This window comes from Culex quinquefasciatus, chromosome 2 (assembly GCF_015732765.1).
Source record: "Culex quinquefasciatus strain JHB chromosome 2, VPISU_Cqui_1.0_pri_paternal, whole genome shotgun sequence".
NCBI classification, from domain to species: Eukaryota; Metazoa; Arthropoda; class Insecta; order Diptera; family Culicidae; genus Culex; species Culex quinquefasciatus.
Window position 1 is genome coordinate 175,535,499 of NC_051862.1, and position 71,031 is coordinate 175,606,529.

Genomic DNA, 71,031 nt, shown 5'->3' on the forward strand with positions numbered 1-71,031 from the left:
ATCAGCAGTCATAACCTTATTTGTTATTATTTTTATTGTTGAATTTTACTTTGACTATGGGAATATGTTGACCAATTCTCAAGGACATTATTTTGGCAACGAAATATGGTCATTGTATCAAATATAATAGTAGTAAAAAAAATTAATATTGATTTTTTTTATTATTGATGTTCCCCCCTAAGGAAATCATCAATTCGTTCGAAATTTTCCAAGTATCCACAACCGAGTTTGTTATTATTTTTTCTTTCGCTAAATATGCCCAGAACTATGGAAAAAAATTGTCAAGGGCATTCTTTTGGCCATGAAATGTGGTCTGAAAATTTTTAATGATGATTCTTTTAACTATACCCCGCATGGTGACGAATAGTTTGAACAACAATGGTTGGCATAACGAAATATTTTATATATTTTTTATATTGCTAGAACTTTTGAACATTTTTGGTTATTTTGCCTGGTCTCTGTTAATTTTTTTTTTTATGTTGAACAAAATTTGTAAGCCGTCAGCCAATGTTTAGTGTTTTTTTTCAGCATTTGAAAATATGTAATATTTAATTGGAACCAAGCAATAATACTAAAATTGTATAATATACTAATAAAATGCAAACAATATCAAAAAACTATTGCAAAAAACATATTCACAATTACCAAATTATGTTATCAGGGAAGAACTTCTTCTCTGTTATCTGATTTTCTGTAATAATTTTTGATAACAGAATGATTTATTTTCAAACAAATGTTTGTTATTATGTTGGGTTATTTAAACAGCTTATCTAAGTGTTTTAAAAACAAGTTCTGATCTCCAGAAAATAACAGACCTTGAACTTTTCCAGTTATTTCATCCTGCTCGGGAATTTAATCATATTGAAGTAGGGAAAGAATGAGAACTTCTAGAAGGTATTTATCTACTATTTTGTAAAAGGGAGAAGATGGCTGAAACTCATTAAAAAAATGTTTGCCAAACAAAGAAAATATCACAAGTGGCGGGGGCGCACTAGATTTAGTAAAGTTTAGTTAATAAAAAGATAAAACGACAAAATTCTAACGAATCTTTTGGATGGTTGCCAAACAAATGGAAAATTCTTCTTCAACTTATTTTTAATGAAGTTGTCCAAACGAATGCATCCATATGCGCATTTATTAAAATTTTCTCCAATTTCCTTATTCCTTTCAATACACTAACTAGTCTTAACCCTTACCAAATTACAAAATCAAATGAGAAAACCGAACATAAAAGCGAATTTTCAAAAATGCAACTGATAACCGCAAATAACACTGTTTTCGTGACATTAGATTCCAGATTTAGATTCAGCGACCAAAATTACTATTAGAAAGCATAGTTTGACCTTTAGACACATGCTTGCAACGTCATGTAGTTGGTAGGCATTGCTTGTGAATTCAGATGAATTTGATAACCGGCTCTTTTTTCTCACCAAAACTCAAATATCTCGGTTCTGGAGAAAAAAAAATCAAACCATCCACATTAACGACCCCCGGGTCTTTTGTGGTCTCTATTGCAAGTTTCTGCTCGAACCTAGGAGTCCGAAGGCTTGAATGGGGAGAGCACCCAAACCTCTTTCTACTCCAAGGAACCTTCCACCCCAGTGTTTAGGCTAACGACCTTTGGATTGCGAGTCCAACCGCCACCAGCGATTCCACCGGAGTAGGCTTGGTTTGGTGTGTTGTTTGTACTTATGGCATGGAGACGACTCCTACACCTGGAATGACTTAACGGCCTAACAACAACCAAGGCCGGGACCGACATTTTACTTCCTCATCCGATGGAAGGTTGGAGCAGATGGGAATCGAACCCAGAATCATCCGCTTACAAAGCGGACAGCGTAACCATTCGTAACCATTCGGCCACGTACTGCCACACTGCCACTGGTTCTGGAGAAGCAAAATTGAAAAAAAAATGTGGTAAAATTTCCAACTCAACGCAACATAGCCTCTAGGCGAGCATCGATCGAAAAACTCAATTTTCATTCAATTTCTGATCTTCGAAAAGTGTTAGAAAGAAAAACTCTTAAAATTATAGAAAATTCAAAGTTACTTTGGCAATAATTAAATAATGATTTTTTTAACATTTGCTGTGTTTTTACTAACATTCCATCGCTTTTGAGATATCTTGTGACACGTCTGCTGTAAATAGATATGACGTGTCACAAGATAGCACACACTCGACGATTTCTTATGTTTTGTGCAAAATTAAGTGTGCAGTAGTTTTATGGATATCCCAGACTATGCCTCTTCGCCATTACATTTAAATGTTAACGATATCATTCTATAGTAAACATGTGAAAAACAAGAGCAAAGGGTAATTATAGGAGGTTGTCGCCGTCGTGCTAACTTGTCGTACGTGCATTTTGGGCTAAATTGAGTTAAGAACGCCATTTTGTGCAGCTCACGATGCCTCATCTTTTGACCTTCATAGATCCCCAAAATTCGATTTCTATCCTAAGATATTCAATGAAAACCAAAAAAGCTCCGAAATGTTGTGTCACTTTACATACACAGAAAAAAAAAGTTGAGTTTTGGAATGTTGAAAATTTGGTAGGTTGAATATTACCTCTGTTTTTGAGTAATATTACATAAAAAATGTGTAAAAATGTGAACCTGATGAATATTCATCAAAAACTGATGAAAATTCATCATTTTCTGGGGTAAAATTAATAATTTTTTTTGCCTCAAAATCTGTCACCATTTCCTGATGAATATTACCATCATTTTTTTTTCTGTGTATGAAAGTAGTTTCAATCTTGTCGTGCTATCTTGTCACTCCCTGAAAATGGATGTAAGTGCGACAACTGGCCAAAGGGATTTCAGGTCAGAACGCGTTTGATGCACGTGCAAGTTAAACTACCGTAAACATTTGTAATTATAACTCGGGACTCCAGCAATCAACTTCAACCTACTTCGGGACAATGCACAGAGTTGTCAGCCAAACAAAACGTGTTTGTTGATTGTTTACATTGCGTGCTCTCGTTTTTGTTTATTCAAGACCAAACATTAAAACGCGTTTTTCTCGGAACGTCGAAATGGCAGGTGCGACAAGATAGCTAGACGACATCGAGGTGATAGAACATGATTTCCTATTCGCCGCTTGTGGCTATCTTGTGACACTCCTATCTCCTCTTATCAGCAGAAGTGTCAAAAGAGGCAAATTGATGGAGTCTCATTTGGGTATGAAAAGTTATCAATTTTAAAGTGTTTAGTTTACAATTATCTTTAGCTCTCTCACACACAAGCCCGATCCGATCGGCTAATTAATTGCGGCAACTAATCGGTTCAACACCATGCATTCGATTGTGGTGCCCACACATTTGTTCAGTCTTTTCCCACCCAAATTCACCAGGGTCAGTGGAACCATAAAACACCTGCTATCTGCTCCCCAAGTGATGATGATAATTTACGACCCCGATCGATCCTTCGGCAGACCGCCGTCGTCGGTCGTCGGTGAAAACCAAACATGAAAAGGGCATCAACCATCAATCGGAACTGACCAATTTGGAAGACAGTCTATCATTGATTGGATAGGGACCTGCTTTCCCAGGTCGATTTCTCAGGCAATAAAGCTTAGCTGTTTTACTATAGATAAACAATCTGCCACATTTGTGCTGTTTTTAGATAGAGACAAAAAAACTGGTCCACCGTGCAAAGTCACCCCGTGGCAGGGGTTCAGTGGGATGCGGCGTGACCTTGATACTGAAAAGTGGCCACCACCCGAAAACCAGAAGCTGCAGCAGCTTGGTTGCACCATTGGCTTGGGTCGAAAATGCCAACCGGCCATCAGCTATTCGGAAAAAACGCCCAATATGCGTTTTGTATGGCTTTGCTTGCTGTATTATTAATTAGGGACGGGCTCGCATAAATGTATGCATAATTGATACCATATCTAGATCACATTCGCGGCCGTTTGCAGATTATAATACATCTTGCTTGTTTCTAGAAGAAGACATTGGGCGTTTGAAATGTCTCTGGTCTGGCCGGTATTGTCCGGAGAAAAAATCTGCGCCCAAATTCGGAGCAAGTGGGGGAAATGTTGGCGTTTCGGAACTCTAGAGACACTAGATTTTTGGGTATATAAACTAGAGTGTGATCTACATTAGGCACATCATTTCACCGGTATCATCCAACGAAAGTACAACCAACTAGGTGGGATCCCGCAAAGTGCAAGGAATATCAATCGATCCGGAAGTCTCAGTCGTGAAAGTGTGAAGAAAAATGAAGTGCTTGATCGTGGTAAGAATCATTCCAAATTGGGATAGTGCAAAACCGTTGCCAAGAAGAAGTGAGCTCAATAGTGAATGAACAATGGACTGTTTGAAAATGCACCCAGACAGTGTGAAAATTGGCAAGCTGATAATGGTGCTGTTCTAGTGTGACCCCGTGCCAAATCGGCACATTAGCAGACAGAAGAGAGCTTTGAAGTTTGGCAACAGAAACCGAAAGTGTCAATTACCATACGTGATAATCAACACGGGAATCGTTTTTTATTGCGTTTTGCAGTTTTCGCTGGTCGTCGTGGGCTGTGCGCTGGCCCAGAACTTCAACGATGGACGCTACTATCCGGAACAGTTCGCTGGTCGGTACGACGATGGAAAGTACCGTCCGGATGGCAGTGGCCTGTACCGTGGACAGGACGATGGCAAGTACCGCGGTGGTCAGGGAAATCGTGGAGGATCAGGTAAGAAGCAAGTGGTCCAATATCTCAACCCCATCTAACCCAAATCTCCGATTCCAGGATCGGGCTCTGGTAACCGTTTCGGATCGGGATCCGGATCAGGCTCCGGTTCCGGCAACCGCTTCGGAGGTGGTGCCCCCGTCAAGGTGATCGCAGCCCCAGCTCAAGTGTTCGCCCCGGTTGCCCCGGCCAAGCGATTCGGAGGTAACTCGGGAGCCTCGGGTGACCAGATTGGAATCAAGGAGCAGACCCGTGAGCTGAACGAGGACGGCTACTTCTACCGGTTCGTGAACGAGAACAACATCGAGGTGGCCGAATCGGGCCGCATCGAGAACCGTGGTAGCGACAACGAGGTGCTCCGTGCCAAGGGCTTCTACGAGTACATTGGAGATGATGGTGTCCGTTACCGCGTGGACTACATCGCCGACGAGAACGGTTTCCAGCCGACTGCCGACCATCTGCCGACTCCGCCGCCAATCCCGGAGGAGATCCTCCGTTCCCTGGAAGCACTGCGACAGTAAAGATTTTGCTCGAAGAGATTTGAGGGAAACTGTCGAAGAAAAAGCAAAAAGGTGACCTGACTGTGTTCGTGATTACACAAAGTTATGCGTAACATTTAGAGTAATAAAGTACAAACGATTAATTTTTACAACAAAGCTGCTGTTTAACTCTTTTTTGCCTTTCAACTGGTTCGAATCGATAGTTATTTGACTTTTCAAAAATATCTTAAAATTGCAAAGCTAAATACAAATCAATTGTTTTACAAGCATCAGTTCTGGTTGCAACTGTTCCAGCTCAAATAAACGGTAGATCTCCAACAGCTATCAAACGTGTTTCGAGCACACGTGCTTGCAAAGATATGCAAACAGCTTTGCACCACTCGAACATCATTCCGAGCAGCTTTAGAGCTAAAACGAGAAGCTTAAAAGATGGATGCTGTGCAAGAAAACTGTTATAACTGTTATACAGTATGGCATGGCAGCTTTTTGAATTGTGTTATTTCACTGAGAGTTTGTCTGTGGATGAACTTTGTATTACCGAATTGGACATTTCTCAGTTTTTGAAAATGGGTAATTCTCCGCCAACTCACACAGCAGTTGCCCCGATCCCTCTTCAATTTGCGTGAAACTTTGTCCTAAGAAGTAACTTTTGTCCCTGATCACGAATCCGAGGTCCGTTTTTTGATATCTCGTGATGAGATAGAAATTTGGTGTCAAAAGGACTTTTATGTAAAATTGGACGCCCGATTTAGTGGCGTACTCAAAATTCCGAAAAAAAACGTATTTTTCATCGATTTTTTTTTTAAACTCTGCCATTTTCCGTTACTCAACTGTAAAAAAGTTTGGAACATGTCATTTTGAGGGAAATTTAATGTACTTTTCGAATCTACATTGACAATTGGTAATTTTTCATTTAGAACATTTTTTTTTTCGTTTTAAAATATCGTGTTTTTTCTAACTTTGTTGGGTTATTTTTTAGAGTGTAACAATACTCTACAAAGTTGTAGAGCAAACAATTCCAAAAAATTTAATATGTAAACAAAAGGGGTTTGCTTGTAACCATCACGAGTTATCGCGATTTTACGAAAAAAACTAACTTAATCCACCTATGTGGTTGATGCCTTCCTCACTTTTTACGAATAATGGGTAATATAAGTGGTTTGGACACATATTTCAGCTATTTTTAATGATCCAGAAAAATAAGTACACAGATATAACTTAAGTGGTCATAACTCGAGACAGGGTTGCCAGATTTTCAATGTTGTGGACTCTTTGGAAAGGTTTTTTGATTATCTAACCAATGATGGATTGAATGATGGATCCGGACATCGTTTACATACATTTAAGTGAGATCCGGCTTAAAAAAAGTACATAAATATCACTTAAGTGGTCACAACTCGAGACAGGGTTGCCAGATCTTCAATGTTGTGGACTCGTTGGAAAGGTCTCTCGATTACCTAATCAACGATGGGTCGGATGATGGATCCGGACATCGTTTACATACATTTAAGTGAGATCCGGCTTCAAAAAAGTACATAAATATCACTTAAGTGGTCATAACTCGAGACAGGGTTGCCAGATCTTCAATGTTAAGGACTCATTGGAAAGGTCTCTCAATTACCTAACGAACGATGGGTCGGATGATGGATCCGGACATCGTTTACATGCATATAAATGAGATCCGGATATATGTGAAAACACATTTTTATACATAACTTTTGAACTAGTTATAGAATCTTCAAACAATTCAATAGCGATGTATGGGACCCTAAACAAAGTCGAATGCAACTGGTTTGGTCAAAATCGGTTCAGCAAGTGCTGAGAAAACTCAGTGAGAATTTTGGTCACATACATACATACACACACACATACACACACACATACACACACATACACACACACATACACACACAGACATTTGTTCAGTTTTCGATTCTGAGTCGATATGTATACATGAAGGTGGGTCTTTGAGCTTTCAATAAAAAGTTCATTTTTAGAGCAGGATTATAGCCTTACCTCAGTGAGGAAGGCAAAAAATTTGAAAAAGTTTATCGTTGTTGAAAGAGAAACGCGAAAAGTAACTTTTTTAAAACTTTTTTTTCGTAAGATTGCAATAACGGGAAATTTTTTTTCGGGAATTTTCGGGGAATTTACCAGAGTTTTTTTTCCCGGAACGTGATACTTTAAGATAATTATTTAAGCATTTTTAAAAGTGCAAAAATATTTGTCAATCCTCTATCTTGCCACTCAAAACAGTGCATTCAGGAAAAAAATTGTGGAAATATGTTTTGTTTTGCTTAATATGCTTAAAACAATTCAAAACTTTAGAATTGTAAAAAAAAACTGTCTGAATACTTAAAAAAAACTTATTCATGAAGAAAGAAAATTAAAACTTATGTTTGCAAAAAAAAAAAAACATTTGCATTGAATTAACTGGAAATTCAAGTTATATTTCTGTTTCCCTTAGCATTGCATACAAAAAGAATATTCTTGCCTGATGACATTTTGCCTGCATGAGAAGTTAGAAGAAATGTAGTCAATCTCAACCCACCTGCTTATGGAAATTGAATTGCCTTTGCACGCATCAGCAGTAAATGCAACGATGATCGTCAATAGAGTTAAAATCGATGGCATCCAAAAAGCAACTTAACAATTTCAACAAAGATAAGCAAGTCTCTAAAATTATAAATATTACCTACTAAGTAGTAGTACTAACTCAAACGGTTTTACAACAAAATTACCGAATTTCCTGTTGAAAGTCTGTGTAGTAACTTGACACACATCAAGCTAAAGGAAAATGATTTTGTATCATTTTATAAGTATGATCAAAAGCTGAATCAATTCTAAATAAAATAATATAAAAAATCAAGCTGACAATTTTCCTTCAAATAAATCACCAATCACGTGAAATCCACCCATCACTTTGGATTGCTCGCAAATTCATCCGTTTTAATACCGTATCATGACTTCTCGATAGGTCACCGGTAGCTCTGCCGACTGACAAATGCGTTAACCAACACTCCCCATCGCGCTTCGTCACACTGCTTAACTTGTAACCTGCGCGGCGGGGGATGCGACAGAAAATCACCGGCAATTAAACGCTCATCACTTTCCACGTCTGTCACTGGCTACTTGTAGTGAAAATTAGTGGTAGCTTTAAGCACTGTGCTGAAAAGTGGGTGTTTTTGTAGGAAAGACTTAAACGCATTTTAGTAAACGAACCTGCCTTATTTTAATAAAACCAATCATTGTATTCTTTTCATATTTTTTTCTCAATAAATGATTTTACAATTTCCAATGTAGTGGTCCAGGGCTGACGGTGACGGGCGGGTGCTAAATCACCCGCAGAACAGGGCCATCCCCGGTTGATGTATGGAAGAGATGTCTTCGATTGGTTACATTTGTATATTATATTACCTGACGGATGGCTGATGAGGGAGAGAGCCACCGCCGGCGCGTCGTCACGCTGCAGGTCGCGTGGCTGCTGTCTGGTGAGAGCTTCTAGAAGGGTTCAAGCTGGGGAAGATGTCTAGAACAGGTGTGGATGAGCCGGAGGGCGACGAGTCTTTTGCGTCTATAAATACAGTAGGTAAAGTTCTATTCTCTCATTAGATTTCACTATCAACTGGTGTTTGGAAGTACGCATCCGACAGGGCAGTCTTCCAGTTGACAAGACGAGCGGTGAACGGAAGGAACCGTTTCCCGGCCGGAAGTTTGTAGTGACAGTAGTGAATTTTGGGGCGAGTGACGGTGAAAGTGCGAGGAAAATGAAAATTGTAAGTTAAAATATCCGCGGAAAATTTGGAACAATAGCAGAGTTGGCTTTTAAATGTTCGATTGAGATTTTTCATAAATTTAATTTGTGCTTTTACAAATTAAATGTAGTGATACGTAATTCTAACGTATATGTTACGATCAGATTGAAATGATGGAATTGAATTTTGAAACAGAAGCAGAACAAAAACATACTAAAAACTGCGGTGTTGTTAAAAATATCCATAAATATGGTATCATCCATATTTCGTGAATTTGGCATTTTAGTTGGATTTTACCTCGACTAATGCATCTTTTTATAATGGAAAGTGTTACGAAGAGTTCATAACAATTAGTTTTTTAAATGTGTTTTTTTTACAGAAGTTCGCCTACAAAGTCTTAACTGTTAATTAATAAAACAATAAAACATTTTAAATGTATGTAATCAATTTTTTTACATATTGCTTTGCTTTATTTTTTTGTCTGCTGCTTTTTTCAACTTATCAAGATCTTTAAAAAAAACTTGAAACCTGAAAAACAAATTAATCATTAATAATTTAAAAAATCAAAAATTAAGTATTTAATGATTTTCGAGATTTTTTACGGGACTAAAAAGGCATCTTTTACGCTAGGGAAATGTAATCTGGAACCAGTATAGGACGTATGGTTATACTAAATTTAAATTTAAAAGTTGATTTTCAGAATCAGAATGAAATTTGCAACCAACAACTTTTTTTTTGTACCTCATTGAAGATTAATTGTTTTAGAAAATAGCATTTTCATCAGTGTTACTCAACCAAACTTCATTTTATTAAAAAAAATGCAGTTGAGTTAAGTACTTCAAAATTTATGCTATAAAAACGATCATGACTAAAGTTCGGAAGATTTTAAAAAGGGTGGTTTTTGTAAGAAATGCTATACATTTTTGGAAAGATATTTGAAAGACCTTTCCAACGCGTCCAAAACATTGAAGATCCGACAACCTTATCAAAAGTTATTAGCACTTAAGTGTTATTTATGCACTTGTTGGAAGCCGGATTTCAGTTATCATGATGAAAACGTTGTCCGGATCTATCATGCGACCTGTCGTTGGATAGGTTATCAAAAGACCTTTCCAACGAGCACGATTTGAATTGGAGATTTGGCTCCCCTATCATAACTTGTTCGCACATAAGTGCCCTGAAATATGAAGATCTGACTACCCAATCTGATGGTATAAATAATGAGTCAATTTTATAGAACACTGAAAGGTCCGTCCTTTTGTGTCTATTATGGATAGCATTACCCTTTAAATGTGAGGAAGGCACCAACCACCTAAGGGCGGATTAAGTAACGTTTTGCCTTCCTCACTGAGGTAAGGCTATAATCCTGCTCGAAAATTGAACTTTTGAAAAACAGCTCGAAGACATTCATGTATACCTATCGACTCAGAATCGAAAACTGAACAAATGTCTGTGTGTGTGTATGTGTGTGTGTGTGTATGTATGTATGTGTTCAAAATTCTTGCCAAGTTTTCTCAGCACTGGCTGGACCGATTTTGATCAAACCGGTTGCATTCGACTTGGTTTAGGGTCCCATACATCGCTATTGAATTGTTTGAAGTTTCGATAAGTAGTTCAAAAGTTATATATAAAAATTTGTTTTCACATTTATCCGAATCTCACTTATATGCATGAAAACTATACCCAGATCCATCATCCAAACCATCGTTGGTTAGGTAATCAAAAGACCTTTCCAACGAGTTCAAAACATTGAAGATCTGGCAACCATGTCTCGAGATTTAGCAACTTAAGTAATATTTATGTAGTTTTTGGAAGCCGGATCTTACTTAAATGTATGTAAACTATGTCCGCATCCACCATCCGACCCATCGTTGGTTAGGTTATCAAAAAACCTTTCCAACAAGTCCAAAACATTGAAGATCTGGCAACCCTGTCTCGAGATATGGCCACTTAAGTAATATTTATGTACTTTTTGGAAGCCGGATCTCACTTAAATGTATGTAAACTATGTCCGGATCCACCATCCGACCTATCGTTGGTTAGGTTATCAAAAAACCTTTCCAACGAGTCCAAAACATTGAAGATCTGGCAACCCTGTCTCGAGATATGGCCACAAAAGTGATATTGATGCACTTTTTTGAAGCCGGATCCCACTTAAATGTATGTAAACTATGTCCGGATCCACCATCCGACCCATCGTTGGTTAGGTTATCAAAAAACCTTTCCAACGAGTCCAAAACATTGAAGATCTGGCAACCCTGTCTCGAGATATGGCCACTTAAGTAATATTTATGTACTTTTTGGAAGCCGGATCTCACTTAAATGTATGTAAACTATGTCCGGATCGACCATCCGACCCATCGTTGGTTAGGTCATCAAAAAACCTTTTCATCGAGTCCAAAACATTGAAGATCTGGCAACCCTGTCTCGAGATATGGCCACTTAAGTAATATTTATGTACTTTTTTGAAGCCGGATCTCACTTAAATGTATGTAAACTATGTCCGGATCCACCATCCGACCCATCGTTGGTTAGGTAATCGAAAAACCTTTCTAACGAGCTCACAACATTGTTGATCTGGCAACCGAGTTATGATTACTTAAGTTATATGTGTGTACGTATTTTTCTGGATCTAAAAAAAATAGCTGAAATATGTGTCCAAACCACTCATATTACCCATTGTTGGTAAAAATTGAGGAAGGCATCAACCACGTAGGTGGATTAAGTTAGTTTTTCATATTAAGTTATCTCGAAAAATATATATGTGAAACATAACAAAAAAAAAATGCTCTGTTAATTATTTTCTAAAAATCTTAATATTTTTCAAAAAGTGTTAATTTTTACTTCATTCTTTGAACCATCCTAAACTCTAGCGAGAATTATGTCTTTTTAGTTCGCTGAAGCAATTTCAATTTATGTTATGAAAAATTAAATAAAATAACTTTGAAATATTTATATTCCATGTACTCATTTTATTTTACTAAATAGTCCTACGCCTTTGCCAAAGACAAATCGATCAGAAAATTCCTTCACAAGATGCACATTTTCGAATGCTAGTACTATGTAGACTTATGTAAAAAGAAATTATGCAAAATGACTTTTTTTTGCCGCAGAGAATGCATGGACAAATTTTCATCGATACCAAAAAATACAAAATTAAAGATCTAAAAAAAACACAGTTCTTGAAATTACTCAAATGCAACATAGGAAAAGGTGAAACATTCAAACTGATCAAATTTAAGAAATGTCTCATATTTTATTTGAAAAGGCAAATTTAAAATCTAAATAGAGAAGTGATCTTTCCAGATGACAACTCGCAGCACCTTCGAGCAAGAATGCAGCGGAAAAACTTTGTTTTTTTTTTATTTAAAGTAAACACCTTTTTAAAGTTTACTTTCACTAACTTTTATATGTTTTATTTAAAAAAATCAATTAAGCAATTTTTTATATAGAAATTTACTCTAAATTACAAAGTTGACATAATAAAAAGTTAATCTAGGATAATCTTATTTTTTAGTTTTTACAGTGAATATAATGTAATGTACAGAAACATGTATTATTTTTTAAAAAAAAGTGTGATGTGAAAATTAAATAATTTCTCTTTTTTTATTTTTTTACGCTTGATGCTTGAAATGTTAAGATGCAGACGTTTCCAAGTCACTGATAAATTAATTTATGGGTAATTCTTCGCCAACTCACACAGCAGTTGCCCCGACCCCTCTTCGATTTGCGTGAAACTTTGTCCTAAGGGGTAACTTTTGTCCCTGATCACGAATCCGAGGTCCGTTTTTTGATATCTCGTGACGGAGGGGCGGTACGACCCCTTCCATTTTTGAACATGCGAAAAAAGAGGTGTTTTTCAATAATTTGCAGCCTGAAACGGTGATGAGATAGAAATTTGGTGTCAAAGGGACTTTTATGTAAAATTAGACGCCCGATTTGATGGCGTACTCAAAATTCCAAAAAAAACGTATTTTTCATCGAAAAAAACACTAAAAAAGTTTTAAAAATTCTCCCATTTTCCGTTACTCGACTGTAAAAATTTTTGGAACATGTCATTTTATGGGAAATTTAATGTTGTTTTCCAATCTACATTGTCCCAGAAGGGTCATTTTTTCATTTAGAACAAAATTTTTCATTTTAAAATTTCGTGTTTTTTCTAACTTTGCAGGGTTATTTTTTAGAGTGTAACAATGTTCTACAAAGTTGTAGAGCAGACAATTACAAAAATTTTGATATATAGACATAAGGGGTTTGGTTATAAACATCACAAGTTATCGCGATTTTACGAAAAAAAAGTTTTGAAAAAGTTACTTTTTGCGTTTCTCTTTGTTTCGTCGTCCGTGTCTGTTGCGGGTGACCATGAACGGCCATGATCGATGACGACTAACTTTTTCAAAACTTTTTTTCGTAAAATCGCGATAACTCGTGATGTTTATAAGCAAACCCCTTATGTCTATACATCAAAATTTTTGTAATTGTCTGCTCTACAACTTTGTAGAACATTGTTACACTCTAAAAAATAACCCTGCAAAGTTAGAAAAAACACGAAATTTTAAAATGAAAAATTTTGTTCTAAATGAAAAAATGACCCTTCTGGGACAATGTAGATTGGAAAACAACATTAAATTTCCCATAAAATGACATGTTCCAAAAATTTTTACAGTCGAGTAACGGAAAATGGGAGAATTTTTAAAACTTTTTTAGTGTTTTTTTCGATGAAAAATACGTTTTTTTTGGAATTCTGAGTACGCCATCAAATCGGGCGTCTAATTTTACATAAAAGTCCCTTTGACACCAAATTTCTATCTCATCACCGTTTCAGGCTGCAAATTATTGAAAAACACCTCTTTTTTCGCATGTTCAAAAATGGAAGGGGTCGTACCGCCCCTCCGTCACGAGATATCAAAAAACGGACCTCGGATTCGTGATCAGGGACAAAAGTTACCCCTTAGGACAAAGTTTCACGCAAATCGAAGAGGGGTCGGGGCAACTTTTCCCGATTTCGTGTGAGTTGGTAGAGAATTACCCTTATATATTTTAAAATCAATCCTTATGCTGCTGCAAGTTTTTGTTAAGAAGATGGACCAAAATGCATTTCCTATAAATTTTTTGTGTTTATTGAAAATATCTCCAGATATCATAAAGTGAGCTTTAACTTTGATAAACTTTCAAGCTTACAAAGTTTATTGTAAATCATTTGTAGAGTTCATTATCCAATCTTTTGTTTTATCTCACTCGCTTTCTATAATAATTTCTTCAAGAAGGCACAATGTAAGCTTTTTCAAACCTTTATCTTCAAAACAAAAGAAGAAATCCAAAACTCTGAGCAGTTCTAAACGAAAAATAATGCAACTCGTTAGTGTTCCAAGACTCGTTTTCGTGCAATTTAAGCTAAACGTTCCCAATCATCTCATCATTTTCTGCAGGAGCTACTTCTGGTGACCGCGTGCCTGGCGGCATGTCTGGCCGCTCCCCAGCGGACCGAGGCCGAGGCCGAAATCATTGCCCAAGACAGCAACATCGACCCGGACGGCTCTTATCAGTACAGGTAAGTTGTTAGGGGGGGGAGGTTGTAGTTGGAGACTGTACGTTTCACTCAACAGAGTGGTGAATTGCTGGGTCTCTCGGGCGTCCAGGTCAATTATCATGCAAATTAGGCACGAACATAATAATTTACGGTTTCTATGCGGCGGTAGCAGCTTCTTTTTTTTGGTTGCTACCGTGGACCACCAGCTGCTGATGACCGAACGTCTTCACTCTGGGGATCACAGACAATTAGACTTGACAATTTTTACGATTAAAAATCAACGGTTATTTTGAAAATACTTGTTCTGTATTGTCGCAAAATATGCCAAAAATATAAAGCAATACATTTGGAAATGTCAAAAATTGTTTGAAAGTCCACTGCTTGTCTGTGCTAAACCACAGAGCGCTTAGTTACAGCATAATCAGCAGCATCTCTGATGTGCTATCAAACACACACACAAGCACACACTCACACTCGGGGCGGCACTAACGTCTCTTGACTCAGGAAATTAACCATTGTTTTCATTTAAAGTGTCGGTTACTCAAGCACCGGGCAATTATTCAATCACGGTCGATGAAACAAAGTGGAATAATTAGATGTAGCACTAAGCGGTGCTAATTGTAGGGCTTGGCGGCTCGATCAAGGTGGCGGCAGCTCAACGCCACGAGAAGACCCAAAAACCCAGTTTTGGCGCTTTGGCTTGACAACAATCATTTGGGAAAGAAGACGGAGAAACATGAACAACTGATTTATATTTTGAATTTTAAACTTAAATATTCACAAATTTTATCTTATTCCACAGTTACGAAACGGCCAACGGAATCCGCGGCCAGGAGCAGGGCACGCTGAAGCGCTCCAACAACCCCGCGGAGACGTCCGACGTGATCGTGGCGTCCGGCTCCGTCTCGTATACGGCCCCCGACGGAACGGTCATCACACTCAACTACCAGGCCGACGATGAGGGTGGCTTCCAGCCCCAGGGTGACCATCTGCCGACGCCACCCCCAATCCCGCCCCAGATCCAGAAGGCCCTGGACTATCTGGCCAGTTTGCCACCGGCGCAGCGACGGCGTTAAGTGACCCCCGCATCACCGGAGAGCCCAAGACTTCCCCAAAGTACAACCCCAACTCACCGCAGAGAGGCATCGCAGAGGAATGCGATGTCCTGGTGACGGCGCAAACGGACATGGACAGACCGAGGAGAAATACTCAATTTTACGTTGTTTGTTGAAAAAAATATTCTTGTTAGCTTCCTAAAAAAAAGCATAGGAAACTGAGTCAAATTACATGATAAGAAAGCTCGCTGGAAAAATGGTATTTCGTGTTCAAAGGGCTTTTACCAAATGTTGCTACTTTTATATGTATATTTTTTGCTTGTCGATGAAGAGAAGGAGAGTACCGCTTCATTACCATTTTCAAAGGCGTTAATAAAATCGCAAACAAAAGTCGATTTGTTTGTAATAAAATGCTTCGAAATCCTTATAGCAAATACATATTTTGGGTGACTTTTGTTCCAAAATCAAAGAACAACAAAAGCAATAGAAAAAAAAAACATTTTTTTTCATAAGCCAGATTTTGACCAGAAAACTTTTAAAATCACTTTGGCTCGACGTATTTAAAATTAAAATAATACATCCTAAAACAATGTCTCAATAGTCTCATTTAAAAATACAGAGCATTTTGCGAAAGATTAAGCTTATTTTTCAAACTTTGATTTATTTATTTGAAGATTTCAAAGATCAGCGCAGATTGACCGTAATGTGAACTTGTAGAAGATCACATTAGATTTTTTTTTTGTTATTTCGTTCACTATAAACAAAACGCAAAAGTTATTGCCGAGGCGATCCGACCAGAGATCCGACTAGAGGTTTCTATTAACTTTCATTAGATGAACGTTATTTCTTAATTTTTCTAAATCGACAAAGATCGAGTTCAAAAGTGAATGGGAACACTTTCACTTTCACATGCTTTCTCTTACAAATAAAAAAAAATCATTCGATACAACTATTTAGTATTATAATAATTTAACAAAGATAATTGAATGAACTATCAGATAATCATTTGACAGTTCACACAAAAAAATAATGAAAAGATGATCTCAGTTTTTTTTATTTTTTTGGGCAATGTTGACAAATTTATGTCATTTGAAATTACTATTTCTCTAAACGATAACCTATTGTTATCGATATCGTTATTCGATAGTTTTATGGGCGATAATCTTATCGTTGAAAATGGACGATAAATGTTCAAAATCTTTCTAAAATCGACCTAATTCAGCCATAATTTGGAATGCTTTCACTAAGAATATATTTTTGGAAAATGTAGTAAGGCCGTTGTAAATATTTGTTGAAGTTTATGTCCCTTGATTCTGGCCAAAGTCGAGTGGGGGGAGGGTGGTGAGGGGGGGGGGCAAAAAACATTAAATTTTAATTACAAGCCGTGGTATAAACATTTGAATGAAAAAAGTGTTTTAAAATGCATTTTACATTTTTTTTATATCAATACTTAGATTTTTTTTCGCCGGTGCTGTACATTGGAATTCCACAATATATGAATATGATTTAAAACGCAGGAAAATGCATTTCAAATTGTTTTCAGTTTGTTAGACTTCAAACTGAACAAACAAAATTGTTCACAAGATACCGTATTTTTTGGAAGTACTCAATTCTTTATAATTTGCAATGTGGGTATCAAACGAAGCGAAATTTTCATTTTCACTTTATCAGAGTTTTTTTTACTAATTTTTTTTACAAAATATCGTATTTTTCAAAATGCCTAAAATTTCTATAATTCGCAATATGGGTATCTAACGAAGCGGGATTTGGAATGCATTTTCACCTTATTACTATTTTTTGTAAAAAACTATCATTTTCACAAAATATCGTTTTTTTAGATACTCCAATTTTCATTATTTGCAATATGGGTATCAAAAGAAGCAAAATTTTATATGAAGCATGCAAAATTTGCTTCATTTGATACAAAATTGCGTACATTGATAATCTTAGTATTTTCGAAACATACGATATTTTGTCAAAATTTAAGTATTTTACAAAAAAAAACTTTAATACAGTGAAAAAGCATTAAAAAGTTGTTTCGTTTGATACGCATATTGCAAATTTTGAAAATTTGAGTAATTTCGAAAAAATATGATATTTTGTGAAAATTTTAAAATTTTCCGAGAAAAACTCATACAAAATTTCGCTTTGTTTAGTACGCATATTACAAATTATAAAAATTTTAGTACACTTGAAAAAATATGGTATTTTGTGAACCATTTTAAGTATTTCCAGATTTTTTTCAATAGATCCAATAAACATATAAAACACAATAGTTTATAGGTCCTTTAAAAAAAACTATACTTCAAAACTTACTACATTTTCAAAAAAAAATCTCAATAAAGGAAATTTAATAGGATATGGTTGAATTAATTGATTTTAGGAAGATGTTAAAATTGAAATATTTTCCGTTATCGGCGCTAAGATCATCGCCGATGGAATTGTCGAAATAACTATAACGATAATCTCCTGACATCCGACGATAACGATAATTGTTATAGTTTATCGTTATCGATAACGATAACAATTATCGACAATTATTTTAACGATTAACAACTTTACTTATTTTGTATCAATTTTTAAATAGTTTATGACGGAAAAGCATCCCTTTTTTCGAAAATAGTACGGCTTTGAAACGGCTTTGAAATGAAAAAGACAAGGTTTTCCTAAGTCTTATTTTTACTGACAATACCTCAGCAACTATTTGAAATTTTCGATGTCAGATTTATTATTAGAGGATATGTGAGGATTACAAAATACAGAAGCTGCTTTTTTCCACTCTGAAATTTATTGTTCACTAAATCACATTTTTTCAAACACTAAGATATTCACTATCTTTTTATTTATTTGAACAGAAAATCACTCTCTATTTTTGTTGCCGAATAACTAGTAGGTAAAACGTTTTTAAAATTTCCTATTATTATTCTTATTTGCATTACCATTAAAATTATTATTGTGATTATTGTTACTGTTCTCCTTCTGCGGCGGCAGCGTTGCCAGATAGGCCAGCGCTCGCGCTATCGGTGCTGGCACCGGTGGAGGCGTCGGCAGGTGGTCCGCCGATGGCCGGTATCCATTCTCGTCCGCCGTGTAGGACACACTGTAGGTCTTGCCATCATCTCCCTGGTACGTGTATTGGCCCTGGGATGCCGTACCAGCCTGATTGTTCACGAAGATCTGCTGCCCATCCTGGATGGCCCGAGTTCCGTCTCCACCCTCGTAACTGTAATGTTGGATTTGAGTTGAACTTTATAGCACTGAACTTTTTTCTGACTGTTTATGGTGTACCTGTATCGAAATTTCCCGTCAACTTCCAAAATGTTTTCATGTGACACGATGGGAATTTCCTTAAACTTTGGCGTTGGTCTTGTTTGTCCGCTGACCACCAGAACAACACTCAACAGAATAAGTCCTTTGAACATTTTCACTATGCAAATTTGCACTTTTCTCTCTGAAATCAATCACTTGCAACTTACGAACACCGTCCTTGATCTGCCAGACCCGGTCCAAAACTGCACCCGAGAGTGGACTGATTTGATGTTTATATAGCCGGTCGTCCTAACGATCTGGGCCAGCCGACCAAATTGAAAACGAAGGAAGGTCTACGGCGGCACCAGCAGCAGCCGGGCCGGAGTTCTCCTAAAGGGCCGGACAAATGGCAACTTGTTCGTGAGTTCTATGCTATCTGTGCAGCACGAGGGTGCACGAAAAACTTCAATCAGTTTAGTTGCTAGAAGAAACAAAAAACAACAAAAAAAAACTAAACTATGTTGTGTGATTTTTCAGCAAACGCTCCCACCCAATTAACTTTGCCGGGGCCGCGGCAGTCGCAGTGGATTCTGGCAGGTTTCTGTTCTGAAAACTGAAAGAATATGCTGTCGGAACGCTCATGCCAAAACGCCCATGCACCCCGCCGGGATGCCGGGGGTTGCACAACTTAAAACAACAAAAGCCCTGCTAATGCTGATTGGATTTAAATGATAATGCTTTGAATCGGCTTTTAAACAGTTTAGCAATAAACATGACGAATTTCTGGTCATCAGTCTTTAGTTTTTGTGAAAAAGAACTTTTTTTTGTTGAAAATTAATTGCTTTCGATATATTTCAAAATTTAATTTCTGTCTGCTAGCGAACATAAAAAGGTATAGCACATGTAATTTAATTTAATATTACATATAGCAACTATGATTTTCAGAGTGACAATGCAAATTTCAGGTTCATGTCTATACCACGATAACTACATCAACAAAGTGATCGACCTCAAAGTTTTGGCAAATCCCAAATATTTACATTACCAATCAAAACATATTCAACTACACTCGCCGACCCTCCCACACGATCACAATTTGGCTCGGTTCATGTCATCGGCAGACACGTCTAATGAAGATGCAGCGAAGCGAAATGAAGTCTTCAACCATACCAGCGCCCCAGCCCCAGTCGCGGGATTCCCTCGCGATCGCGCCGGCAGCATCACACTCACTCAGCTGCGTGCAGAGTGTGTAGAAAAGACGAGAAAGAAACAGAAGAGATGAACACAGCAACAACAAAAAACTGTCAAGGTCGCAAATATAGTATTTACACGTTTGGTATTTGCAGTTGCGGCGTAGGGTGGGTCTTCAGCCTAAAAATACATTTATATGTTAGATATTTGCTAGGCGAACGAAAATCGGGGCTGTCCAAATATGAAAGATATCCTCGTTTGATGCTTTAAATTATGTTTACTTTGGAGCGGATTTTATATTTTATGATGTTTTTTTTCTATTCTGAGTCCTTTTGAAAATGATTTATGGTTTAAATCAAACCAAATCTTGAATCACACAAGACTATTTAAAATAAGTAAAATAGCTTGGAAAAGAAAAGCTGCAAAAGAACACGTGATAAGATGATTTAGGGCGTCCAATTCCCGTCCCGGGAAAAAAATCCCAGGAATTCCCGGAATTTAAAAAAAAAGTTTCCCGTTTCCCGGGAAATTTGTAAATTTCCCGGGAATTCCCGAAATTCAACCGGAAGTATACATTTTCTTACCTTTTTAATACCATTTATTTGAAAATGCTCTGAAAATAATAATAATTGAAAAAACTCATCATAATTTTATTCAATTCAATTCAGATGATCAGAAAATATAAAATCAAGATTTTTTATGAGAATATTAATTTCTAACAATTTGGGATTTGATCTAGCCTCATGAAATAAACTATCAATATCAAACCTTTTAAAAGAACGATTGGTGTTATTTTATTTTTAAAAAATAATCCCCTTCTAGCCAAAGAAAAATTTTGTTTTTTTTATTTACTTTTCCATGATCAAACGAGATAAAAATTTAATTGGTATCATTAAATACTAGGTTTGTGCAATAAGAACTATCTCAATTCGTTTACAATACTAGTTGCATTCAAGAATAGGTTGCAATAATGGGTGTGAAAGGGTTAAATATGATAAAGATAAAGTGGAAGGCTGACTGTGAAATGATATTAATTTATCGTATTATTTAAATCTTTTTTTTGTGCTATGAAAAAACATTCAACCAAAGCCAACTAAAAATCTATAAACTGACCAAAAATTGCAAACATATTTTAAAAACTAACTTAATCCACCTATGTGGTTGGTGCCTTCCTCACTCTTTTCCAACAATGGGTGATATGTGATATGATGGGTTTGGACACAAATTTCGTCTAATTTCGTCAAGTTCCGGAATACAAAAAACACACATATCACTTAAGGGCTCATAAGTGGCATCATAAGTGGTCATAGCTTGATACAGGGTTACCAGATCTTCAATGTTTTGGACTCGTTGGAAAGGTCTTTTGATTACCTAACCATCGGTGGGTCGGATGATGTATCCGGACATCGTTTACGTACATTTAAGTGAGATCCGGCTTAAAAAAAGTACATAAATATCACATAAGTGGTTAGAACTCGAGACAGGGTTGCCAGATCTTCAATGTTTTAGACTCTTTGTAAGGTTTTTCGATTACCCAACCATCGGTGGGTCGGATGATGTATCCGGACATCGTTTACGTACATTTAAGTGAGATCCGGCTTAAAAAAAGTACATAAATATCACATAAGTGGTTAGAACTCGAGACAGGGTTGCCAGATCTTCAATGTTTTAGACTCTTTGTAAGGTTTTTCGATTACCTTACCAACGATGGGTCGGATGATTGATCCGGACATCGTTTACATACATTTAAGTGAGATCCGGCTACAAAAAAGTACATAAATATCACTTAAGTGGTCAGAACTCGAGACAGGGTTGCCAGATCTTCAATGTTTTAGATTCGTTGGAGAGGTTTTTCGATTACCTAACCAACGATGGGTCGGATGATTGATCCGGACATCGTTTACATACATTTAAGTGAGATCCGGCTACAAAAAAGTACATAAATATCACTTAAGTGGTCAGAACTCGAGGCAGGGTTGCCAGATCTTCAATGTTTTGGGCTCGTTTGAAAGGTCTTTCAATTACCTATCTAACGATGTATAACATGATGATGTTTGGTTCAGTTTACTGCCATTTATTCAACTTCCGAAATTATGCGAAAACACATTTTTATACATAACTTTTGAACTACTAATCGAAACTTCAAACAATTCAATAGCACCGTATGGGACCCTAAACCAAGTCGAATGCGACTGGTTTGGTCAAAATCGGTTCAGCCAGTGCTGATAAAACTGAGTGACATTATTGGTCACATACACACACACATACACACACACATACCCACATACATACACACACATACACACAGACATTTGTTCAGTTTTCGATTCTGAGTCGATATGTATACATCAAGGTGGGTTTTCGAGCTTTTAATAAAAAGTTCAATTTTAGAGCAGGATTATAGCCTTACCTCAGTGAGGAAGGCAAAACTTACTCCAAATATTTGAAAACATGGATTTGTTTGAAGTGAAACAAACACGAGAAGATAGATTATTAAGAAAAAACTAAAAAAAATACTTGTTCAAGAGCTTAAACAAGTATGACTTGTTTTAGAAAAGTCACAGCCACAAGGCAAATTAAAAAAAAAAAAAATTCTAAGATTGTGAAATATGAATTCATTTTCCCGGGAAATTCCCGTTTCCAGTGAAAGTTGTAACCCCGGCAAATTGGATGCTCTATTCTGTTTCCATGTTATGTTTAAAACAATCTTACATGTCTGAAAAGAACAAAGACACATTTTTAAACAAAATGGTCAAATTGGTGAAGAAATTTATAGCTGAATGAAAAAATATAATATAATAATAGTACATTCTGCAAAGTTAACCTATCATTTTCATGTTATATTATCATTTTTCACGTTCCGTGAAATTTGATGATTTGGAATTATGGTCCCTGTGGAAATTCTAATTTTTGAGCGTGAAAAATCATTAAGCCTAGGGAAAATAAAAACAAAACCAAATCCTCCAAAAGGGTGACCTTAACTGTGCCGGATTTAAAATTTTTATTACGTAAACCCTATGAGAGATCAAAAGGGGACAAATTCAGGAAGATATTTTGGGTGATTGTATCGTATCGGTATCGGTGATCAAATTATATCGCAAAAATTAAACAATTCTTCTCAATCCACCCCAACCACTTCCAATTTTTTCAGCTTCCAGTAAACCATTTCATTTTCTCATTAAAACATCCACCTGAGGAGATGTCATCCGTTAGGAGGGGCGGTGTCACCGATCCGTGTCAGAGGCTACTCAACGACGGTCACCACGCGCTATTGACAATCACGTTGTCGTTCAAAGCGGCATGGACACAGTAAATAAGCCAACTTAGCTTAAGCTAGCAAATGCATTCATAGCACACGCACACACACATGGCGGACAGTGATGAAAACTAAACAAAAATGTCCTGTCTTCTTCGCAGTGAATCTCTCCCAGCGATTTGCGGGTTTTTTGACGAATACAGTCGGTTCGGCCCCTGAACGCGTAGATCAAACTTCTTGTATATAAGCTATTTCACGACATTCCAAAGTCACAGTACTATCGAGCAGAAAGCCAAGTGACAACATCCAAGCGGGTGCCATATTAAGTAGTTTAGAAGTTAAGAAGTGAGTGTTCTCTAAGTCAAGCATGAAGCTGTACGTTGCAGTTCTGGTTCTGGCCGCGGTGGCCCATGCAGCTCCCCAAGGTCAAAGCGATGCCGATACTCCAATTCTGAGCCAGTCATCGGATATCCAACCGGATGGATCCTTCAGCTATGCGTAAGTACTCGGTGGAAGAACGTGAAGCCAGAGTGCCTTGTACTAACGAGATCGATTACAGCTTCGAAACCGGCAACGGAATCAAGGTCGAGGACCAAGGTACCATCAAGCGGGTACGAGTGCCCAAGACCGACGAAACCGGTCGCACGATCGGTGAAGACGAGATCCCCGTCGCCGTCCAGACCGGATCGTTCCAGTACATGGCTCCGGATGGACAGATCTACACGCTGCGGTACATCGCCGACGAGAACGGATTCCAACCGCAGGCGGATCATCTTCCCGTAGCGCCTCTTGCCTAGTCAGTGATTCAGCTTAACGTAACACAGTTCCAAAACCAACAAAACCACGATTGACAGGCGGTGGTGGTTACCGACACAGCACTGACAAATAAATCTATTTTTTAAACATTTCAATTAGCGTCTCGATCGAATATCACGCAACGTAATTAATCTCGAAGAAGAAGGGTTTGGCACATCTCAACGATTCGGCTTGGGAGTTGTGCGTGGGACACAAACTGGAGGTACTTGTTCGTGTGAGCTTAGTTTTCTTTTTCCTTTGCTTAATGTCAACTGAGCAGATTGTCCCAAAAACGCCTGTGATATTGCACAAGTGCTGGACCACACCTAAGTCGTAGTATGTCGTAGTATATCGTCGTGATCGTGCCATGTTGTCACACCTGTTTTTTTTTTTTTAATAAAAAAATGACTTCTCGTATAATTACTGTTTAAGTCACGTTGTCGCAATACCTTCCCACTTGCCTCAACATTTTTGTTGAAAATTGTTACTTTGTAAACGAATGTAACAAAACAACACAATTTTTATTCAAGGTCAAACATTCTGATGCCTTTTTCAAGAATCCTCAAAAATCAAATTGTGACAAGAGAGCACAACTTCGACGATGTGTCGGGTGCCGTATGTTTGCGAGATCATCTGGGTTAAGCTGATGGATGGTTTTAAGTTAGGGTAATGCAAACAGCTAGGTTTGTCATTGGAGTCAGCAGGTTTTTTTTTTCTGGGTGATAATTAAACATCATTTGAATACGAGAATATATTACGTTGCTCAACGATTTTACCTTACGTTTTCTACAAAAAAAAAGTTTGTTTTCTAAATTACAAACCATCATATACTGTTGTCAGCTTGCCATTCAAAAATTATGCCTATAAACTTAAAAAGCCTGTTACTCTTTGTTCAATTTCGTATTTTTCTAGATTTCGATGCCGGTGTGCTCTCTTGTACTAAGCTTGCTGAGAATTCCTATCTAGCTAGTACAAGAGAATCGGCATCGATTTAAAGATTAAAATAAGTAAAAACAAATCAGTTTCTAAATAAAAGTTATTAGAGTTAATGAAACAGTATACTAAGTAATACTTAGAAATATTAAAAATTCCAGTCATTTTCAGTGGAGCAAATATCACGTTAAAAGTGTCATTTGCATCTGAGAATAGGAAATGAATTATCGCCAAAATTTAGATTTTTTTTTAAATTTAAATTTGTAATGACAAATGTATTGGTGAAAAATGAACTCGAAAATTTCTGATGCTTTTCGCCTTTTTCACGATTTTTAGTATTATATTTTTTAATATGTATATTTTTCATATGTCCAAATTAGCTGATTTTCATAATTAATTGACAAGTTTCCATAAAAATTCCGGAGCATTTCATGCAAAGGCGCTATAACTTTTAAGAAAATAATGTGAAAATATTTATTCTTTAATGTTTTTTCACTTTTCATCACAAAAGCTAGATTTTGGCAAATTTCAATACGTTTAATCTACAAGGATGGGCACCATTTTTTAAATTTTCGAAAAAGATTTTTTTTTTTGAAAAAATATGCTAAAAGATGTTATACCTTGAAAACGAAGCATTTTATCAAAATTTCACTGATGGTTTTTGTTGTTGTGATTTTTTTTACATTCAAAATATGTATTCTATCAAAAGTTACAAAAATCATAATTTTTCAGAAATTCTGCCGGAACTAAAATGGCCGTCATGCACTAATTGAAACATTGAACTTTGATCTGGAAACAAATAAAAAATGTGAAATTAATAGGATGTAATTCACCGTAAACTGGGGTGACTGATAGCCCGGGGTGACTTTGATAGGTTTTTCAAATGCCCGTCAAATTAATATCTCAACATTTTTGAAAATTTTGAGTATTGAATTAGAAATATGTTCTCGCCAAAATAAAGATTTTTTTAAAATTTATATATGCGGTAACAAATGTATTGGTGAAAAATGTACTCGAATTTTTTTTCATGTTTCCAAATTAGGCCGTTGCAAATATTTTTCAAAGTTTATGTTATTTTGAAATTTTGACATTTTTTTTTAATAGATGACAATAGTTTTTTTTTTGTTTTGTCACAAAACTTAACAAAAGTTAAAACTTTTGGTATGGAAAATCAGAAAAGTTATTTCCAAATCAGTTTCGATTGATAAACCATTTTTTTAATGAATATATAGAGCATTTTGAAATTATTGTTTTTAGGATGGGCTCAAGTTTTAATTTGCGAAATAGATATTTTTTCGAAAAAAATACACAAAAATTGGTTATATCGAAAGTTACAAAAATCACATTTTTTCAAATGTAAGGTTAAAAAATCAAAATCAAAATCATACGATGAAATTTACTTTAAAAATTTCTATGTAAACATTGACGTTTTTTATCAGACAAAATCTATTTGCATTTTTGTTGACAGGCAACAAATTTTTAAACTGCTAAATATGTATGATTATCAATGTATGAGAATGCTTTTCAAATTGTGTTTAGTTCCATCATTTTCATTTTTTAGTTTTTGCCTCTCGAGTTTTTTTGGCCAAATTTCAAGAGATGGGGGCTGTCAAAATGCAAATGCAATCTTTTCAAATCTTGCTGCAGAGATTTTCAAAAGTAATTTCTAACAAATGCAAATATTACCAAATGTTATTATACAAACGTAAACAAAGCACAAAACAAAGAAAAAAATCTGACTCTTGGGTTGAACATAATTGGTTTGCATTTCCTATACTATCAAGCCTCTGCCTTTATGGTACTGACTGGATAGAAATTTCAGCAGTCTTAGTATATGCGATTACAAAGGCATCGAATACTTTTCTAGGTTTGAACTTATTTATTTATTTATTTGAAGAAAGAAAATCAATTTTGATATTAAATTTCGATGAAAAGAAGACACTATTGGTTCAGTTTTGGTATTGCCTAGCAATATCAATTCAATTAATTAGATATTTTGCTAATTTAGCTTCTGACGCCATACCGAACTTATTAACCCGAATCCTTCAACTCCAATCTTATTCCCTTTCTCAGCAGACCATAATGTCACCCACCACCCAACTTCACCGCGCATGAACTTTGCCAGGCCCTTTAAAAACAGGTTCGTTAGTTCTCTCCACCGAGCGCACGCGACCGGACATAACGATTTGGCTTGATTGACGACCCACAGTCACGTCCCCAGACTGTCTCGAGCCATTTTATGTTGCACTGACTGCGCGCAGCTGACTTTATGATTGAAGCTTGGGAAAATCAATCCCAAAACCCCCCCGAGGGCTGCATTTCAATGCACCTCAATCAAAAGCTCGCTCAAGTTGCATGAAAATGGTCTTAAGCATCAAACATCAAACGGAATATCACTGCTGCTGCTGCTGCGGTGGTAACGATTTGCCCCCTTGATGAATGGGAAATATGGGAAATGTTGAAAGCAAAATTGTACCCCAACAGCCGTCAAAGTCACCCCCTTCTTGACAAATGAGAGCAAGTTTGTGAGTGTATTTGAAGTGACTCATGGGAACTGCACATTTACCAAGGGGGTACCTTCACCGAATGCACCAAGGGGTAATTAGTTTATGTGAGCTTTGCAGGGTTTGCAGAAAGCAAATGCTTGCTAAAAAAAATGCTCCGCTCAATTAAGGTTCGATTTAAACGAATACACAACCTTTTTTTGCCACAGGAAATAACATTCTGTCGAAAGTCGGATCGATATGGCTGACGTGGCTCTGCAAAGCAAGACCCTCATTGAATGTCTTCTGCCAATCGTTGATTGCCTTTATTAAGACCCTTGAAGCGCTGCCACTCTCTGCTGGAAAAGCAATGAACTTGAACAATTTGCGGTTAGCGTGTAGTACCTACGATGGAAGATGGATTGTTTTTATAGCTTTTTGCGGCAACGAGCTTGAGATTTATTAGATCATTTTTTTTTTGTTAGTTAGATGAACTCACGTGGCATTGCTAAAAATTAAAACGTTTCATTTTAAGTGTAGGGTATCAAAAAAAAGAAAAAAGAAATAATAAAAAATGGGTTAGCATGAAAAAAAAAATGATTGAAAAACTAGAATTAAATACCTTAATCAAAAAGAGTTGGAAACAAAATTGTAACAGAATCATTTTCTTCTTACCAAATCTTCAAGTAAAACATGTTATCGTGTTGGTCAATGCAAAACTCCTTCCTCTGTGGTTGTGGCTTTGTGGCAACCACAAACCCAGTGTCAGTAGGTTAAAATTTCGCCAACAAAGCTCCGCTCTCTAACACTTTGTAGCTCAGAGAGGCGCAGAAAAAAGCCCATTACATAAAATCGATCATGATCTAGCTAATCTGGCGCTTTCTGAATTGAACTCAAGTTTGATTAGGCAAAATAGAAACTAAGGGTTTGGCCCGTTGGTCGTAACTTGTGCGTCAGCCGATGCCGGGTCTGTTTTGGTGCATTTTTTACCTTATTTATGCTTTGAGGTTATAATTTCTTACGCGCTTGCGTTACGTGGCTGTGAGCCTGTTTCGCTAACGCTTTCCCTGGTCTGCAGGTTTTGAAGAGATGCCACGTGCAAATCACTCAAGTGTCAGCCAGTGAGTCAGTGAGTCAGTGGGTTTGAAGGTAACAGTTGCGGATCGTACGATTATCGAAAGGAAATAAATTGCCATCGTGATGCTGTTTGGGCTTAGATATTTACAAAATTTTAAATTTGTGTTGTCTAGACACCAAAACAGAAATTGAAGATGGTAATTTGTAGATTCGTTGATTTGTTGATTCGTTGATCCGTTGATTAGTTGATTCGATGATTCGTTGATTCGTTGATCCGTTGATTAGTTGATTCGTTGATTCGTTGATTCGTTGATTCGTTGATTAGTTGATTCGTTGATTCGTTGATTCGTTGATTTGTTGATTCGTCAATTCGTTGATCCGTTGATTCGCTGATTCGTTGATTCGATAATTCGTCAATTCGTTGATTCGTTGATCCGTTGATTCGCTGATTCGTTGATTCGTTGATTCGTTGATTCGTCAATTCGTTGATTAGTTGGTCGATGATTCGTTGATTCGTTGATTTGTATATTCGTCAATTCGTTGATTCGTTGATCCGTTGATTCGCTGATTCGTTGATTCGTTGATTCGTCAATTCGTTGATTCGTTGATCCGTTGATTCGTTGATTTGTTGATTCGTCAATTCGTTGATCCGTTGATTCGCTGATTCGTTGATTCGATGATTCGTCAATTCGTTGATTCGTTGATCCGTTGATTCGCTGATTCGTTGATTCGTTGATTCGATGATTCGTCAATTCGTTGATCCGTTGATTCGCTGATTCGTTGATTCGTTGATTCGTTGATTCGTTAATTCGTTGATTCGTTGATTCGTTGATTCGTTGATTCGTTGATTCGTTGATTCGTTGATTCGTTGATTCGTTGATTCGCTGATTCGTTGATTCGTTGATTCGTTGATTCGTTGATTCGTTGATTCGTTGATTCGTTGATTCGTTGATTCGTTGATTCGTCGATTCGTTGATTCGCTGATTCGTTGATTCGTTGATTCGTCAATTCGTTGATTCGTTGATCCGTTGATTCGCTGATTCGTTGATTCGTTGATTCGTTGATTCATCAATTCGTTGATTAGTTGGTCGATGATTCGTTGATTCGTTGATTTGTATATTCGTCAATTCGTTGATTCGTTGATCCGTTGATTCGCTGATTCGTTGATTCGTTGATTCGTCAATTCGTTGATTCGTTGATCCGTTGATTCGTTGATTTGTTGATTCGTCAATTCGTTGATCCGTTGATTCGCTGATTCGTTGATTCGATGATTCGTCAATTCGTTGATTCGTTGATCCGTTGATTCGCTGATTCGTTGATTCGTTGATTCGATGATTCGTCAATTCGTTGATCCGTTGATTCGCTGATTCGTTGATTCGTTGATTCGTTGATTCGTTAATTCGTTGATTCGTTGATTCGTTGATTCGTTGATTCGTTGATTCGTTGATTCGTTGATTCGTTGATTCGCTGATTCGTTGATTCGTTGATTCGTTGATTCGTTGATTCGTTGATTCGTTGATTCGTTGATTCGTTGATTCGTCGATTCGTTGATTCGCTGATTCGTTGATTCGTTGATTCGTCAATTCGTTGATTCGTTGATCCGTTGATTCGCTGATTCGTTGATTCGTTGATTCGTCAATTCGTTGATTCGTTGATTCGTTGATTCGTTGATTCGTTGATTCGTTGATTCGTTGATTCGTTGATTCGTTGATTCGTTGATTCGTTGATTCGTTGATTCGTTGATTCGTTGATTCGTTGATTCGTTGATTCGTTGATTCGTTGATTCGTTGATTCGTTGATTCGTTGATTCGTTGATTGTTTGATTCGTTGACTCGTTGATTCCATGATTTGCTTATCTAGTTCAAGTTCAAACGCTACTATCCCATTCGTGACCTTCACTGGATGATGAACATCATGGCTTACTAACGGTCAAACACGCAATATTACCAAACAGTCCAAATGACCCCTTGTCGTCAACGTTGACGAGGTCATCCGACGCGCCAAACAGCAAATTACTTAACGGCAGAAACATTTCATCTCCATGTCATCTGGTTGGATGAGCTACTGTGCAAAAACCAGCACCAAAATCAACGACCGATGTTTGCAACAGTAACAGCAGCACAACCGGTCGATCCTAATCGGATCCGAAGCCAATTACCACCGGTCCATCTTCTTGTGCTGCTGCTGGCTTTGGCCGGATCGCTGGGGACCGGCTTCGAGATAGAGATGTCACATCGCACGTTGTGGAAGAAGTTGGGTTTTTGTTAAAGTTTTGCGGTCGATTGGCTCCAGCTATGAGGAAGGTGCCTTAAGCTTAAAAGTGAAAATTTATTCATGATTTTTGTTGAACTCATGAAAACCAACTGCCGCAGCATACCGACAGCGCATAATGCCACACCGCGGACGACGATTGGGGGAGGTGTACGTGAAGAACACGGTGACGACAACAACGGATTGGCCATCAACACCAACCACCGCAGCACAGTCCAAAGATCGTCGCATCCAACCAACCGGCTCGAAACTGCGCCGGGAAATGGTCGGACTCCTCTTCACCTCGCTCGAATGCTCTCTTGAGGCTCGTCGTGGGCCTTTTGGAGTGAGGGAAAGGAAGCTCGCCCAACGAACCAAGCGACGAACCTCCTAGCCAAAGCACGCGCGAGGGGGTGCAAAACAAAAACTGCATCACTTTAAGACGGTCGCTATATAAAGACCCATCAACGGGGATCTCTGGCCGCAGTCTAGATTTTACTTTCTTTCCTAGAGCATACACAAGATCAACACTCGAAGGGTTACCAGCTGGAACACACAAACAAATTTGGCTTGAACCCTGTGACCCTGTGAGCCCAGTTTCCAGAGAGTGCGTGAAAATGAAGCTTCTGGTAAGTACCAGGATTACGTAACCGGTGATCTCCAGTGACCCCCACAGGGGCGGCGGTGTAGTGTTGTGTGCTGAAAGTGAATGAACCCGTTGTTGTGTGACCTGGAAAACAGAACGCGAAGACAAAGAGACCTCCTCCTCTGGCAAAAAAACGGCAATATATCATACCAGCGAGCCTTGTCAGGCGACACGCGAGGCGCTTCGTCGTTAAGGTTCCCGAGCCGGGGTTTGGCCCTCGAGACCTCGTGATTCATGATTTAGCAATACCGAGCGATTACCTAACTGAAAGTCAAGCCAAGCAGGGTTGGTCCCGGCGCACGAACGCTGCGCGCGATGCTGGTGGTGATGACGAGACTTCTAGAGAGGGTGCTTTCAGAAAGATCAAATGTCTTCTGCCGTTATGGATTAACTCTCGGGAGGACTTCTGTGGGGTTCGGTGTTGGAAAGTGGTTCAAAATGTGATGTGAATTTAGTGTACTTATATAATCTTTATTGGTGAACAATCAGTCATAAGTTTTTGTATATAAACATGAAGTTAAAAACTAAATGATCGATGAAAAATATGTTCTGGTTTAAGGGCGCACAGCCGAAGGAAATTGTTGTGTTCTTATTCCAAATATTTTCAAACTTACGGGCCCAATCCTGCAACAACAGGAGTGTAAAATTAGTCAAACTTTGTTGTAAAATACTTTATGGACAGCACATTAAAGGATGAATGATAAAATATGTCGATAGTACCCGTAGTTTTGAAGATACTAAAATGTCTGTAACAAAAATCTGGGTGCAAAAGCTCTGGTTGATGTGCATCGTTAAGTAGTGTTTATAAAATAACAAATTTTAGTAATGTTATGGGTGTAAAAATATGGTTTCATAACACTATTTCCCTTCTAACGCCCAGAGCTGTTTGCTTTGCTTAAAAATTGTAAATGATCAAATTTTGGTACAATTAGGGGATTTTCCCGGGATTCCGGGGAAATTTTTGAAACATTGAATTTTGAAAACACTGTTATGTTTTATATGCTTAAAATCATAGAATACTGTTAATTTCTGATAATCTACACTTCGATCTAAAAATGGACAGCAGTTTTTAGACAGTTTAAAATACATTAGATTTTTTTTGTTCTTTGATGTGTTTTAAATATTAAAGGAACCGCAAAAGCAAAGCAATCCACTTTAACAACCCCCGGGTCTTTTGTGGTCTCTGTTGCAAGTTTCTGCTCATTTCTAGGCGTCCGAGGTTAGGTGTGGTGAGTCATTCAAAACCTCATTTACGCTAATGGACCGACGTTTTACTTCCCCATCCGATAGAAGGCGTGATCAGGCAAATCTGGTCTCGAAAAATGCCACCGGGTCCGTCTGGGATTGAACCCAGGCCATACTGGGGTGAGAGGCTACCACGCTAATCACTGCGCCACCGGACCCGGCGAATTTTTAATCCAATGTGATTCAAATTCAATATGTTTCTTATATGACATGACTGTCTAAAAAAACAAGAAACGAAAACAAATAAAATTATACCAAACAATGTGAAATTTAAGATTAGTTTTATGTTTTATTTAAAACATATTTTACAAATTATCCTTAAGTCACTACAGCCAACTAGGAAGACTACAGTCTGAATAGGTACAGGTGATTTTAGAGCAATAAATTTGGAAATCGGTGTAATAATTCCAGAGTTTTTTTTGAAAAGGACCAATAAACTATTGTCTTTCATATGTTTATAGGACCTAATAAAAAAACTCTAGAATTGTTTTGTTTTGTACCTGTTTTGACCGAAGTCAATCAAAACAATCAGAACATTATGCAAGAAATTTTGGCTTAAATTTGCTGAATTCGTTACTTTTGTCCTGATTTGCTCCAGATGCTGGTGTTTGATATAATACCAAGCTTTTTTTTTAGAGCATTAAAATTTGATAGAAAAAAATTCAAGCGCTAGTTATTTTGCAGATCTGTAAACTAACATTTTATAAATTTTCCCTAATAAGCCAAATTAATCTGAGAAATATCAAATATAAATGCTTTAAAATTCTTATTGATTGTTAAATATTCAACTGTTCATTTATTTCCACAACCAAGTCTGGATTTCCAGAAAAAAAATGTTTAGGTATAATGTTGCAGGATATTAACCGCACACATCAAAGCCGTATCGTTGGACTGATTTTGGTAGATCCGTGATAGATTTTCTTGAAATAATTAGTAAGCATTGTACTGTCAAAAATCTACCAAATAATTGATCACAATGATCACACAAAAAACTTTGGTAGAAAGGTATTGCACCAGAGCACTACCACAAAAAATTACGAAATTACGAAAAAATAATATATAAAATATGCGTTTTCTTATTTGGAAACAAAATGCTTCGCATGACATCAAAATAGCCTTTTGTTTCATAAAATGGTGATTTTGGTAGTTTTTACGATTTTTTATTAACTGGTCAGATTAATTTTTTAACATTCCAACGCCCAAGGCTCCAAAAAAGTTGGAACGGTAACTTCAACTCGCTGGTTCTCGGGCATAACTTAACCAATCAAGATGATTCTTCTTTCCAGTGATTTGTTTGGATGTCTAGATGATTCTAGAACTTTGCAGAACTTAATTTGATCAAATCTGCAATTTATGCGATCAAAAACATCGTTCCAACTTTTTTTTTCACGTGTAAAAAAAAATTCGCCAAAAATTCCGCGGAGGCAGTCATTTTAAAAAAAGGTGGAACGATGTTTTCGGTCGCAAAAATTACAGATTTGTTCAAATCAAGTTCTGCAAAATTTTAGGATCATTTAGAAATTCTTACAATGCACTGGAAACAAGAATCGTCCCAATTGGTTGAGTAATGTCCGAGAATCAGCGAGTTGAAGTTACCGTTCCACCTTTTTTGGGAGGCTTGGGCGTCCGTGTAAGTTGGACATGCGTTGGGCGTTCCAGTGTTAATCATTTGCGTTTTTTTGTTTACATTTCGCTTTGTAACTTTGCATGTGCTTAACAAAATCAGATGAAATTTGGGAAGACGTTAGTAAAAATTCTGCATGATCAAGCACTATAAAAAGATGTCCCAGTTCCAAAAATAAATGAGTTTAAAGTTTTGGTGAATAAATGTTATTGAATCTGCTTTGTAAATGTCAAACTCAATTCTCTTCAAGCGTGTACCTCTCAAAAAAGGGAAAGATTTTCTTTATTTTATAGCAGGAAAATAACAGATTGATGTCAAATAATGTTGTGATTTGAATGCATTAATTGATACTCGATACTCAAGTGTTGTTTCAAATTCGCCATAAAATAATAGAGCAATCAGAAGAAATGTAACAAAAAGCCGACCAGGGTTATAACCGATTGATAGAACAAGGGGAGCGTGCCTTCAAAGCAGTAATTTGAGCCACGCGTCGTCCTACACTGGTTTCACCTTTCCACCGACGACTAAGATGATGACGATCTTGAAGTTACGGCACAGAACAAACCTCGACTTGACGAGGTAAATAGGGCATCTCGAGTATATTTACCTCGATCCGTACATAAGCTTAGAGATGGCGTCGTGAGAGGTTGGGTTTTGCAAACTTTCGATTTCCGAGACGCATTGAAATCGAAAGGAATCAGCTTGCTGCAGCGAGGGTTACTTGATACTCGGTAACGGGTTTTACCTTCTTCAAACATATATAGAGAAATGATTTGTGTTAACTGCAGGAGATTACTTGGCGCACGTACGCAATTGGCATTTCGAGCTGAAAAAGTGCATCCAAGCGCAGCGGAAAGAATGAAGATTCAATGCAAATTGAGTTGAAGATGGCTGAAGGAAATTCTCGTTTCTAAATATTGATTCGAAGAATCGTTGAAAGGCTCAAGATGAACGGTGCGTGGTAGAAACCAGTGGATTGCGAAATTTTCAACTATCTCAGCTACATAGTTGCACAGCACGCTAAAATTGAAATGATTACAACAGTACATTAAAATTAGGTAATTTTTTCCAATATTTAATTTCAAACTTGGAAGACGATATTCGAAGATAAACGACAACTGGTAGTATCAATTGGTTAAGAAGCGAAAAAAATTACCAGATCACAGACGGGATTTAGTTGTCCCAAGACACCAAAGTAGTGTTCAGCTGTAGATTTGATCGCACAACCACGCCTCTAATCTAGTTCTTCTTTTCAAAGTAATATGTATAAGGTTTTTTTTTTCTTTATAAAAATGTGATTATGAGTGAAAGATTTTCATATTTTGTCAGTTTCTCGTTTTGTCCACACATACTTTATCCCAAGTTGCTTCACAATGGAAAAAAAGTAATTTCGATTTTTTTCCATTTGGTTTTTTTTATATTATAACAAGGAATTCTATAATAAAAAAAGGTTTGTAGCTATTTTGATAAAAAATAAATTAAAAAAGTATTTAAGAAATGCCATTTAAGTTACTATTATTCAATATTATTTTACTATCGACAAATATCATTCCAGATGAAGTTTGGAAAAATGATGTGATTACTGTATTTAACATCATTATCGTTTTTTAGCAAGCTATATATTTAAAAAAAGCGTAATCTTTATTTCAATTACTAATCCAAATTTGTGTATTCAATTCAGTTTACGTTCACTTGTATAACTTTACTGATTGTAAAAACACTACTAATATATGTAATTTAAACTTCTTATTGAAACCTCAAACCAATCAATAGTGCTCTTTAAGACCTGAGATCTGAGTTGATTCTGATAAGTGAGTTGTAATGAAAATTGGCGTAAAAAACTTTTTTTCACAAACTAAAAAAACACAAATTTTAGTCAACTTGAATTGTCTTAGACTCTTCAGGGTTGAATTGTGCCAGCTATTAAGCCATACTCTCGTTAAATACTTTGCTTTTTTTGTATCTTTTGATGTTAACTTAAAAATATCAGTGAAAACTAATTATTATATCATACCCAAGTAAGGTTTTGAGCTCAATACAATACATAAGTTTTGAATCTTTAGCCACATTTATTTTTCATCATAGATTGAAAACTGAAAATTAACCAACATACTTTAATTTAAAAGTAAATATTTATCTCAACATGAATAAACCCATTTTCACAGATCTTTTCACTACTGCTGGCATACTCCTATGCTTTTCCACAACATCAGCATCAGCAGCATCAGCAGCATCAGCAACATCAGCAGCAGCAGCAGCAGCAAAACATTGACTACGACCAGCATCAGCACCAACACCAACAAAATGTGGAAAAGCGAATCCACCACGAGACCACCACTTGGATCCCAATTCTGAAGTACAACAAGGAGCAGGGTGAAGATGGCAGCTACAAAACCGAGTAATGGCACTGCAATCAACTTATATCTTTCATGTATTTAACTCCACTCCCCTCCCTCTTAAGATACCAAACCGGCAACAACATCGTCCACGAAGAGTCCGGCTACCTGAAGGACTTCTCCGACGCCCACCCCAATGGAGTGCTGGTCCAGCAGGGTGCCTACTCGTACGAGGCTCCCGACGGGCAGGTCATTCACGTGCAGTACACCGCCGACGAGAAGGGTTTCCGAGTGACCGGTGACCATCTGCCGACCGAACCGCCAATCCCGGAGGGCATCCGCAAGGGTCTGGAGGAGATCTACGCCGGAATCAGACGTCGCGAGCAGGAGGGCAAGAATGATCCCAAATACGCGGAGACGGCCGCCCAGAGGGCTGAGCTGGACTACAACGGACAGTACTATCACCAGTAGAGAAATTTTGTTATCGACTAGTTGTTAAATCTTACGCGTTAGTTTCTGCCCCACTTGAACGCATTTCGTGTGTGTTTATTTATATTAGCGTTAATCTGTCTGAACATTTTAATTTATACTGCTTCGTACAGCCACCACCCATTTCTGTTCACCTGCGTTGAGGGGTATCTCGCAGGACATGTGGACAATTCATGTAAAAAGAAGACTGTGATTTCGCTCCATCTGGCTAGCATCGGAATTAATAAAATGTTGTCATCGCCATCAGTTTATGTATTTTTTTTGTTTGCTGCTATTTCCAAATAGTAATGACAAAACACCACTTTCCAGTCAGTATAATGATCGATATTTTTTTCATGTTTAGATAGAAGTTTTTTCAGCCCTAATCGTGAATTTATCCAGTGAGGCTTTCTAGAGTTGGATAAAAACGACGAGTGCTGAAAAAATGAATGTTTTGCAACGAAATCCATGCAATATTTTTTGCCATTCCCAGATATTCCTGAAACAAAGGTCGTTTATGATTTTTTAGATAAATAATCGTATTTCATGCAATATGTTGGCATCCATTTTCCTAGTAACATTTTTAAACTTTCATGTTTTATGAAAGTTATGTAACCCCAATACAATCTTAATAGGCTTTTATGACCTACTTAAAACTTAAAATGTTACTACACTGAAATAAAAAAATAGTACCCAATTCCTTTATTCTAGGAATTTTGCCTCTTTTCCTTATTTAGTAATCGGGTTTTTTGGATTACTTAATAAGGAAAGGAGCCAAAATTCCTAGAATTTAGGAATTTGGTACTTTTATTTTTTTTCAGTGTAGGGTTGTAACCCCGGATAAACGAAAACTATATCGATTGCAGTGTGGAACTTAAAAAAACCTTATGAGATATGGTCACCATTTGTAATAATGTTATTTGGCGGACCTTGATGACTATTTGTCAAATGGTTACCATAAGTAATAGAGTTATTTTATAGTTTGTAATGGTGATTTTTTCTTGTGACGACTTTGAAAAACTATTTAAGTATGTTTTCAGAAATGGTTATCGTATATCAAAAGATTATTTTAAAGTTCAAATGGTTCATCTCGATACGCAAGTACCGTATAAAAACATAAAATAATTATTTGAAAAATAGTTACGATTTGAAAAAAAATTCCCCTAAACAAAGAGTAAATTTGAATATTATACTTTTTTGTATAATGATTGTTTTCAACGAACTCTTTGAAATTTATTTAGATTTAAAATATTTTAAAACATAAATCCGAGCAGATGGACACAAAACATAATTTATTTAATAAACTTTAATTTGCAAAATTGGCACTTATACCTAAGTGCATTTTCGAAAACCCTGCATCATGAGATGATATTTTGATTTTATTTTGTTTAGTTGGAGCAAATTTTCTTGTCCTGGTAAAATATCAATTTTCCGACACTTAAAATATATATATATTTTTTAAATAAAATGTAATTCTTATCTATATCATGTAATTGTTTAAAATTTACTTCAAACAAAATTTCAATGAGCTTTTATCATAATTTTAATTGATATGCAAGTATTCATCATAAGCATAAGTTTCTAAATTAAGCTTAAATTTGTATTTGTTCACAACAATAAAGCTTATTTTTCTGAGTACAATGATGCTTTGTACAACCAAGGATTTAAAATGGATTGCCCTAAAATGTCGTTTTAATTATCAACACCAATCCCAAGCGCGCTCTCTCTCTCCCTTCTATTTTGCGTACTGCAAAAACATCCGGCTCCAGATCGGGATTCGAACCGGCGACATCTGGATTGCGAGTCAGGCAGACATGTAAAAATTACATGTGGCTTACGTAATATTGGTGATTTATATTCGAGTAAAAATCGATTTCAACAAAAAAAAACGCGCGCTGATATGACCGCAGGAGAATGGCCGCATGACAGCCGCAGAACAAATTTTTGGCTGTTGTCAAAGGTTGCCTTGAGTTTTCAGCTGACTTTTTGGAAAATACTCAAACCAAGCCAAGTTGACAACCAAATCAACGCTGACTTTCAGTTCAAATTCCTGATTTTTACACAGTTAAAGCGAAGGAGAAACGTGATTTTATCTCGCAATAAGCAATATTTATATTCTGGCTAAAAATCCTTTTTTCACAATATTACCACGACGCAGTTGCTTCCCAAACTCAACCTCAATTAGCCAAACATCCCACCACAACGTATACCAGCACGAAGTGGACACCCTGGAAAGGCTCTCTGAAGATTTTAGGCATTCTACCGGTCCCCTAAAAAGTTTTCACTCGATGATCGCTCTAGAAGTGACCATCGGCACAGGATCCAGAATGCAGCCAGAAACAAGATTTGATGGGAAAATCGCATTTTTACAACCTGCCAACAAAGAGAAAGAAAACTCGTAAATTTTATCGATGTTCAGAAAAGAAAACTTTCACACTTACATAATATGCATATGCCTAGGCATATGCTCAAGTTCCGCTTAGTGGTTCTGGTAATTTTCAACCCATTTCACTGTTTTTGTTTATTTTTGGGTCAAAACTTCGCGACAGCGATGATGTTAAATCTTTTCGATTTTTTGACGTTTTTATTTTGTTTTTGCACTGTTAACCTAATCAACGTAAATTTATTTGACACGTTCTACACTGTAACTTGAAATCGCACTTCGCTGAGTTCAATTACTCCCTCCCCATACTAATTGTTTAGTTCAACTACAGTTACACTTTTTTTGGTAATCGTTGTCGAACTGAAATAATCGTATGAAAAAGTGCGAAAACGAATTCAGCAAAGTGCCATTTTAAGTTACAGTGTGGGGGGAGCGTGACTTTGCATCACGTAATATGAGAACGTTCCCTTTTCTGTATGCTACTGATCGACTTGCATCCAACATTGCATAATATCACAGAGTCGACATCGATTTTACTATCGATCGACAAAAATGGCCAAACCCCCTCCTGAAAATCTGTCAACATAAACAGCTGCCGCCGCTGCCACGCAACCAGGACGGAAGCACAAGGACGAGTGAATTACGCGCAGGACATCCGGATGATCTACGAGCGGAAGTTGCATCTGAGCCAGGTCATCATGCAGATCAACAAGAAGGTGCGGGAGTTTATCGAGTGAGTGTTTGGGATGGGGATGAGGCTTTGGCGGGTTTGGTTTTAATTGTGTTTCGCGTTTTGTTTCAGACGTGAAAGCCACCCCCAAACCCCGCAAGTGAGGCAAAATACTCGAGCGCGGCACATACAAGGCCAACCGGAATCGCGCCCAGCTCTACTTGCCATCAACTCTCAACGGAGCTCAACAACCAGTGGAGATCAACCCAGCGACCGTATGCTCAACTGGAAGGCACGACGAACAACTCGGTTTCGGTTGTGATGGCGACCGCGACACCGTCCACGGGTCGAACCAAAAAGTTCACCCGCCGTCGACGCGTCGGCTCGGGAACGTTCAACTAGCCCAAGTATAGCCCAAGCTGGAACCGGCGAATGGTGCAGCCAAAAACGCGCTACGTCAAACTGGTCGATACGGAGACGCAGACGGACGTCATGGACGTAAAAGAAACGGACGCCAGCCCCAGTCCGAACTTGTCCGCCAAACACATGTCGACGAGTTTGCGGGAGGACGACGAGGAGGAGGAGGTTGACGAAGGTCGAGACCAGTTTCCGAAATTGGTGCAGGTTTACCGCTGTGGCAAGCCCAAGTCCGAAGACGATGGAGAAGTGCCTGAAGATGAGGAGAACGGAAACTCTATCTAGAACGGGATGACCAACAGTCGGAGCAGTTAAATGCTGACCAGTGGCCACCAGCAGCACCCGGTGGGGGATGTGGACGAGGAGCAAGACGACGACGAAGAAAAAGTGGAAAAAGATCGCTACTGTTCAAGCCCGGTGATGAAGGGCGTGATGACGATGGAGTCGCCGACCAGGTTGCGCTCGAAGAAGTGGCTACCAATGCCGGATGGGAGCTCTGTCACGTACAAAAGATGCTTGATCCGGTTGAGGCACGTCGGAACCCGGTCAGCAATTTGAGCGGTATCACAGAGTAGCCGGAACCAGCCATCCGTCTCGTAAAACACCACATCCAAGGCTGATTTGTATGGAGAGTTGCGAAGAACAATTATTGTTGCCTAAAAACGATGATAATAAATAAAACACGTAAATACATATTTGCGAATTACTTATTTTGACTAATTTCATGAACAACAACCAGACAAGTATCGTGTCGTCGAGCGTTTGGCCGACACTTTCCGGCCATGGTCGGGCGCAGTTTATTCAGTAAGTGTTGAATCAGCCGCTGGAGTCCGGCCGATCGATTCCTACGTTGTTTACGATGACGAAGGTTGGTGGTAAGTTTAACCTTTTACGGCGAGAGTTTTCGGCGGCCGTGTTGATTTAATTTTTTTTTTGATGATTTAATTTCATAGCGATCCTGTAAACGTCGCCGGGTGTCCGAAGAATCGGTTGGACGGCTGGAGGCGTTGATGGGAGAGAATAACAATACCTTTTAGGATGCTAGCTAATCGGCTCCCCTTCCACTAACATTTACACACAAGATCCTCTGTAATTATTAAGTCAAATGTAATTACAAAAGCCGACTCGGTCCCAACCAGGTCCCAGTACCGAAAAGGACCTAATAAAAATAATTTTATGAAAAAAAAAGGATGCTAGCTTGGAGTGGTTGGTTTCGGTGGTGGAGTCGGATTTGGACAACTTCAGGATCAAGATATACCGGAAAAGTGTACAATCTACTCGAAGATAATGGGACTGATAAAAGCGAAGAATTATAACTTTGGCGGAAAGTTTGTGTACCATACGGTGAAGGCCTTCAAGGAGAATCTGAGGCAATGCTAGTGAGACGCGGCCTGGTACGCGCTTCAATTTCTGGCCGATTTGGTCAATTGTCACGTCATCTCGACGTGCACCAGATGATGCCTATAAGAAAGCTTATCCGGAGTTTACCAATTTTAATTGACAGGATCTATTCCCACCAGAAAGAAAACAAATGAAGAAGCACAAGAACAAAAAGGCTCGAAAATGTTGATTTCTTTTAATGCGCTTTGCCTTCCTTCGAGTGCCGTTGACGATTCTCAAATAATTTTAAATATCTCATGTTTTTTTATGTTTCATTCCTTATCTTATATTTAATTAGTTAATAATAATAATAATAAATTTTGGATTTAACGCACAATACTCTGCCTTACTCGCTCTCTCGTTTCTCTCCTCTCGCTACGCTCATTTCTCTACTCTCGCTACGATCGTTACCTGCTCTCGTTGCAGGCAAGCGCAGGCAGGCAAAAACAGTCTGAACTGAAACGTTTGTGCGGCTGGTTGTTGTTTACGTTTTAAGCGCAGGTATGATTTTCAAACAAATTATTTGATTTACCAGATACTTCGCTTACATTTTTGTTGTTAATCATTTCAGAGCAGTGGAGAACTTGAAAAAACGGAATAGCTGGTACTGGTGGATTCGATCGGCAATCAAAAGAGATCTTGGCGGCAGCCGACCGACAAACATTTGTTGCGCAGAGGATGCGACCAAGCGAACGCACGACTGGCATCAATCAAGAAAATCATCTGAATCGTCAGATAAGTACATGATATTTGAATCTTACACTACTAGATACTTTGTGATTTGTTTTTCTTACTTTTTCAGGTTTGGACGATTTTGGCAGTATGATCAACTAAACAGAATCGACATTCAACTAGAATTCAAGCCGCTAAAGTCCGTCAAAAAGTGAACAATTCTGTAAAAAATAGGTAGGTAAAAATGTAAGAACAACTTTTCAAAACCATTTTAAAACTATTTCTCAAAAAGTAGTAAATTTGTATGATAAACTTTAATTTACCATTTGAAAACTATTTCTGAAATAGTGAAACTGGAAAAAATGTAGAATTAACCTTAAATAACCATATAAAAACTATTTCCAAAATAGTAGCGCTAGGTAAAAATAGCAAGAAAAACCCTAAAAACCATTTACAAACCCTTTCTAAAATAGTAGACGCAAGGTTAAAAATTGTAAGAAAAACCTTAAAATAATATTTAAAAACCATTTCTTAAACAGTAAAAACCGAGAGAAAAAGGTCGCTTTTTCGCGAAAATTTACTTTATTTTTACCATTACACAAATGGTAATTTGACGAAACGTTGTTCGGGGATTTTTAAGGTTACCGTTGCTAACCACCCTCAATTCAGATGGTCGAACTTTATGAAAAATGGTAGGGTACCATTTCCGATATGGTATTTTTAAAGTTTTCCTACCATTTTTCAAATTGTGGTTACGATCTCTGAAATGGTGAGAAAACCATTTAACACAAAGTTTTTTTAAGGTTCTCGTTTATGCGGGACGTCAATTCACCAGGATTTTGAACCAGTAATTTGTGATTAATTGAATGTTTGACTGACACAGGTTTAAAAGGCCAGTGACGACGTTGCGAATCGTTCAACTTTTCAGAATTATTGAAAATGTTAAATAACGAACTTTTAACCACTATTTGATATTTTTTTATTATAACTGAGTTGCATAAATAACAAAAAAAAAAGTAACATGTAAAATAAAACCGTTTCAAATGATAATCATTTTGAATTTTGTAAATAGTTCATCGGAAAGATCAAAACATTTCACAAATATGTCTTTTTGACATTAACAATCGGATCAGTGTTATCTTCAAAATTTCTGAGATAAAACGTATAATATTTATTGCAAATTTTTAAACTTTTAGGAAAAATATCTTCAAACTTGGGCACTATTGAAAAAAAAACATTTTTTTTTACAAAAAATCATACTTAAGGCAGATGTAGCATGCAAGCCAGCCGGCTTGGCAGAACGGAGCATTCAAAGGCTAGCTCAGACATTTTCTTTATTGATCCTCATACATCTATTCTCAACGGAGGTAGTTATTCAAAAAAATTGGCTGATTTCAACCTTTTTTTTTGGGCCTTCTTTAAACCAAAGAAACAATTTTGTGACATTTGTTCACAAATACAAGGCTCCATACAATTTTGGCAGCTGTTCATTTAAAAAATGGTACCGTAAAACGGGGTGACTTTGATAGCCGGGGTGACTTTGATAGGTTTGAGATTTTTCCGCATAATGAAGAGCACAAATTTAATACGTATGGAATGGTTTGGGATCAAACTGACCGTGGTAGAGAAGTGCTCAAAGTACCTCAAGAAGAACTTTTCATAAAATTTTGAAAAGTTTAAAAAGTTAGTTAACTATAATTAAGAAAATGTTTAAGAAAGGCAATATTTCAAACTTCTAAAAGTGTCATGATTTTCTCAATGAACATGATTTTGAATCGGAAAACGGAATGCATTTTCGGATTCTTTGGATAATTTTACACTAGGAGAAGGTAAAATAAGTTTGTAAATAATAAATAATGTGTGTTTTTGAAACATAATTTAAAAAAAATCTCCAAATTTATAGGAAATTTCAGTTAAACAAATTTCATATAAATTGTGAAAAATTGTGACTCGTGGTTATAATCAATTATGAAATGCAATTTAAATCAATATTTTCATGAACTATATTTAACAAATTTTAGCCAAAATTCCAACTATTAAGCAATTTTACCTAAAATGTATATGTATTTTGTTAAAAAGCTAAAAAAGTTGGTTAACTAAGTAAAAATATTGTTTTTTTGTCTTGAAAATTATATCGGCAACCATCCCAAGTAACAATTTAAGTTTTTGAACTTTCTTGAAGATAGATTCAAGTTATCTTAGCCAAAAATGATCATAAAGCCAATCTACCTCCAGAACAACAATAAATCAGCATTAAACCTGAGTTAAGAGCAAAGTGGACCATTTTAGGAGGTTATCAAGAGCGTTTATGCGGAGTGATTTAAAACTAAGCAACTTTGACGTTGATTTTTACAATACTCTGCAAATGCTCTTTATTGCTATTCTAAAACTTATTCTCAAGCTTCAACAATTTATAACATCATAGAAGAGCTCTTCAAGACTGTAATAAAGTATACTTAAATTTGTTTGCTCTCGTTGATGATAAAAAAGATTTGTCGAAGAAAAACCAGTTCTGAAATTTATTTCGTGAAATCCATTAAATCTTTTCGAAATTAATTCACAAATGGCCGATGAACTTGAGCTTACACCGATAATTATATTATAATAACCAAATAAATATAACTGTGACTTTACGTAGTAATTTTTATCGTAAAATTTTTGCCATAAAAATTTGACTGATCAATTTTCTTAGATGCCTCGAAAAAATATGCATCGAAGGTGTGAATCTTTCAAAATTACTATGATTTGTAATTTTTAATGGAACAATTATTTCTACATCAGCAGAAAAATCAACATGGCTTCCGTTTTTGGCCGTTATTTTTTCATGCTAATATGGCTGATCTCATCAAATCTATTCTCTCTTACTCAAAGCAGTTATTAGAGCTATGTTTCTTGAGAAGCTCTTGTTCAAGATTAAGCAAAAACATATAGACTGCATTATGCTTTAATGCGGTTTTATCGCAGAGTAAAACGCGTAGTGATACGACCGTAGCGCATGCATATATTTGTTTGCAGGAGGTAGATCCGAAAAAGATTTTTGGAAATGCTTCTTTGTCGTTGGATTAAAACAATGGTGTCGATTATTTTTCAAATCATTTTATTTGTTTATTAAAGTCAAATAAATCACAGGAAGAAAATAATGTTCAAATAACGAACATTTTTAGTCGCAGTAACCAACACGAAACCAACATAAAACACTTGCACTCTGCGAAACAATTTTTCCAATCTCGAAACGCCTGATTCTGGTCCTGGTCCTCAAATATACCCTGACGTTCCTTAACAAGACAAACGGATGCGTCGTGCCGATTCTGCGTGTCGTAGAGGTTATGAAACAGGCCGTCAGTGCTTTTCTCAATCACATCCTTATCAGCAAGATCCACACCCAGACGAATTAGCGAACCGAAACTTTGCGTCTTGCGAAAGACTTCTGGTTCTGATGGACTCCTCCGTAGTCACGGGAGCGGCGGCCATAATGATGATTTGCGTGTTACTCGACGTGCCGGAAGACAACATCATTTTGGCCATGCATGCTAAATGGCGAATTTGGCTTGCACTTGATCACACGTAGACCTTGCCGAAGGTGCTAATCGTTACGTCCACGCTGGATCCAGTAATTATCGAAATAGTTTACGTGATTCCCGGGTTTTTGAACTTTGTTGATCGGTTCTTGCCACTAAACTGACTGACTGTATGAATATTTAGAGATTTGACAGATCAAGTTCGAAGACTCTTGAATTATGCTTTCATTAAACGAAGAAGTTTTAGTTGAGTTTTAAGGCAGTTTTGGCGATGTAAAATGGTCTTAAAAATAACCTCTCTGGGATAACTTCAAGTCAAAAAACGAAGTGTGGCATAAAACTATGGACCATGCTTCTGAAGAACTCTTGAAGATAATTTAAAGATATTTCTATCGTAAATCTTTAAAGTTTTGTTCAAGACCTTTACAAAACCGAGTAGCAAATTTTAAATCTTTTATAAAACCTGCTAAGAAGTTGAAGCATCTTGCTTGTTACTTGGGATCACTAGTACATTTGACGTAAAAATAATGTTTGAACACCTTAAATCTGATTTTGTCGGGAATAAAAACATTGACTTAAGTCACCCCGGAATTTAAACTTAGAATGTTTTACGTAACTATTTTTCTAAACATTATTGAATAAACTTTTTTTTTAATTGAACATGCACTTTGTGTGGCCTACCCTAGTACATAATTTAACAATAACAATCTTGAGAAAAACCTTACCAGTTGGAAAATATTCCAAAAATAAATTGAAATCCTATCAAAGTCACTCCGGTTTACGGTACGTCAATTTTCGAAATCTGTAACTTTTGAAATAAAGTGGGTGGCCGAATGGTTACGCTGTCCGCTTTGTAAGCGGATGATTCTGGGTTCGATTCCCATCTGCTCCAACCTTCCATCGGATGAGGAAGTAAAATGTTGGTCCCGGCCTTGGTTGTTAGGCCGTTAAGAGCGAGTTTTTCACCGATGTGAAACAGGTCGTATCGAGGTGCTCCAATTTGGATGAAACTTTCAGGGTTTGTTTGTCTATAGAGTTATCTAAGCCCGCTCTCACGCACACTAGCACACCATTTGCTTTGCTGTCCGGTACAAAATTTAACCTCAATCTTTTTCGTGTACGTACACGCAATACATACGCACGTAGAATGCTCTATACATGAGATGAACTCATGCCAAATATGAGCCCTCTACGACAAAGGGAAGTGGGGTAAAACGGGCATTGAAGTTTGAGGTCCAAAAAACATGAAAAATCTTAAAATTGCTCGCATTTCCGTAAAACTTCATCAATTCCAACTCTCTTAAATGCATTCGAATGGATTTTTGAAGCCCTTCAAAATGTGCTATAGACATCCAGGATTGGTTTGACTTTTTCTCTTAGCTTTTGCAAATTACTGTTAAAAATGGATTTTTGTAAAACCTTAAAAACTTTTTGCAACAGTCTCCAACACCAATACTCCCATAGGTTAAAAGTTAGGGAATTACATGGACTATAAGCCTACGGTATTAACTTTTTGGCCAATCGCAGTTTTTCTCATAGTTTTACGATTTTTCTATAACAAACATTTTACAACGTTAGTTTTTGCCCTGTAGGCCAAGAAGACGGCACTTTTTGGTCTCAATTTTGTCATATTCGAAATCCTCGGACAATTTCACGTAAGTTAGAAGTATTGGAAATGTAAATTTGATTGGAAAAAATGCCATTTAGAATTAATTAAAATATTATTTACCATTTTGTCGGATTATGGGTAAAACAGGTATCCGCCTACTTGATACAGCATTTGACGTATTGAACACAGGGTATGAAAAATCTAACTTTTTTTCAGAAATGTTTTATTTAATTATTTTCTTAATCAAATTCAAAATTTCAACACTTCAATCTAATGTAAAATTTCCTGAGGATTCCGAATATGTCAAAATTGAGACCAAAAAGTGCCGCTATGGAGGCCCACAGGGCAAAAACTAACGTTGTAAAATGTTTGTTATAGAAAAATCGTAAAACTATGAGAAAAACTGCGATTGGCCAAAAAGTTAATACCGTAGGCTTATAGTCCATGTAATTCCCTAACTTTTGACCTATGGAAGTATGGGTGTTGGAGGCTGTTGCAGAAAGTTATTAAGGTTTTACAAAAATCCATTTTTAACAGTAATTTGCAAAAGCTATGAGAAAAAGTCAAACTAATCCTGGATGTCTATAGCACATTTTGAAGGGCTTCAAAATACCATTTGAATGCATCTAAGAGAGTTGAAATTGATGAAGTTTTACAGAAATGCGAGCAATTTTAAGATTTTTCATGTTTTTTGGACCACAAACTTCAATGCCCGTTTTACCCCACTTCCCTTAGTCGTAGAGGGCTCATATTTGGCATGAGTTCATCTCATGTATAGACAAACAAACCCTGAAAGTTTCATCCAAATCGGAGCACCTCGATACGACCTCTAGAACAAACCGAGCAGAATCTACAAATACTGCCTCTTAAGTCATTCCAGGTGTAGGAGCCGCCTCCATGCCATAAGTACAAACAACACACCAAACCACCAAGTATCGATGGACGAAATTTTGGAGAATTTCTGTTATGAATCATATCATGTGTGCGTATCGTATACAGGTTTTTAAGCGAAGATGGCGTTCGAATGGTGAACGCCCGAAATGTCAAAATCGCGCAGTAGCACCAACATTAGAAAGAAAAGTATGGCTGTCATGCCGTGTCACACTTGTTTAATACTGTTGGTACCACTGCGTTATTTTGACATTTCGGGCGTTCACCATTCGAATGCCATTTTTGCTTAAAAATCTGGATAATTTGATTAGATTATTTTTAAATAGTATTATTCAAAATAATTAAAATTCAATAACTATTTAGATTAACCAAGATAACCCAGATAACCACGCGCAGACGACATCAACTCAACGCTAGACTAGACCGTCTCGACGCTCGCTTGTAGCACACACACAACAGTACTCTTATTCCTCACGTGCTTTTGGCGTCACCCTAGTGGCGAGTATTTCAACTAACGGCAACGTGGTCCTTCGAGGGGACGGTCAATGGTCGTAAATTTCCAAAGTTTTGATGTTGAATGGTTGATCATAAAACTTAAAATTTTAAGATTTTCAGAAGAACGTTAGATTTTTTTGACACACGGTCAATCACAGTAACCACCCATCGGGCAACCCCCCGGCTCGCCATGTGATTGTAAAGCTCTCCTTTTGGCAATGACGTTTGCTCTCCTCTCACTGGCACACACCCCTTCGCTCGCAACTGTATCGTTCAGCTAGTCTGCCCGTTCTACGGTCAGCTGCTTAGTCGCCAGGTACGACCCCGTTCAGCTTCGAGCGCTGTGTTCAGTCCGGAAGGCTATCGACACCGTCACACCAATGTCGCGATTAGTGTTGTAGTAGCTGCTACTTTTCTTTTTCGTGCTTTACATAATATGTGCAAACTTGACCCAGTTGGAGTGGAATTTCGCGAACCAAAAGGATGCTGTTCCTGACGAGGATTCCCGCCGCGGGTGTAGTTGCCCTTCGCCAAGGATGTTCCTGTGCGGTAGCTGGCGTGCTGAACCAACCTTCCAGAAGCAACAGTAGCAGCAGCAGCAGCAGTCCAACGCCACCCAACCGAAGAACGCCCCTAGAATTGCTGCAGGATAAGCTGAGTAGGGGCGAGATTCGACCCGATCCGCACCAGAACCAGATCACTGAGGCGCTGCAGAAGGTGTACGACAGTATTCAGGGCTACGAGCCCCCGAAGCCCACCGGCGGAATCGGGAAGTGGTTCGGCTTCAAGGCGGAAAAGGTCGAGGCGCCCAAGGGACTGTACATTTACGGCAGTGTGGGTGGCGGCAAAACCATGCTGATGGACATGTTCTACGACTGCTGTGAGGTGAGTTGGGTTGGGTGGGTGTCGGAAGGGGCAAGGGGGTGTGACGCGTGGAGTCAAGTGCGGGCAAAATTGTGTGAATGCCGTGTGGACGCGTGACGTAAACAGAGATTTACGGTACGCGGCAGTGAGCAATGCTGGTTTTGAGTTTTTCGCGCAATCATTCTGTACATAACAATCGAAGAAATCGAAAGTTAATTGTTATATTTTATTCTAAAAAAAACTAAAAGTTTTATCTAAATAATTACACGCTGATTAAAACGTATTTGATTCCACATCTCAAAAATGAATTTCACAATATTTGTTAATAATCGTTTCTGTTCTTTCTATGCCCTTAAATCAATAGAATTCATTTTTATTTTGGTCTCGCCCCGGAAATCGAAGGTCAATTCACTTTTATTTGTTTTATTTTATTCTTGAACATTACAAGACCAAGTCACATATCCTAGTGGCAACACTTCCATATCGTGAGCTAGGTTTAAATGTTTCTCTCGCAAAATTGGCTTAGAAACTCAAATTTCATGAAAATATCGCCACAAAACGAAATGTAATGGTTCTCCATAAATCATTGAATTGTTTTGACTACCGTCAGTGGGGGTGACTATGGGTCAAAAAACGATACACCTCTCGTAATTTCTTAGTAACAAAAACAATTTGAATAACATCGAAAATCTTTTATCGTAGAATTCTCGATTAAATTTTCAAAAGGCCCTATCTGCATAGGAAACCCATGAGGGATAGGTTGTTTTGAAAATTTAATCTAGAATTGTTCTTAGATAGTTTACTAACATTTTCCCAAAATATGGTGTAATTTGATGGACTCTACCTTAAATGGCAATCGTTTGAAAATTGACCCAATCGCACCCCTTTGAGGGGGTGACATTGGGTCAAATGAAACTAAAATTATGCTCAAATACAAAGATATAGTAAAAACAAGTCATCCAACAGTGTTTCTTGTTCGAGGGAATCGTATTGATATGCTAAAATATTTGAAGTAGAGATTTTCAAACATTTGGGTACTTTTTGATCAATTCCAACAACAAAATTAAAAAGTTGATTTTTCGAGAGGTCATTTTTGGCCAAAAACGTACCTCAACTTTAGACAGCTGCTAAGATGACAGGATTTGTTCTAGGAACGAGATTTTTTCAGAAAAGTCATCTCAAGATGTCCCTAGCAAAACCCTTTTAACAGAATTTAGTTTCATTGAGAAGTACTTATGAAATTTTAAAATCCGTAAAAAAATACTTTGACCCAATCTCACCCCCCAGACCCAATGTCACCCCCACTGACGGTACATAGAGTTACCAGGTTTGTGTACAGGATTTCTATCCGAGTTGAGTTTGAAAATGTACTATTTTGCACTAAATAACTATGATTTACTTAAAATTCAACCAATTGGGATATTTTACACTTCATTTTTAAAACACTTTCAAATGCTTTTTGAATTTTGTCTTAGTTAGAGACATTTTTAAATTGACGATTTTAAACAATTTTTTCCATTCCATATTCTCCAAATGGATTATTTAACAGATCACATTCCCGGGAATAAATAATTTCCCAGAAATGTTCATCGTTGTTTTACTGAAAGAAATGAGGCATTTCGACTTTAAGTTCAAGTTTTTGCTTGAGAATTCAAACCAAACAATGTGGATTTGTGAACAAGTAGTCTTGAAAGATATTATTTATAAGAATGATTAATTTTTCCGAATATTCTGAAATTCCTAGAGATTCATCTTTATTTTTAACAATATTTGAAGGTACATATCAAAAAGCAGGGCATATTTTTTTCGAGAATATGATTTTCTTAGAGACAAACTTCCCTTTAAAATTTGAAGACACCAAAAAGAAGGATACAACATAAAAATTTAATTAAAAAAACCAAAAATAATAAGCATTTCTAAAGAATGGAATTCTGAAGAATACATTTCTCGGGAATAACATTAAAGGAAATGGGCTTTTAAGTAGAATGGCATTTTGTTGAATGGGAAAGATCAAAAACTTTATTTCCCTTTTTTTGAGGGTTAATGAATTTCAATCAAAATCACATAAAGTCTTTCTTGTTACAATTCTTGTATTTATTCAAACTTTTAAGAAAACGAACGTTTAAAAAACAACTTCAATCATTTTTTCCGTGTTGTCTTGCCTGTTTTCATTGTCCTATGTTTTAATGTATATTTAATTAAGAGTTTCTATTTTTCACCATTTTCAGATAAACCGCAAGCGGCGCGTCCACTTCAACTCGTTCATGACGGACGTCCACACCAAGATCCACGAGATCAAGTCGAAGCAGGTGCGCGACGTCACCAGCACCAAACCTCAACCCTTCGATCCGATCAAACCGGTGGCGGAGATCATCACCGCCGACTCGTGGCTGATTTGTTTCGACGAGTTTCAGGTAATGCTGATTTGCGGACTGGGTTGACGAGCCCCAAACTGATAAGCTGAACCTTTTTTTTAGGTCACCGACATTGCGGACGCGATGATTCTCAAGCGGCTGTTTACGTATCTGTTTGATAGCGGCGTAATCGTGGTAGCAACGAGCAATCGAGCCCCCGACGACCTGTACAAGAACGGGCTACAGCGGTCGAACTTTGTGCCGTTTATTGGGGTGCTGAAGAGCCACTGTAACGTGGTTACGCTGAGCAGTGGGGTGGACTACCGGACGGCGACCCTGAAGGGCGAAGGAATGCACTATTTTGTGTAGGATTTGATTTGGGAAGTTTTTAATTTTCAAAGTTATATGAGGATATCTTGAAATGTTTCAGCAAATCTGAAGTAGATGCCGACGGAGCGATGGATAAGCTTTTCAAGGTGTTGTGTTCTCAAGAAAACGACTTGATTCGACCAAAGACGTTCACCCATTTTGGTCGTAACATATCATTCGCCAAGACCTGCGGACAAGTTTTGGACAGCACATTCGACGAGCTGTGTGATAGAGTAAGCACTACTTGTACCATGTGACATTCTCCCCAACTCTCTACCGTATTTGTAAACTTGCAGCCGCTCGGAGCGTCGGACTACCTTCAAATCACGCAATTTTTCCACACCGTACTGATAAGGGATATTCCACAGTTGAACTTGAAACTCAAATCGCAAACACGACGCTTCATCACGCTGATTGACACGCTGTACGACAGCCGGGTTCGGGTAGGTGTCACTAATCCATGAACTTGAAATCAACGTAGATAAGCCCTACAAATTTCCATTCCAGCTAGTCGTCTCCTCGGACGTCCCGTACAAGTTCCTCTTTTCCAACGAAAAGCCCGACGACATTCACACCTCGGACGAGCACCGGACGTTGATGGACGACCTCAAGATCACCAAGGATTCGCAGGATGCGAGCTCGAACATCTTCACCGGTGACGAGGAGGCGTTCGCCTTCGAGCGAACCGTGTCGCGGCTGGCCGAGATGCAATCCGCGGAATATTGGTCGCTGTGGGAGAAGCATCGCTAAGTCTCTGAGGGGCTGGTACTTAATCGAAGCTGCTGCACAAAGAGTTTGTTTGTTTAGGATAGAAGCGAAAACAATGCTTTACGCGATACGCTTTGGTTGTCGTGTTTTTAGAAGATCGCGAATACTAGTTAGTTAAGTGTCCTGTAAATATATTTATTTCAAATTTTAGGAAATGTAAAGAGAGAAGTATTAAATAAAAGCACAGCCAGTGCTTGAAGCGAAGCAGAATTTTATATATTTTTCATAGAAAAGCCATTGTCAATCTTTTTGATATCTTTCAGCACTTCTTACGTCGTAATCACAATAATTTATCCAGAAAATTTCGCTGGAGAAATCATCATTCATTCTACGACGGTCGTTAACCGACCGAAAATGCTCCAAAAGAGCTTAATTCGTGTAAACAAGGCAAACTGTATGCAGGTTGACGTGTGTACAAACAAATCCAGGCAAACAAACAAATCCAGGCAAACAAACAAAGCAGGCAAACTGTCAAAAAGTGTGAGTTTGTTTGTTTGTTTGGCGTAGTGTAATAGCTCCTTGAGCGTCATAAAACTCCTCCAGCCATGGTGGAGCAAATTTTCCATCTTTTCAACAGTGGTGGCAGATACTAAATAGGAACCGTTTAATCCCAGGAGGAGAGCAGAGATTAATCCAGGCTTCAGCCAGGAACCGAGACCAACCCCAGAAGTTGAAAATAAATGTAATGAACTGTTGACCTAAAAAAATCCACTTCTGTTGGCCCAGTAATTCATTACATACAATCAACAATTCGACGTTGTCGTGCTAACTTGTCGCACATCGCTTTTTGACGTTTCGTAAAAAACAAGTTTTAATGTTTGACCTAGAATAAACAAAAACGAGAGCACGCAATGTAAACAATAACAACAACGGTATTGTTTGACTGACCATTTTGTGCATTGTTCCAAAGTTTGGTTGAATTTAATTGCCGGTGTCCCGAGTTATAATTACAAATGTTTATTATTGCGGGCGTCAATAATTAGAGTTCACGCGCGGTGATACGACCGCAAGATAATGGTCGCATGACAGCCGCATGACAACCGCAGAACAAATTTTTGGCTGTTGTCAAAGGTTGCCTTGAGTTTTCAGCTGACTTTTTGGAAAATATTCAAAACAAACCAAGTTGACAGCCAAATCAACACAGAATTTCAGTTCAACTTGTTGATTTTTACTCTGCGGTAGTTAGGCGGCATTAATCTCCTGTCACTCACAGCGAAGGAGAAACGTGATTTTATCTCGCAATAAGCAATACAGTAGTCGGGCATGTAAGTGTGTGTCAAACGCGTTCTGACTAAAATCCCTATGGTCAGTGGTCGCACTTACAGCTATTTTCAGGGTGTGTCAAGATAGCACGATTAGATCGAAACTTTTTCCATATGAAGAGTTTTTTCGGGTTTTTATTGGATAATCTAAACATTGAAATCGAATTTCTGTGAAGGTCAAAATTGAAAGTTGCACAAAATGGCCTTCTTAACTCAATTTGGCTCAAAATCGACGTGCGACAGGATAACACGATCACGTTGAATTGCAAATAGAATGGTTGTAAAAATCTTAAACCCATTTTGAAATGAACACTAAAAAACTCACTGGGGAAGGCGTAAGTGTGAAATATTTCAAGATTAATTCCTATTGGAATCAGTACAAACTCTGAAAGTATACCCCTCGTTCCATTTTGTTTTTTTTTTCACAAAACTGTTTGCTGAATAAAATTGAGCTGGCACCACTGAAAGGCTTCATCCATAAAGTACGTCACGCTAAAATCAGCCAAAATTTACCCCCCCTCCCCCCCTTTGTCACGCTTTTCCTATAGTTATAATACGCAATGTCACACTTGCTCAGACCCCCCCTCTCCCCCTAGAGCGTGACATACTTTATGGATGACGCCAAACGTATGCTGTTTTTATTTCTCTCTAAATTGTCTCTCTAGTTGTAGCCGTAGCATCTTGTTATCAATTGCACTGCGTTGAACACTTTAATCAACGTTACTAAGCATTCCTTTTAAGTACACCTAATCTACCTCAAACTCAAACATGATTGTTAACAATGTGATTCCTTTCGGTAAGTCTTGATCTCCTCGAAACTAGACAAATCAACCAACTAATCATCCCATCTATCCTCCCAAGACCCCATTCCGCTGGAAAAGGTGTACGTCAATCTACGCAGCGTGGAACGCTCGGTTGACCTGCTGACATCGACACTTATCAAGCGACAATCGCCGGCTCAGCTGCTCCACTGGACACTCAAGGCGCTAAGCCTGACCGATTTGACGACGCTGAGCGGCGACGATACGCGAGCGAACGTTGAGCGGCTGTGCTTTAGGGCGGCCTATCCGTTTCCCGAACGACTGGCAGAGCCCAAGGACTATGGCCAGGTGCATACGGCGGCGGTGTGCGTGTACCCGAGCCGGGTTGGTGATGCGTACAGAGCGCTGGGGGCGTTGAAGCGGCTGGATCAGATTCAGATTGCTGCTGGTAGGTGATTGGGAATGATTGGGAGTAAAGAAACTCATCCTAATTTAATTCCCAGTGGCCACCGGATTCCCGTCGGGACAGTATCCGCTGCACTCGCGACTGGCGGAGATCACGTACGCCATCGAGCAAGGAGCGACCGAGATTGATATCGTAGTTGATCGTAGCCTGGTGCTGAACGGCAAGTGGAACCAGCTGTACGAGGAGATCGTCAAGATGCGTGAAGCTTGCGGTGATAAGGCACATCTGAAGACCATTCTCGGCATTGGGGAGTGCGGAACCATGGTGAATGTGTACAAGGCGTCGATGGTAGCGATGATGGCGGGGTCTGACTTTATTAAAACTTCTACGGGGAAGGAAGCTGTAAATGCAACTCTACCAGTTGGGTTGGTTATGATTCGTGCCATTCAGGAGTTTTATAGGTTGACCGGTAAGAAGATTGGTTTGAAACCTGCGGGTGGGGTTCGTACGGTCAAAGACGCCGTGGCTTGGATGATTATGATAAAGGAAACTCTGGGAGAGCAGTGGCTTACCCCGGAACTGTTCCGTTTTGGGGCGTCCGGACTGCTGGACGATGTCGAAAAGCAATACTACAGCCTTAGCAAGCAGCTACGTAAGTAAAAAGTACGTACACGTTGGTTGGAGAAATTTTATTTCTTTTTATTAAAAATTTGTACAATAACAATAAATAACTAGAAAAATTGCACACTCTTAGCTCTCGATCCGAAAGCCCTTCTCGGGAGACGAACTGTAGCTTACAGTTCGGAACTTTCCACTCTTCATAAAGTATCCGTAGCGACCTCGCACGTTTCCGTGATCGTCACGCTCCTCTACGTGAAACTGCCGATTCTTCCTAAAAATGAAACAAAAATGATATTAGAGATGTCCCAAACACGTCACAAACACACACAGAAACAGATATCATTGCCACCAAGCCACCACAAACGTGCCATTAGTCAAACCAGCCCAGATTTACCCGCTACCCGTGTCATATCCAAACGCATAACTGTCCGGCCCTTTGTGGCCGTGCAACTGATAATCAACTCGGGCACCTTCGTGTTCGTTCGGCAACCTCCGGGTGTTCTCGTCCATTCGTCGCTGCTGGCTCGGGAAGAACTCCCCGGTGTTCAGCTCCTCGGCGTGCAGCTCGCGCGACCTGCCCGAGGTAGCTTCCGCATCGGCATCCGCGGCCGTCAACCAGGCCGAAGCAAGCAGCTTGTCCAGATCAAGTCCGTCCAGGAAGTACGCCTCGTCGATCTCACCAGCATGCGGGTTGTTCAGCCGCGACTTTTCGTTCTCGATCTTCTCGATGTTCTCGGCGCTCTTGATGTTCACCAGCTTCTGGTTCGGCACGTACTTCTTGCCCTTGCTCTTCTTTGGCTTCTCGGCGTAGTAATCCGGCTCGGACTGCTCGACCGGCGGCGGCAGCAGCGGTTCCGTCAGATCGTCCTGTCGGGGCTCATAGGAACCGTATGAGTTGGTTTGGGGAGATGCTGCTGACCCGCTTGGCGAAGCGATCTCCCCAACTGCGAAAAAATCCATCAGACGTTCGAACTCGTCCTGCTCCTTCGGGACCACGTGGATCAGGTAGTGCGGCTTGGCGGGTTGTTTGGCGGAGGCAACTGGCGTGGCGGCAGCTTCTGCCGCAGCAGGTTCCTTTACGGGCGGAACGGTCAAATCAACCGTGTCCGAACGGCTCGTGATCAGCGCCTTGGGTTTGCTGATCTTCATTGGGCTCGCGCCCGACTGAAGGACGGCGCATGACAGGCATAGCGCCAACTAGAGGGACAGAAATAAATGAAACCATGTTAATTTATTCGAGGTGCCAAATTGCCAACGCAATAAATCTTTTAACCATTTCGCACCATAAATCGTAAAACCTTTTATGTTGCCTATCACGAGCTTGTCCACGGACGATTGTTTGTAAATATCATCAACTGCGTAAAAACGTGTTTGCGACAAGCTTCAATAAAGCATCAGCCGGTTCTTGACCAAGTTTGCCTGCTTCCGCTCATCCTCCTAAAATTAATTATTATTCAAGAGCAGCATCGCCGTGTTTCCTCTACAGCTTTGATAAAACAAGTTTCTTATCTGGTGGATAACCTTCGAAAAGGTTAGCCATTGACGGATCTAACAAGTGCGAATTTGTATTTTATTATAAATTTTCTCAGAACTTTTGTCCTGAACCAATCAAATTCTTATTTGTTTCAAAAGTATTAAATTTGAGCTGGGACCTCGGACATCCGGATATAGGCAAAACAATCAAGCTTCTAAACGTAATTTTGCGTATCTAATGAATTTAACCCCAAAAAGTCCCTATTGTTTGCTTATTACTTATAGTTTTGGTTTTATTTTCATTTGAATAACTATAACATAAACATTTTGAAAACTCAAAGTTGATTTTTTTGGTAATTTATTGATATAGCCACGATAACTTTCTAAGTCCTCGACAATTTGCCAAACAGTTATTTTTTAAAGTTCAGCTACACAGCAAAAAAAAAATTGAATTTTGGAATGTTGTAAATTTGGTAGGTTGAATATTACCTCTTTTTTGAGAGCCGTTCTACGCATAATTGTCCCATGTAATTTTTTGACGTTTCTGACCTTTTATCATTTTTAAGTTTAGTTTGACGTATACTTTCAGAAAAACACATAAAATCTAGTACTTTGTTTGGAAACTCATCAAAAACAACACCAAATCTGTTTGTCCCATCGTTGAACTTCTACGCATATTTGTCCCACGAAGTATTTTCTATCACAAAATCATTACTTTTACGTCGTATTGTACCTTGTTTACCTGTTGTATAGCAAGAGTATTACATGTAAGGGTGATAAAATTTTAACCGGGTGGTTGGGGACATATAGGGCGAATAGGGACCCACGGGACAATTATGCGTAGAAACACAGAAATCGATTGAAAAAATTGCAATCGCGTTTTTCTCAGTTGCTCTTTTTTGAACATTGGACAATTATGCGTAGAACGGCAGAATATTACTTTAAAAATGTGTAAAAATGTGAACCTGATGAATATTCACCAGAAACTGATGAAAATTCATCATTTTGCCTTCCTCACTCAGGTAAGGCTATAATCCTGAACTAAAAATTAACTTTTCATAGAAAGCTCGTAGACCCACCTTCATGAATACCTATCGACTCAGAATCGAAAATTGAACAAATGTCTGTGTGTATGTGACCAAAATTCTCACTGAGTTTTCTCAGCACTGGCTGAATCGATTTTGGTCAAACCAGTTGCATTTGATTTGGTTTAAGGTCCTATACGTACCTATTGATTTTTATACAGTTTCGATCAGAAGTTATGTATAAAAATGTGTTTTTGCATTTATCCGGATGTTGGATAAGTCCCTGGAAATCGATTCAAATATCGTCATGTTATACATCGTTGGTTAGGTAATCACAAGACCTTTCCAACGAGTCCAAAACGTTGAAAATCTGGCAACCCTGTCTCGAGTTATGACCACATAAGTGATATTTATGCACTTTTTTTGGCGGATTCAAATAAGAAAAACTAGATGAAATTTGTGTCCAAACCAATCGAATCAGCAATAGTTGGTAAAGAGTGAGGAAGGCACCAACCACTTAGGTGGATTAAGTTAGTTTTCTGATATAAATAATATCACAATTTTTTTTCGACACAAAATCTGTCACCACTTTCTATTGAATATTATCATCATTTTTTTGTTCTGTGTATGTGTTCCTCAAAGGGATATTTTATATTTAATTATTACTATTGATTGACTTATTTAGTTGCAGAAAAATCCGGCTGATATCTATCCAAATTAGCGAAGAATGTCACCACCAGAATTTGGAACCGTTAAATAAGTAGGGTGGGTAGAAATATGCTATGGCTTCATCCATAAAGTACGTCACGCTAAAATCAGCCAAAATTTAACCCCCCCCCCCCTTTGTCACGCTTTTCCTATACTTATAACACGCAATGTCACACTTGCTCAGACCCAACTCCCCCCCCTAGAGCGTGACATACTTTATGGATGACGCCTATGTGCTAGAAAATTATGCAAAATTAACTCAAACTCTATGTAGAATACAATGAAACCATTTAAAAAATGTTTGGATTCAATGTGCGGCTAAAAACCTCTAAGAGATACTTTTCTTTATTTTCATATGAATGTAAAACAGTTAAAAATCATTCAAAATATTGTATGAATTATTTGATAAACTAACCAACTACAAAACCCTTCACACTTGATGTAAAAACTACCGTCCTACTATTTTTAAGATCAATTGTTTTGAAAAGTGCCTTTAGAACGACTTGATTCCTGATTGTTTACAGTCACTTGAACAAGCCCTGAGTTTAATTTATTGGTTAGCTTTTCGTACATGGATTCCTTTCGCATTGTTGAAGATGACTTACTGCGGTTTGAACCATTTTTCAAATGTTTTGTTAACAGAAATTATTGGATTTTTTTAACATGCTCAATTTTAGTCGAAATATGACTATTTAATGTTTTTTTTTTCATACCGTAATCTGGGGTGAATCGGGACTACAGTCTGAATAGGGACAGCAGTTTTTAGAGCACTTAAAGCTTTTAAATTTGGAATTGGATGTACACTAGGGTGGCTCGACATGATCGATTTTTCAGAACAGGCATTTTCCGGTCCCATTTGGGCCCCCAAACAACCCCCCAAAATTTGGGAGCGATTGGGTTTGACTCGGCTTTCCGCAAAGCGATTCAAATTTGTATAGAAATTTGTATGGGAAAACCCTCTTTTTTACATTTTAATTTTTATCATTTTCATTTTTCACTCAATTTAAAAACTAACACCGTAGAAGTATAGCCCTGAATGTCCTCTAAAACATTCCCGAAGAAAGTATGGTCCTATCTTGCTTCTGGAAAAAGATACAGAGTTTTTAAAAGAGGCATTTCAAAATAAGTGCTGAAAATTATATTTCTTGCCAACACTGCCAGTACTTCGGTAGATATTTCGAAATTTTATTTTTTAACATAATAAGGAAGTTACATAGCAAAATGGTGTCTTAGGAAAAGTTGTTGTATATGAATGTAGCTTTTATTTAAAACTATTGACATGCAGGGTGACACACCTACAGGGTGTCAACCAAGCCCTAACTTCTACTAGTCACCTTTTAAAGCGTTGGTGTCTTAGGAAAAGTTGTTAAGCTACTTATTCGAAGAAATTTTGACATGGTTGGAAGACAGGGTGGCACATCTACAGGGTGTCAACCCATTTCTCGTTTCTATTTAATACCTTTTTGATCTCTGTAAAGTGGGCGAAAAAGGGCACAAATCGCAAAGGCGTCATCCATAAAGTATGTCACACTCTAGGGGGAGGGGGTCTGAGCAAGTGTGACATTGCATGTTATAAGTATAGGAAAAGTGTGACAAAGGGGGGGAGGGGGGGTAAATTTTGGCTGATTTTAGCGTGACGTACTTTATGGATGAAGCCAAAAGGAACAAAATAACGTAAAAGTAAAATTTTCACAAAAATTTCCTGGGGAATCGATTGCGTATGATTAAAAACAGTTTCTGATCTTGCAAATTTAATTTTACATAAAAAAAATTAGGTAACAAATTTTAAGTGCCTTCTGAATGGCTTAAAACATGCGGTGTTTTGTCACCTAAAACATAAAAAAAATCAAAGATTAAAAAATACGGATTTTGAGAATCAGATTTTTTGTTAAAAAAAAGTTAATTTAAAAAAATCACCAATTTTTGTCCATGTTTCTATTTTTTCGGAATAGTCTACATCAATCTACAGCTTTGCCCAAGACTTGGTGTCTTATCTGTCAATAAAAAAAATCTTGAAAAGTTACAGATTTTTTAATATTTACGTACCATTTTTGTATGAACAGCTGCCAAAATTGTATGGATATTTCTATGGGTGAACCAATAACACAAAATGGCAACTTTAAAAAGCCTCCACAAAGTTTGAGCCAAATCGGCCGATTTTGTAGATATTACTCAAATGTCCTGAACATTTCTACAGAAAAAATCCATTATTCAGCTTTTATTTTATAGAGCAATTTACAGAAAAAATATAACTTATCAGAAAGTTGCCAAAATAGCATCTTAACCTTCTTACCGTGTTTTTATAATGTGCAATCGATTCCCAAGAAAATTTTACGTGAAAAAATGACTTTTGACGAATTTTTGTTCAGCCTCCTTTTGCGTGGCAGGCCTAATTTGCGATTTGTGCCCTTTTTCGCCCACTTTACAGTGGTAAAAATGGTCTTAAATAGAAACGAGAAATGGGTTGACACCCTGTAGATGTGCCACCCTGTCTTCCAACCATGTCAAAATTTCTTCGAATAAGTAGCTTAACAACTTTTCCTAAGACACCAACGCTTTAAAAGGTCACTAGTAGAAGTTAGGGCTTGGTTGACACCCTGTAGGTGTGTCACCCTGCATGTCAATAGTTTTAAATAAAAGCCACATTCATATACAACAACTTTTCCTAAGACACCATTTTGCTATGTAACTTCCTTATTATGTTAAAAAATAAAATTTCGAAATATCTACCGAAGTACTGGCAGTGTTGGCAAGAAATATAATTTTCAGCACTTATTTTGAAATGCCTCTTTTAAAAACTCTGTATCTTTTTCCAGAAGCAAGATAGGACCATACTTTCTTCGGGAATGTTTTAGAGGACATTCAGGGCTATACTTCTACGGTGTTAGTTTTTAAATTGAGTGAAAAATGAAAATGATAAAAATTAAAATGTAAAAAAGAGGGTTTTCCCATACAAATTTCTATACAAATTTGAATCGCTTTGCGGAAAGCCGGGTCAAACCCAAAAAACGAAACTATTGGCACTACGCCCCCCGGGGCATGGCCTTCCTCTAACGTGGGATTTCTGCTCCAGCGCCTCTGACGAGACAGGAGAAACCGGGACCGACGTTTTACTTCACCATCCGATAGAAGCTCAGTGGATAAGGCGGGAATCGAACCCGCGTCTCATAGCATCATCGGGATCGGCAGCCGAAGCCGCTACCCCTGCGCCACGAGACCCACGGGTCAAACCCAATCGCTCCCAAATTTTGGGGGGTTGTTTGGGGGCCCAAATGGGACCGGAAAATGCCTGTTCTGATTGAATTAATGTACACATTTTGTTGGCCTGAGTCTGTTCTAACCGAAACCAACCAGGAAAATCAAAATATTGTGCACAACATGGTTAAAACTGCTGTCCCAATTCGCCCCATGTGTCCCGATTGACCCCAGTTTACGGTACATGATTTGTTATATTCTGAACACAACTTTTTATTTAAATTTTTTGTAACTTACAGAAAATCAAAAGTATAGATGATTTTCTCATGTTTCTCAAGATTTTAAAAATATTAGGGGTAACATTGATCACCCTCTAAAATTTTGGAAAACCATGTTTAAATATTTTTAAGTGCTTAGCGTGACTCAGGCTCGATAATTTGAAAACTTCGGAAAATTTTTACTTCGGATAATCGAATCACGAAAAAAAATTGTTTCAATGTCTTGTTTTTGATTGTTGAGCTTAACTATGGCCCTTAAACTACGGTAAAGTTATTTAGGAGTTTTAAATCCAAGATACCAATGCGTTATTGCAATTTTCTACAGATATTCGATATTCGATATTTTTATCTTTCTGATCGATGTGATGTCTTTAACAAATTTGAAAATTTCCAAAAAACAATATGACACAGCCTAAGCAAAAAAACAATTAGGCTTACTTTTTGTTTAAATTAGCAAAACCAAAAATATATATTAAAAATATTTTGAACTGTATTCTAAATATATAATTGATTGTTAAATTCTTAAACCAAAGATTTTATTTTCAGCAATATTTGTTAACCAATGTAAAATTTCTTTAATTGATGTGCTCCGGATGCAACACGATTTAACTCACTTCACACAATTCATACCAACTCAAGATAAATAAACTTCGAATTGCAATCATATTCATCAACAACTTCATCATCGCAGTAACAAAAACCCTACAGCTAACGCATGCTTATTGCACAATTTCTGTGCCAAAAAAACGAACTCTCAATCGTTCAAACATCTTCTCCAGCAACCAATGATATCATACGTCCCAGATCGTTAAGTTCATAATCATTCACATAAACGTAACATGCGGTTGCTGTTCCAAACACTCTCCACGATCATCAATTTCATTTCGATCACTTTTTGGCCACCGTTGCATCTTCGCGAATAAAAACCACACAACCAAAACAAAGCAGATAAAAATCACTCATTTACCAGAAAAATAAAGTTCATTTTGCAAACTGCTGCTGCTGCTGCAACTCCACCTGTCTCTTCGAAACGAAACGAAACGCACTGTTTCCAACTCCAAAGTCAATCAAAGTTTTTTTTTTGCAAACACGTGCACTCTCTTCTTTCTCTTCACCCTCGTTGTCGTGCTTTTCACAGCCACGTGCTTCTCAAATTAGGTTTTCACTCCACAGACCCAGTTTGGACACGTCCGTCACTTTTCACCGGAGACAAGTAAATAGCCAGGTCGATCGTTCGTTCTATCCTACTTATATAGATTAAACGAGCGACGCGAGAGCCCCACACGCGCTGCTTCGGCCCACGAGGAGCAAGAAGGGGTGCAGTGCCCGAGCACGAAAGCTCACGAGTCGCCAATTTTCCTGTCTTCGGGTCCGTGTTGTTGTTGTGATGATCGTCGTTAGTTTGTTGCTGAGCTAAGGTGTTGGCGAGCAAAAACAATTGAAAACGAGTTCTTTTTTGGTGATATTTTTTTATCAGTTTGAATGTTAAAATAAATAAATTTAGGGGCTCAGGGCTTCTAACAAATCAGAGTATTTTTTTAAATATTATATCCAGGCAAAAAATTGAGTCAAATTTCAAAAGTAATAAAAAGCGAATTCTTAAAACTCCTTGAAACTAATAATTTTACTGAGTGCGTTACAAATAGAGTCCAGACTTGATTATCCAAAGTTTAAAAAAGTAATTTGAAATTTTATTGGTTCGAACTATGAAGGCAGATAAGAGAACACTTTAACACTACAACAGAAATAAAAATGCAGTAAATTGTAAATGGTAATAAATGAATTTTCAATTCACTTTTCCATGATAGAAAAAATAAGGCTTTATTTTTGTTTGATATTTTTTTAGACAAAACATTTTTTAGACAAAACCAAAAACATTATCCAACTCTTAAACACACAAAAAGGACAAACATCAGTATTTTGACAATTTGGCTCAATTCTGAGGGCAGATTCAGATTTAATGGGAAAAATTACATAAAAACATACTACTGAACATTTTTTTTTCTTGCAATTTAGGCATTTTCAAATACAGCAATTCCCCACGAAAACAGCATGGAAAAAAACATAAGTGCTCGGATCGAGCTCAAAATTTTTCTAGGGGATCCCTGGCCGAAATAATTAAACCCGTATTTTTTTTGTTTGGCCACTAGGGTGACCTACGCCGTGTAAGGGTGGTCCGAAAAATGGTAATTTTTGTCGATTTTTATTAGGTGTTAGATAGGCTTTTAAGGAAAAATAGTTAAAAGTTTAAATATCTAGCCTAACATTTAAAAAGGTCAAATGAAAACTTAAAATGCTCTTTTGAAGGTCTGAGATACGATTTTTGAAAATAAAAATTGGGTTTTTCAGCGCCGCGCGAAAAGAACGGAAAATAACGAAAACGGCAAAATATCGACAAAATATTTTTTACTAAAACTGCGATAACTTAAAAATTTCAGCGATGACCTATACATGCTAGGGTATCAAAATTTTCGTAAATGAAATACGCAACCTTTTCAAATGTTAGAAATGTTTTAGGCTTGATATTTGAAACTTTAAATTATTGAGTAGTGCGGTGCCTGTGGGGACGCTCAGTCCTGTTTTTTCGTGTTATTTTCCGTCTCTTTTGTGTCGCTGTTCGAGTGCATGGGGTGATTTCTCCACTATAATTAAATAATGGCATCAGTACCCAAGTAACCGCGGGACTCTAAAACTTAACATTAAATCCACTCTATATCAAAATATAAAGTAAGCTATTTACAGTCACATAACTCTATATTCCCTTGTAAAGTGAGTTTAAAGCCAAAAGTGGCGACTGCAACAGTGGATATAGAGTTTACGTGCATTGGAAAAGCACCTTAAAAATGTCAAAAGAAGAAAAAGCTTTTTGCAACGCGCCATCTGTTGCATATTTGATTGGTGAACTTTTTCAAGTTCAGATGGCGCGCTACCAAAGCTTATGTGTTTTTTAGTGATTTCTTCCAATTTGCTGCTCCGGGTCCGGGTCGGTCGGTGATGATGTTGTGATGAACTCCAAGATTATGATGCCGTGCACTTACCAACTGCTCTGTAAAGTAAAACGCTTTTCAACGAAGAAAATTGTCGATGTTGTCTTCCCCAGAGATCGTTCCAAAAGTGCACCTTAGTAATCAATTTAGAAACTCCTTTCTCTGATCGCTATTTATTTATTATTTTAAACATTTTCAATACACAATCACTTTTAACTTGAACACAAATCACCATTTATTGGATTTTAAGCAGCAGCCGGTTTTTTCTTGCCTGAGATGGTTCTCGTCCCGTCACACGTAGACTTTCACCTAGGATAAGTCGATGGGAAAGCCCGGAATTCTGGGAGTATGCTGAAAATTTTCAATAATGTTTTAGTAACAAGTAATTTCCACTGCAGTTTATCACCAGCTTACCCATCATTATCACAGTTTAGGCGAAAAATTCAACACCAAAATCAACACTTTGAATATTTCAATGTCGCTTTTGTTTACAATTTAATGAAGCACTCGAACAGTTGATATAAAGTTATTTTAGAGTAACATGAATTGTCAAAGTTTTGAAACTTTAACCAAAGCTTATATAGAGTTAGAACTCTAAAGTAACATTATAATTTGCATTTTAGGGGCTCAAAACATGGAAATAATGATTTAGTGTTGATTTACAGTTCCGATTTAGTGCTTGTGGTTACTTGGGTAGTGCGGTGCCTGTGGGGACACGCAGTCCTGTTTTTTTACCTTCTTCTTTTTTTTTCATTGTTTTTTTTTCACTCGCGTTCGTTGGCCGATGAGTTTTTTTGTGTTGTTCTCTTTTTATATTTTTCTATAAAAACGTACCAATTTTTTGAGACTAGCAAATCTAGTGCGTCCATCCCGGGAATTCCCGGGACAAAAATCCCGGGATTTTTCCAAAACCGGGAATTCCCGAATCCCGGGATTATCTATAATTTGTCCCGGGAATTCCCGAAATATCATATTTTGGTCTGGAAATTCAGATTTGTATGTGAAAATAGTAGAGCAATAAAATTAATTTAAAATTTTATTCAGCAAATCTCAGCATTAAATTTGCTTTTTGGGAAAAATTATTATAATTTTAATTAACAGGTCCGCAAAATGCCTAGTGCTTTTTTTTAAAGGCTGGATATATTTACGTATATTTTCGATTTTAAATTTGAAAAAAAAACAATCTCATATCAAATTATTTATAATCAAACACCGGCATCTAGGGCAAAGAAGTACAAATGTAACAGCTATTAAAGCAAAAAATAATTGCATGGCATTTTGGATGACTTCGGTTGAAACAGGAACAGAACAAAACAATTTGTACTTCCAAATGTATTGCTCTAAAATCTCCTGTACCTATTTAGACTGTAATTCTGATTTTCCCTCGGTTGGCGGTAGTAACTTGAAGATAATTTGTAAAATATGTTTTATATAAAACAATGAATTAAATACTTATCTAAAATTTTACATTGACTGGTATCATTTTATTTATTGTCGTTTTTTGTTTTTTAGATATAAAAAAAATTTATGCTGGAATTAAAAATAGTAGTTGATATAAAATCCTAAACACCACAAAGACAAAAAATAATAATTTCTTCTAGGCTATTTTAAAACTGTCGTCTTTGTTTAGATTGAAGTGAGGATTATCACCATTTGATATTATTAAGCTAATTCTATGATTTTAAACTTTAAACATAACAAAAATATAATGATACATAGATTTTATTACTGATTCAAAAATTTCCCGGGATCCCGGGAATTCCCGGGATTCCAAAAATATTTTTCCCGTTTCCCGGGAAATTCAAAACCCGGGAAAATTGGACGCCCTAAGCAAATCGTATTGCTGGATTAAGTCCTTTCTATATCATCGATGATTGGAAGGCACGCCGACGGAGAATTTCTGGAGAATCGCGGTCGAATTAATACTATATTTAAATCCCTAGATAGCTATCTTTCCGCAGCCGGCTGTCTAAGATTTTTAAAATTTCAACCGATAAACAAATTGCTTATGGTCGCATCACCTACCACAGTGAATCCTGACCTCATACCCATCTTACTAACCCCTCAAAACTCATGTGATACTTTGTCGGAGACGCAGCCGATTTAGCGGTCCCATCACTCAAGTATCGGCTAACATTCCCATCCACTTCCCCGTGTCTTACCACTGGTCGTGGCCGGCGTCGGTATTGATCAGCACGATAGGGACCTTTGAAAATTGCGAAGGGGTGATGATTGGTTCCTACTTTTCATCTGTGGTCCACGGAGCAATGTTTGGGGGTCCTGGTCAATAACGAAGTAGCAGCTACGGGTAGACACCAATGCTATGCTATGCTATGCTATGCTATGATATTTGAAACTTTAAATTATTTTCCCTTAAAAGCCTATCTAATACTTATTCGTTTGCACTCAAGATAGCTAAAAACGGTCGAAATGGTGTGGAGTTATGATTTTTTGAAAAATGTGGATTTGCAAAAATCGACGAAAATTGCCATTTTTCGGACCACTTTAACACGGCGTGGCTTTTTTTCAAAATATTGAGGTTTTTTAAATTTGCTTATTTTATAAATTGACTTATTAAAATAAAAATGTTTGTTTTTTAGAGCTCTATAAGTGCAACAAATTTACCATTTCTCTTGAATTTAACTCTGAATTGCCATGCTGAAAATAATTTTTTTTTAAGTTTGCTCAGACGCTTTCTCTGAATTTGATCATAGAAGGCGTAGATTGCGAGGTAAAATGATAGTATCTTCGACAAAGTTGCTTGGATTGCCAAGCCCAACAACTTTCTATAAAACAAAATATCCCAAAAATATTCCTGAATTGTCTAGAGAATCGATTTCCGTAATTGGTCTATAATTTTTTGGGTATTTTAAAGGTAGAACCATCTTGAATTTTTCGTTAGGCTTTTTGCAATATCATAGGCTATTTAAAAAAAATTAAACTAAGGCAAGTCGAGGACTCACATTTAAATTTGACTTCAGAATTTTAAAAGTTTGTCTTTGATCACGGCTTCGAGGTATAGCAATATTTATTGATAATGATGAGCGATGAACAGAAAAATGTACATTCAAAATGTTGTCATAATCGACAGAATTTGATTTAATTTAAATTTTATATCATTTAATAAATTAAAACATTATTTATACCATTACCAAAAGATTGTGAGAAAATTAAATTTCATCCAAATTTCATCAATATAGAAGACAGAAATCAATAGTCGATCTGTAACTAATTAAGGCGTTGAATGCGAATGTGGAAGTAAATAGAGATTCAGTTTACTTTAAATCTGTTTTGTCATTTTAATACCGATAAATTAGCAATCTAACTCCAACGCAATGATAAGTTTGGAAATAGCGTCTTGCTCAATGATTAACGGCTTAAGATTAGCTTTCAGCATTTGTTTTATTACTCGAGCTTGATTTTATGTTTTTACCCATTTTTTGCGAGATAACTTTTAATAACTTTTGGTGTCAAAACGTATCATTAGCGCTGACTTAAAAAAGTCTAATGTGAATTATCCTTCTAGGAATGGGGCAAACTCCTTAATAGCCATCCACAAAAAACGTGAACATTCGTTCTCAATTCTAACAATTTTGTCCTAAAGTTACACAAGATTCTTCGTGGATATCCTCTTATTTGTTTTCTAAATAAAACATAAATAAAACAAAAAAACTAAATGTGATCTTCATTCAAGATACTAAACATCCATCACTACTATCATGAAGTTAAAGTCAAAGCTATCAATCAATTATTTAAAATAAAATAAAGCTGATAAAAAAGGTTCTGATTTGAATACGTAGTTTTTTCTTCATCACTATTATCTACCAATAAAAAACAATCAAATCATGTTTTTTTTCTCTAGATATAGACCTAAAAGTTACTGCCCCACTTGCTACATAATCTTTTCCCAAACCAGCCCTGCGACTATTGCACAACCACACAACCTGTGTGCAGATCTAATTATTAAATCCAGACCAAATTTGTAAAACTTCTCGCCGCCGCAATCACACAAGCCTCACATAACAAACGGAGCTCTTTTCTCCAAGACGCGTGCAAGTACTCGCATTAGTGCAGGCATATCTTAGATTCCATACCGGTAAGATATAGTTCGAGCGAGTAAATGAGGCGAATAAAAAGCGACTTCTTGGCCTGCCAGATAACCCACTGACTCAGTGCCGCTAGAGGAGGTGACGAGGAAAGTAAAAGTAACCTATTTCTCCCACTGACCAACTAACTCACATGTTTACGGCTTCATTACGCGGGGCTTCTACTATAGGCAGGGCAGAGCAACTTAAAGGGGTTGATCTCCGCGAAAATTGCGCAATCACCCTCGCGAGCTAGTACAACAAACATAACCTGCATCAGGTTTTTTTTTCCTCTCTCTGCACCAGAGCCAATGGTCCGCAAAACCGACGAGCGTAAACCCTTAAAAACCTGTCCAACTTCCTCGGTTGGTGGACAGGAGCTTGGAAGAAAGTGAACCGAAGGGGGTAATGGGATGCACTTCTGGTTTAGAAGGGGTGAGATTTTTCCTGTAGGTGGTGGAAAATCGCCACCTGACTGGGTGGGTCAATGAACTGGCTTAGGGTGCGGAATATGCAGTTTTTTTTTGTCAAAATGAGATTGCAAATATCATGATACCCACCTCCAAAAGAAACTACAACAAAAGATTGAAAACACTACAATATATTTAATGAAAACCTAAATAATATTCTGCAAATAATAGGTAAAAAAGTAGCAACAAGTTTCAAGATTTACAACAGCTCTTCAAGATAAATCTATATCATAGCAGTTTGATCCGAAGCAGGTTAAAACTCTCTTCGAGTAATTAAGCAAACTCTTGAAAAAGTA

At 37.6% G+C, this 71,031-nt stretch overlaps 8 protein-coding genes across 8 annotated transcripts; 6 read left to right on the forward strand and 2 right to left on the reverse strand.

Moving 5' to 3' along the window:
- The first annotated feature begins 4,196 nt into the window (after positions 1-4,196).
- Positions 4,197-5,202, forward strand: LOC6042104 (pupal cuticle protein 36). The gene is made up of 3 exons (XM_001851203.2): positions 4,197-4,239; positions 4,507-4,684; positions 4,742-5,202. The coding sequence occupies exons 1-3, from the start codon at positions 4,222-4,224 to the stop codon at positions 5,200-5,202; spliced, it is 657 nt and encodes a 218-aa protein (XP_001851255.2). The 5' UTR covers positions 4,197-4,221.
- A 3,587-nt stretch (positions 5,203-8,789) lies between these two features.
- On the forward strand, positions 8,790-15,916 carry LOC6042105 (endocuticle structural glycoprotein ABD-4). The gene is made up of 3 exons (XM_038258086.1): positions 8,790-8,957; positions 14,366-14,487; positions 15,269-15,916. The coding sequence occupies exons 1-3, from the start codon at positions 8,949-8,951 to the stop codon at positions 15,540-15,542; spliced, it is 405 nt and encodes a 134-aa protein (XP_038114014.1). The 5' UTR covers positions 8,790-8,948; the 3' UTR covers positions 15,543-15,916.
- LOC6042106 (endocuticle structural glycoprotein SgAbd-3) lies at positions 15,712-19,071 on the reverse strand. Its single transcript, XM_001851205.2, has 3 exons — positions 18,810-19,071; positions 18,461-18,744; positions 15,712-15,719 (listed from the first exon to the last, which is right to left on the reverse strand). Exons 1-3 carry the CDS (start codon positions 18,941-18,943, stop codon positions 15,712-15,714), a joined length of 426 nt encoding a protein of 141 aa, XP_001851257.2. The 5' UTR covers positions 18,944-19,071.
- Positions 19,072-23,449: 4,378 nt separating this feature from the next.
- On the forward strand, positions 23,450-24,128 carry LOC6042107 (cuticle protein CP14.6). The gene is made up of 2 exons (XM_001851206.2): positions 23,450-23,715; positions 23,777-24,128. Exons 1-2 carry the CDS (start codon positions 23,585-23,587, stop codon positions 24,012-24,014), a joined length of 369 nt encoding a protein of 122 aa, XP_001851258.1. The 5' UTR covers positions 23,450-23,584; the 3' UTR covers positions 24,015-24,128.
- A 7,105-nt stretch (positions 24,129-31,233) lies between these two features.
- On the forward strand, positions 31,234-37,341 carry LOC6042108 (endocuticle structural glycoprotein SgAbd-2). Its single transcript, XM_038257596.1, has 3 exons — positions 31,234-31,384; positions 36,436-36,668; positions 36,732-37,341. Exons 1-3 carry the CDS (start codon positions 31,373-31,375, stop codon positions 37,075-37,077), a joined length of 591 nt encoding a protein of 196 aa, XP_038113524.1. The 5' UTR covers positions 31,234-31,372; the 3' UTR covers positions 37,078-37,341.
- Positions 37,342-49,362: 12,021 nt separating this feature from the next.
- LOC6042110 (putative ATPase N2B) lies at positions 49,363-53,668 on the forward strand. Its single transcript, XM_001851208.2, has 6 exons — positions 49,363-49,994; positions 52,202-52,387; positions 52,451-52,692; positions 52,758-52,929; positions 52,993-53,139; positions 53,204-53,668. Exons 1-6 carry the CDS (start codon positions 49,593-49,595, stop codon positions 53,444-53,446), a joined length of 1,392 nt encoding a protein of 463 aa, XP_001851260.2. The 5' UTR covers positions 49,363-49,592; the 3' UTR covers positions 53,447-53,668.
- A 1,691-nt stretch (positions 53,669-55,359) lies between these two features.
- Positions 55,360-56,634, forward strand: LOC6042111 (deoxyribose-phosphate aldolase). Its single transcript, XM_001851209.2, has 3 exons — positions 55,360-55,522; positions 55,588-55,935; positions 55,991-56,634. Exons 1-3 carry the CDS (start codon positions 55,495-55,497, stop codon positions 56,551-56,553), a joined length of 939 nt encoding a protein of 312 aa, XP_001851261.2. The 5' UTR covers positions 55,360-55,494; the 3' UTR covers positions 56,554-56,634.
- On the reverse strand, positions 56,568-64,411 carry LOC6042112. Its single transcript, XM_038256646.1, has 3 exons — positions 64,161-64,411; positions 56,909-57,711; positions 56,568-56,785 (listed from the first exon to the last, which is right to left on the reverse strand). The coding sequence occupies exons 1-3, from the start codon at positions 64,176-64,178 to the stop codon at positions 56,644-56,646; spliced, it is 963 nt and encodes a 320-aa protein (XP_038112574.1). The 5' UTR covers positions 64,179-64,411; the 3' UTR covers positions 56,568-56,643.
- Positions 64,412-71,031: the final 6,620 nt, after the last annotated feature.

Excerpts from the sequence above, each read along its gene's own strand:
- LOC6042107 (XM_001851206.2), top strand. The coding sequence starts at position 23,585 with ATGAAGCTGTACGTTGCAGTTCTGGTTCTGGCCGCGGTGGCCCATGCA. Across the intron at positions 23,716-23,776 it reads GATGGATCCTTCAGCTATGC|CTTCGAAACCGGCAACGGAA; the intron begins GTAAGTACTCGG and ends GATCGATTACAG.
- LOC6042111 (XM_001851209.2), top strand. The coding sequence starts at position 55,495 with ATGATTGTTAACAATGTGATTCCTTTCG. Across the intron at positions 55,523-55,587 it reads TAACAATGTGATTCCTTTCG|ACCCCATTCCGCTGGAAAAG; the intron begins GTAAGTCTTGAT and ends TATCCTCCCAAG. Across the intron at positions 55,936-55,990 it reads TCAGATTCAGATTGCTGCTG|TGGCCACCGGATTCCCGTCG; the intron begins GTAGGTGATTGG and ends TTTAATTCCCAG.
- LOC6042110 (XM_001851208.2), top strand. The coding sequence starts at position 49,593 with ATGCTGTTCCTGACGAGGATTCCCGCCGCGGGTGTAGTTGCCCTTCGC. Across the intron at positions 52,388-52,450 it reads TTTGTTTCGACGAGTTTCAG|GTCACCGACATTGCGGACGC; the intron begins GTAATGCTGATT and ends CCTTTTTTTTAG. Across the intron at positions 53,140-53,203 it reads TGTACGACAGCCGGGTTCGG|CTAGTCGTCTCCTCGGACGT; the intron begins GTAGGTGTCACT and ends TTTCCATTCCAG.
- LOC6042104 (XM_001851203.2), top strand. Across the intron at positions 4,685-4,741 it reads GGGAAATCGTGGAGGATCAG|GATCGGGCTCTGGTAACCGT; the intron begins GTAAGAAGCAAG and ends CTCCGATTCCAG.
- LOC6042106 (XM_001851205.2), bottom strand. The coding sequence starts at position 18,943 with ATGTTCAAAGGACTTATTCTGTTGAGTGTTGTTCTGGTGGTCAGCGGA. Across the intron at positions 18,745-18,809 it reads GACGGGAAATTTCGATACAG|TTACGAGGGTGGAGACGGAA; the intron begins GTACACCATAAA and ends CCAACATTACAG.
- LOC6042108 (XM_038257596.1), top strand. Across the intron at positions 36,669-36,731 it reads GATGGCAGCTACAAAACCGA|ATACCAAACCGGCAACAACA; the intron begins GTAATGGCACTG and ends CTCCCTCTTAAG.
- LOC6042112 (XM_038256646.1), bottom strand. Across the intron at positions 56,786-56,908 it reads GGATATGACACGGGTAGCGG|GAAGAATCGGCAGTTTCACG; the intron begins GTAAATCTGGGC and ends TTTCATTTTTAG.
- LOC6042105 (XM_038258086.1), top strand. Across the intron at positions 14,488-15,268 it reads GACGGCTCTTATCAGTACAG|TTACGAAACGGCCAACGGAA; the intron begins GTAAGTTGTTAG and ends CTTATTCCACAG.